Source organism: Taudactylus pleione, unplaced genomic scaffold, assembly GCF_031769625.1.
Source record: "Taudactylus pleione unplaced genomic scaffold, aTauple2 ptg000117l, whole genome shotgun sequence".
NCBI classification, from domain to species: Eukaryota; Metazoa; Chordata; class Amphibia; order Anura; family Myobatrachidae; genus Taudactylus; species Taudactylus pleione.
This window is the reverse complement of record NW_028284519.1, coordinates 11,322,046-11,394,134: the sequence shown is the minus strand read 5'-3', so window position 1 is coordinate 11,394,134 and position 72,089 is coordinate 11,322,046. Positions and strand designations below refer to the sequence as shown.

General features: G+C 41.5%; 1 pseudogene; it reads left to right on the top strand.

Annotated features, from left to right (window-relative positions):
• The first annotated feature begins 36,823 nt into the window (after window positions 1-36,823).
• On the top strand, window positions 36,824-65,458 carry LOC148524518 (RNA-binding protein 7-like; annotated as a pseudogene).
• The last annotated feature ends 6,631 nt before the right edge of the window (window positions 65,459-72,089 follow it).

Below are 72,089 nucleotides of genomic sequence, written 5' to 3'. Positions count from 1 at the left end.
GGCTTGCAGTAGAAGCTGCTGCTCTGCCTTTCAGACAGCCCTTCATGGCTTCTAGGGGTTGTAGCTGATGCAGTCCCTAGAAGCTGGTGTTATGTGCATGCGCCACGCCACCACCGCTTGTGTACATGCGCTGGTCCCGAGGCCTGCCAAATCTATTGAGCAGGTGCGGGGAGACACAGTCAGCTGGACCAGCAACAGCAGCTAGTAACTGCATTTAGTAAAAATAATACTCTTAAATATAAGGATGGGTTGGTTAGTTAGTAAGTGAATTAGATAGATGGAAGAATACAAGGGGACAGAAGGACAGGTAATGAGATGGATTGTTAGTGCAAAGATATTGTACCTACTAGCCAAAGAAAAACCATTGACCATCATCAAGACACCTATCCAGGCCACATGTATCCGGGAAATTGAGGACCAATAACAATCTTCCTCGAATGACAGGAAAGAAGAAGACAAGCAGAAGTAGAAGTGGATGCATAGATATGCTTTGCATTCCACAATGGCCATTTTGGAAACATTAACCTGCAGTCATTTTGAGGATTTCTGAAAGCATTAACTAGTATATTTCAGCAACAACTGTTCTTTTATTTTTTTTTCTTCCCTTAATCTCCATGTTATTATTGAACTAGTTAGTAGGTAAATTAAGCAGCATGTAGATCACTCTGCCCATTGCATAGTAGAAGAACATTTATCATTCTCATCTATGCTGAAGCGCATCACTATCATTCCGCGTCCAGACTAGTGAGAAATTATATTTTTACTGCTTTTATATCCCTCTGCCCTTGCTAGTTATCTCTATTTATCCATTTTTGTCCTATTTCTTTACCCTATTACTTGCCATATTCTTAATTTTAAGTATGGATTGTAAGCTTGCGAGCAGGGCTCTCTTACCTTTTATTTATGTATGTCTTTTACAACCCAGTATAATGTTAATTCAAATTGTAAAGCGAGATGAAATTTGTTGCGCTATATAAGAAACTGTTAATAAATAAATAAAATGTATACTGCCACAGCAACTTTAGTAGCATTATGCTGTATTATTTGTTTCATTTCTTAACCATACCACTTTTTTCTTTACTGCTCAAATTACAGTATCTCCTGCAGTTTCGGCTGCTGGATTTAAAGAGTCAATATTATCATATGCAAAAAACAGACTATTTTTGTATTTAATAATATTGCTCCTTTAAATGCAGCGACTGAAGCTGGAAATGACACAGTGACTTTGAAAAGCACAACATAATACATTTGCCCCATAAACATTACACTAGCAAAGCATTATTTCACTGTGTAAATATTAGTAATATATAGTATATGTAATATTAGCCAACACAAAGGACATTTACAGTACGTGTATTCTTTTTTGCTGTAGTTACAAGGGGCTAACAGTACATGACTTGAGTTTGTGGGAAGATTAGTGCAGTTATGTGAACTATTTAAGAGCAAGAAAGAACAAGAGGATATGACTAGAGATGTGCAGTTCAGTTCCCGTGAAATCAAACACACACAAACTTAGCGGTTTTGGGTTGAACCAAGCTGGGGCTCAGGTCATCCCGCCGGGTCCGGATCCCAAAATGATTCAAAATGTAAACTTCCTGGCACCTGATCTCTTGTGTTTTGGATTGCATATTAAAGTTCCTCCATCATGGTCGGGTGCCATTTCGCACTGGAGCTGGAGAGATAGGGTGCGGGTGGGTATAGGGGCACTTTGTATACAAAAATAAAATATGATTAGGAACACTGTTAAGGCAAGGGCACTGTGTACTGTGGGCTGGCTGCAGCACTCTGTGAGGCACAAAAAAATGCCATAGGAGTGGCAGGGGTGTCTTTAGAGAGGAGAGAGCCCATGTGCATCCCCTGTCACAGGCCCCCTCCTCTCACTCTGGTGGCAGGCGCCCGACTGACGCGTCTGGCCCGCCACCACAAAATTAGTAGATTCTGGGCACTACAGTGTGCCCAGAGTCTACTGTGCATGCGCAGACCGCCAGCGAAATGGCGTGGCCGCCATTTTCCAGCATTTTGAGCAGCGTTGAGAGACCCTACGCAGGACCTCGGAGAGGTAAGTTTTAGATAATGTGGGTGCAGGGTTTGCAGTGTGGGCCCCCCTGGACCTGGGGGCCCATGTGCTCCGCACACCCTGCATCCATTATTGATACGTCTATGAGGAGTGGACTGCAGCACTATATGGTTTGTTACTGAAAAAAAAAATTAGGAGCACTGTGTTAAAGGGGCACTGTAGATGCCACTCGGCTTATACTAGGGGCACTGAAAGGCAGTTTCTTGTGTGTTCAGGCACTGTTAATTTTTTTAATGTAAAACTTGTGTGTTAAAAAATATAATGACATTATTAGGGTGCCACCAAGCTTATATTAGGGGCACTGTGAGGCAGTTTGTTGTGTATTCAGGCACAGTTAAACATTTTTTATATAAAACTTGTGTTAAAAAAATATAACGTCATTAGGGTGCCATCCTTATACTAGGATGGCACCCTAATGACGTTGCTGCTGTGAGGCAGTTTCTTGTGTGTTCAGGGCCTTCTGACCTTCTTAAAAAAAGTGACAATAAAACTTCTCTGTTATAAATTATAACATCATTAAGTTACCACCCTTATACTAGGGGCACTATGAGGCCATATGGATCAGTCGATAGAAGAGCAGGTGGAGCAACCCAGTACTAGTGTTGCAGCTGCTGCCAGTAGTCATGATAATAATTAAACATCTACTTAAAGTAGTCCAGGGAAATAAAGTTTAAGAAAGGGCACCTGCAATCTAAACAATATTTCACAATGTTAAAGAAAATGTCACCTCTAATAATAAAGGGAACGTTTACTGCCGAAAAGTATAAAATTGCTAACATTCAATACTCCACATGCAGTGGTAAGAAAAAGCTCAGACCATGACCTTTCTTTGCAAGTGGTGGTCCTGCTACTGATGTTTTATGCACTAGAAGAATGCCTATTTCAGAAGCCATGGCCAAACACAGTCAGGCATCTTCTGAAACCTCACATGCAACACCATCTCCCTCTAATGGGTATAATTACTAAAGTGTAGGTTTATAGAATCAGGGATGTTGCCTATAGCAACCAATCAGATTCTACTTAACATTTATAACCTTCTAGAAGATAATAGCTAGAATCTTATTGGTTGCTATGGGCAACATCTCCACTTCTAAAAACCAGCACTTTAGTAAATATGCCCCTAAGTCTATGTGCCACCTTTAAAACAGGCAAATCAGTTCACCAGATTGTGTGTTCACCAACTTCACAAATACCTGAGGAGATTCTAAGTGTGTCCACAAGTGTGTGCTATGTGTGAGGCTGACATTTATGACACTATACTCTTTGAGAAGCCTTCTTCCATCATTTCCACATCCCCTATAAATGTGGGGATGAGCAGCAGTAAAAGTAAAGATGGTGACTTAGAAATTGAGGATGCTACCGTGGAGGATGAGGGGGATATTTTTCCATCTGACACTAATGAAGATGTTGGTGATGAGAATGTTGTTTGTGTAAAATTAAGTCAAGTGGGGGGGCATGGCCTGGCAGCCATTTGAGGAGGACGTGCGGTTTCAGGGCTCATGGCCTTTCTGAATTATATCTTCTATATTCCTCCCTTGCCTGGCCCCTGAGATCTTGCCAGTGCTTTACCTGAGTTTCTTATCAGGCACATAGTAGGCAGTAGTGATTACAGAGCTTGGGGAAGCTTCATGCCTCCCTAAAGATTGAGGCCCACTGTCCTCATTGGAGCTGGGACCTGGATTTTTGCAGAGAAACAGGCACCCTCTGCTGTGATCTCTGGATCCCCAGCTGCCTGGAATCACTCAGAAGTGAAGACCCTGCACCACTTACCTTGCAGCTGCTGGCACTATTCCTGCTTTGGATAATATGTACTGGGTCTAGAGGAGCCGATCTCCAGAGACAGTGGGCGTGGCCATCTATAATTTATTCACTGCACTTCAGACAGAGTTCTAACTGTTCTTATTTTTATCACTTGAGCGCCCTCTTGTGGATTTTTGCTGTAATTGAGAGACAGATTAAAAACCTCAGAGCATACTACTATTATAGGTACAAGAGAACTCAAGAACCTCCGATTCACCCCAAGCTCTTATGCTCTAACACTGGCCGGGTACATGACGACCTAGGCCACTTTTCACCAGCAGTGACCAGCAGTCGCCTAACCACTGTCTAAGTAAACGTCTCATAATTTTAAGAAGAGTGTATAACTTATTTTTATTTATTTATTTTATCCTAACATCTAATTTACTGTGATCCATGGGATTAATAAGCATTCTTCTGAAAAGGTCATCTGTCCTCCTCCTTCTAGATCAGACCTGTGACAATTCCTTAAGGCGACAGTACCATCACCGCTCCGAGATGACTCCTGCTCCTTGCCTTCACCACTTCACGAACCTACAGCTGAATCTGACCCTCCTGCAGCTTGCTCCCAGTCCATCCAGACCCCTGATGGAAATGATCTTTCACAAATTCTCCGACTCTTGAGCTCTATGCCTATCCATCAAGACTTTACCTCTCTAGAATGTAATCTTCATGCCACTATCTGTTCAGAACTAGCAGAAATAAAATCAGACATTTCAAACCTCGGCGAGAGGGTCTCTCAATGTGAGAAATTTTGGGTCACCTCAATGGATGCTTATAATGGTCTACGTGAAGTGGTGGTCTGCCAGGCATCTTTGATCACTGCCATGTCCCAGCAGTTGGAAGACTTGGACAACAGAGGCAGGCACAACAATCTTAGGATTCGGGGTGTATCGGAAGATATCTCTGCAATTAGTCTGACTGATTATCTCACCAGAATCTTTAACAATATCCTGGGTAGGGATCCAGAATCTTCAATTGCCTTTGATAGGGCATACAGGGTGCTAAGGCCTCGAAGTGCAGTGGGAGACCAGCCGATAGACACCATATGTCGCCTACATTATTTTACAGAGAAGGAGGATATTGTACGCAAGGTCAGTAATCAAGACTCCATCGAGATAGATGGGCAGAGGATCCAGATTCCCAAGATCTGTCGTGGTCTACTCTCCAGAACCGCAGAGCCCTCAGACCTCTTATGGTGGAACTACGTAGTCTCAATTTGTGCTATAGATGGGGCATCCCTTTCAGTTCAAGATCCTTTGGATTTATCTTCCTTCTGTGCCTCTTTGGGGATTACTCCTCCCCAGCTCCCAGATTGGCAAGATTGCACAATGGGCCCTTTTCCACCTACGCTTTAGATGGACGATGACAAATGGCAAGTTGTTGAACACCCAGCAAAGAGTCCCAAGCATCGTAGAAGACCATCCAAAAGTCGGGTGACATGAATTTCTTTTGGTCTGCTTGCCTTGTTAAATCCCATGGACCTGGGTTTAGCCGGCCTACATATTGTATGCTGGGGCTGGTGTGCTTTAATGCATTATGCAGCTGCTATGGGGATCGAGACTGGGTGCGGTTGGTTGGAGGTGGTCACGTGGTGCTGGCAGCCAATCTTGTGCTGTGTAGGGTTTCCGTATGTTTACATGGGTTAAGGTGACAGCTGGCTCTGGCGTGCGTTGGGCGGAGGAGGTATGCGGAGTGTTTTGTGCTGTGTGGAGGATTTAATGAGCGGGCAGGGGCATGTGGCGAGTAGGGTGGGGGTCAGGGGCACCGAGGTGTGTAAGGCAATTATTGTGGTGGTGGGGATGTGAAACTGCATTGTCGTGGTAGTTTAGTCCCGTGGTGCAGGCGGCCAAACGTGTGTGTGTGGGGGTGATTATGAGGGTGATGGCTGGTGGCTTAGGTGACCGCAGGGGTCCAGGGAGGTGTGGATGGGCATCTCTCCGGGGATGGTGGCTAGGTGATCGGGCAGGGGGAGATGGAATAAGACTGGTGCGTGTGGCATGTCTCAAGCTGGCATTGCTGTAGTGGACATTCCTGTTATGTGTATAATGGTGTCTAGATGATGGCCACGTGTGGTGGGAGGGTGGGTGTAGTGGCAGCGGGAACAGAACGCCAGCAACATGGTGCACCAAGCCCCACAGTGCACCAGCAAGCCACTACCACACACAGAGCTTTCTCCAACCGCTGACACCGCAGCAGCCATCCAACACCGCATCTGCAAAAGGAAACTAACACCAGCTACCAGCAGCCCAAGCCTTTTTCACCAACAAATCCTACCAGTAGGTAAGTGACTCCGAGACTTATACCCCTGCGCGGGATGCTGCCAGGGTATACGTCCACAACCGCCAGACCCGCTGCCAACCCACCACTCCCCTCCCCCCGAGACATCCTAAGACTGTTGACCAAAGGTCCAGCAGGGGTAACGTGCCGGTCTATTGAACTGCACAGAAAGGAGCCCCCTAAAAGGGTCCACTCACCTCCCCAGTCTCCACCCACACACCCCTAAGTGGATCGCTCACCCCACCTGGGTGCCTGGGACCGAACAGGATTAGTACTGTTTTTTTCCAATAAACCCTTTGGCCCCCATTTCTGCCTCTGTCTTCATTTCCTCACCCACCACCTCCAGTCCATTAGACCCCCTTCCCTCCCTACGCCTCATCACTCCACACACAACATCGAACACAAAAGACCACAACACACTATTACTCCAGCATTACACCCATAGGGCGAGCGCACCCTCCGCACCCTCTACCCCACACTTTAAAGCTGGTGTGGCTCCTTCCTTGAAAGGATGCAATTTTCCTAATACTTTTTATAGTAATAATAGGGATGGTAAAACCCTAGGAGTAGCAAGTATATTCTCTCGGGTCTCGCTTTCACAGCCCTGGAGCACTTTTCTATAGTTGATGGTTGGGCAGTATTATTTTAAGGCACTCTCCATGGTCAGATTTACACCTTTGCATGTCTCTACGTGCCTAATACCAACCAACCCTCATTCCTAAAAACAGTGTTAGACAGTATCGATGCCTTGAAAGAGGGGATTCTCATTCTAAGGGGCGATTTGAATTGGAAACTTCATCCTGATGTGGATACTTCCATTTTCTCCCATAGTCGCCCCACTAAACCATACCGAAGTGTTAGGCACATGCTACACGAGCACCAGCTGATCGATGCGTGGTGCTTACAACACCCTGCTGACCAAGACTATACATTTTTCTTTTCTCCCCACAACTTTTATTCTAGATTGGACTTTTTTTTGCCCCATAGGTTCTTACATCTCTTACAACATACCTCTATTGAACCAATGACTTGGTCTGACCATGCCCCGATCACTCTTACACTCTCTACCAGTCTTCTTCCTCCTAAACCTTGCACTTGAATGAAAGCCTTCTTTCGGATGCTTATTGTAAACCTCAGTTTTACCAGACTCTCATGGACTATTTTGAACTAAATAACACTCCTGATGTTTGGGAGGCTCACAAATGTATATTGAGGGGGAACTTGATCCAACTGGGTTCTTATATTAAAAAACAATGAGAGGGTTGTAAGCTACACTTGCTACAGCAAATTAGATTGTTTGAATTAAAACACAAAGCCTCTTTGTCAGTTGCAGATCAGAAAGCTTTATCCTTTTCCTGATCTGAACTCAATAGACTATTGAATGAAGGGGTGAAAAAAGATTTTTGTTTATGTAAAAATCGTTATTTTCAATGGGACAATAAACCAGGTAAATTATTGGCACGGGCCTTCCGGGCTCAGAGAGCGGTATCTTTTATAGAGGTGGTCTAGGATGGGACTGGTAGAGATTGTAGATTGACCCCCGATATTGCATCAGCATTTCAGTCTCACTATTCCAAAGTGTATAACCTTTCATCCTTGGGCTCTCCCGCAGAGGTTGCTGCTTTTCAGGAGACTGTATCTAATTATCTATGGAAGGTTAGTTTCCCCTCTATCTCCGATGAGGATAGAGACTGGTTTGACAGCCCATTCACATTGGAGGAATTGGTAGAAGCTCTAAAAAACACCCCTACTGGTAAAAGCCCGGGCCCCGATGGCTATATAGTTTTGTATTATAAAATGTTTAAGACCACTCTTTTACCTAAGATGTTGTTGGCTTTTAACTCTGTATCTGATAAGATAGGTTTTCATCCCAGTCCCTTGATGCCCATGTTGCGGTTATCCATAAGGACAGTAAGGACCCGGCCCTGTGCTCCAGCTATAGGCCTATCTCCCTACTGAATACAGATATTAAACTATTTGCTAAACTTATTGCAAACAGGCTGAAGATTCTTTTTCATGCGTTAGTTCATTCAGACCAGGTTGGTTTTGTCCCGGGCCGGGAGGCACGCGACAACACTACCAAGGTAATTGACCTGATGCATCTTGCTGTAACGGAAAAGTCCCCAGCTTTTCTGTTATCCATTGATGCAGAGAAGGCCTTAGACAGAATTAATTGGAATTTCATGAGGGGTTTATTGGCAAAAATGGGGTTGGGTCCTGCCTCCTTACATAGGATCCTGGCTTTATATTCCACACCCATGGTACATATCAAGATAAATGGTGCCCTTTCCGACCCAGTGCGGGTTTTTAATGGCACTAGACAGGGATGCCCCCTATCCCCCATTATTTTTGTTTTGTGTATGGAGGCATTGGCTAGGGCTATCAGATTAAACCCGGACATATCTGTGTTGTTTGTAGATGGGCGTGAATATAAGATGGCCTTGTTTGCCGATGACCATCTGGCTGTCCTTACCAACCCCTCTATGTCTCTGGACCTAACTTAGTTTCTGAGTTCCAGGACTTTGGTGCTCTCTCTAATTTCAAAATAAACTACTCTAAATCTATAGCAGTTAACCTTTCACTACCCCCCACAGTGGCGGAAGGTTTACAGACCTCTTTCCCCTTCTCCTGGCATCCCTCAAAGCTTCACTACTTGGGGATTTGGTTGAACCGTGACCTGTCCAGGTTGTATTCAGATAACTTTTTACCCCTTTTGACAAAGATCGGAAGTGAACTTCGGGACTGGCATCGGGGTATGTTCTCGTGGTTGGGTAGGGCAAGTATAAGCAAAATGAATATATTTCATAATTTCCTAGAACACTTTATCTTCTCCAGACCCTCCTGATTTACATCCCTAAGAGCTGGTTTCTGAACATTCACCGCTTGGTGAGAGACTTTGTGTGGGGTGGAAGATGACCTTGCTTTAGACATGACGTTCTCTTCAGACGTGGACACTTGGGAGGGGTTTCAGTTGCCCCATTTCTTACTTACTATGAAGCGGTGGCCCTCAATAGAGTCCTCAAATGGACCCGACCAGATTCTGACAGACAGTGCATGAGGCTTGAGAGCCATGGTCTTTCAGCATGCCTTGGATTGAGAGCGTGGCTACAGGCCCTTCACCCTATTACCCACCCCACTGTAGGCCCAACTCTTACTCTTTGGAAATCATTAAGGAAAAGACCATGTGTTTCCTCTACAATCTCTCCTATGATCCCACTTTTTCATAATCCGGAATTCCCCCCAGGGGTAATTTTCTCCACATATCGACATTGGATACAGGTTGGGATGACGCGTGTCAGTCAGCTGGTGTCATTGTCTGAGGTGCTTTCTTTTTACCAAATTCAAGAGACTTGGGATCTACTGGCCTCTGAGATTTTGAGATATCTCCCTATACAACATTTTCTGTCTAGAAAATTGATCCGAGAGGCTGCTCATAGACTACAATTCCTTTTTTTAATTGATGTCAGTCCCTGTCCCATCCCCAACATTTTCTCTCTTATGGATATAAATTACTTATTGAAGACACATTTTCAACATTGCCACGCTTTACGGCTGACTAGGAAAATTATCTGGGTATACAATTGGTCCCTAAAGATTGGGATAAGATTTTTCAGACCACTATGTCCTGTTTGGTTAGCTATTCAGTAGAGGAGACTCAGTTTAAAGTTTTGGCCCACTGGTACAGATGCCCCTCAGTCCTTGCTAAAATGTACCCTAGTGTTTCCGCTACATGTTGGAGATGTGCCTCAGCTGTTGGTTCCCCTCTCCATATATGGTGGGAATGTGCTTCTTTATGCCCCTTCTGGAACTCAATGATCTCTTTATCTAAAGAGATTGTAGGCCAGGACATTAGCTAAGAACCTGATTTCTGGCTCCTCAATAAGATAGAGGGTCCTATGTCTTTATATAAAAAAATCGATTATGAAACACCTCCACAGTGCTGCCAAGGTGGTAATCCCAGTCCACTGGAGATCACCGAACCCCCCAACTTTAGCTGAGTGGTTCTCCAGATTGGATTTCTATATGTCTATGGATGATCTTATGATGTCTGGGGCTACTAGATAAAGAGAGTTCAGTGACATATGGGGACCATGGTTTCTGTTTAAAGATTCTCCCTCCTATTCAGGCCATATCAGTGGAACTTGTTGACTCGCCTCATATTTTAATTAATTTTTAGGATATTATCTCAGGTGGTTCCCTTTTCATTCCCCCCTCCTTTTCCCTTTTTTACGCTATGTTCTGTTCCTGGCTTTGTTGTATATTTTTCACTTGTATTATATTATTTGTGATTTATTTTATGTTGTATAATAATTTAATTTTGTATTTTTGGGGAATACTGTGGATGTGTTTCTTCTTTTTTGTTGATTTAAATAAAAACTTTGAATGTAAAAAAAAAAGTAAGTTAAGTAAGTAAGTCAATGGCAGCAGTTGTTGCCCGTGATAAGAAGGCCATTGTCATGTCTTGGCATAAGACAAAATAGCCACCGCTTTCATGTGGAATAATTTTTACCCAAATTTTGACATTTGTCAAGGCATCTGGACCATTTCTGAAGCTAAAGTAAATAGAGGTAGGGAAGTTAACCATCTAGGAACCACCTCCCTGTTACGTCATTTGCAGCGAGTTCATGCAAATTATTTGGGAAAATCTAAAAATTCCTGTAAATAATAACTACAAGCAGTCCATCATCAGCTACCAGCAGCATGGATAGATCCCAACACATGCAATCACCACAACCAACACCTTCATCATTAATCTCCTCATTAATGATCAGAGGTAATCCTCCTGTAAACAATTTGCAAAAGCTATCCGACTCCTCCCCTATCCAGGATTTCTTAGAATAATCCTTGTGCTGCTTCTACTGCTGGAGGTGAATATTCAACAATACTTTGCAAGAGGAAGCAAGTATTACAGCTGCCATACAGGGGCACTGTGGATCACTGAAGCCTTGACAACTATGCTAGCATTAAATCTGCATCAAATATCTGCCATCAATGCATGTGATTTTAGACAGTTAATTGAGGTCCTGTGTCCACAGGCATGCTACAGTACTCTCTGTATTACTGGCTTCAGTAAGAAAAATTCAGAGATGTCATAGCAAAATGTCTTACCCACAAGGACTCGCCAGAGGATTTGTCATGTTAATGCATGTAACATTGTGAGAGCATTACAAATGAGTGAATATGAAAATGTCCCATGTTTTGCCCACATAATAAACTTGGTGGTTTCAATTTTTTTTAATATAAATTGGCGTGCAGTAGATGCTGTCTGTGGCCAGAAAAATTTCTGGACATTTTTTGGCATTCAGCAATCCCATGTAGAAGATTGCAGTGACTGCATGAACACTTCAATTTGCAATGCCAATAACTGATGCTCCAGGTGGAATTCCTCCTTTTATATGCTTCAGCAAATGGAGAAACAGCAACAAGCCATCCAAACCACCACCACAAGTCATGACATAGGGAGAGGAGGGGAATGAACCTTATGTACAGCACCCTGGAGAATACTCTCTGTTTTATGCAAGCTATTGAAACCATTTGAAGTAGTAACTAATAAAATGAGTTCAGACACTGCAAGTTTGAGATGGGTGATTCCCTTAATAAACCTACTAGAAAAGCAGCTACAGAAACTGAAGGAGGAGATTAAATGAAGTGATTCCACTAAGTATATTGGATTTGTAAATCAACTTCTTTATTCACTTCACCAGGACCAAAGGATTGTAATGATCTTGCAATTGGATTACTAAATTTTTGCAACCATGCTTGATCCTTAATGTCTTTCTTTACAAGTGACACAGATCTTGAGAGATGTAAAGTGCTCCTTGCCAGCAAGTTGTCAGCACAAATGACATGATGATGTCTCCTGGTTTAGTTTGATGCTGCCAGGAAAAATATTGACCTATTCTACGAGACCCACTGGGGGTGTGGATGGTGAATCAACTCAGCGCACCAAAGTGAAACACCATTTTGACATCTGGGCAGGCTTAAAAGAATTGCCCACAATTATTGACACCTCTATCTTGATTTATTCTCATACACTAAGCATCAATAGGATGGTGGAGGATTATTTTAATGGCAATATACAAATTAGCATGTCACACAGTCCTTTTGATTACTGGAAGGAAAAAAGGCAATTTGGAGCTCCTTGTATAAACTTTGGTGTACTTAAGCTGCCCACCCTCCAGTGTGTACTCAGAAAGAGTGTTTAGCATAGCTTAGGAGATCCTTCCTCAAAATGTGGAAAAAAAGTTATATTCATAAAAATTAACTACAAATTAAATTACAATTGCAACAAAGTACAGACTTCTACAACTGTTGATTCCAGTTGTGATGAGCTAATATTGTTTGATGATGATGTTAACACTGATGATGGTGAGGAGAATGAGGATGTTATTGACATCTTCCTAGTGTAGAGATATTTAATAAGGTGGTTAGCCCCCTTAAGACCATTGGTAGCTTGTTTTGTGGGGCCCAAGCAAACCAACCACATTAGCCACAAAAGTGGCTGTCCCTGTCACTGAACTGCTTGGTTTGTTAAACTGTGTATGTCTTTTTTAATATAAAACATAATGGTTTTGTGACAGGTTCTTTTTGCATAGACAAACATGTTTATTGGTTATTTGCTCTAACACATTACTAATTTGCAACACATTTTTAACCAGAAATAATGTGGTGCCTCAAAAAATAAATATTTTTTTAACAGAATTATGGAGTATATTTAGTAGGCAATGTATTAATTAATTTTTTTTTTTAATTAATCAAACAATCATTCTTTTTACCGGCCTTCCACTACATACTCCACCTCCATTTCCCTATACTGGCCTCGGGCTTCTGATTTAGTTCCCCTCATACTTATACTTTCTGGTGCACCTCTTTAATATACTACAGGGGAATGTTGCCCAAGTAGGAAGGAGGGAGGAAGGGAGGGGGTTAGTATGACCAACTTCTCTTACAAGCCTTGTCAGGAATTCTTGCCTATTAACATTGCATTCTTTTATGGCTTTTTCTCTGCTCAGTTGCTGCAAAACAACTCTTGCAAGGCCACATCTCAAATTTAAGTTTCTTAATTAATCAATCAATAAATCAATCAATTCTTTATCTGCCATCCACTACATGCTCCGCCTCAATTTCCCTGTACTGCCCTGTACATTCTTTCTAGGGGGTTGATTAGTTTATTACACTGCCATCTGATTTGCCACTGCTGTGCGGCAATGTTTCATAGATGTGCTATATTCTTTTAAACTGCTGTGTTGCTTAGTTTAGCCAGCTAGCCTTTGGCCAATATTGGCGAACAATATTGTGAGCTTTACAGTGGTCAAAATTGACTGGAAGTGACTGGAAATTAATATTATTGAGGTTAATAATACTGTAGGAACAAAAGCAGGCCCAAATTACATTAATTTAGCTGCTTTTTTATCAATTGAAAAGAAATACAGATCCAAAACTAAAACCTAAACACATGAGGGTGGTTTGGGAACAACAAAACCAAAAGATGGCAATGAATTAGAACCAAAACAAAAACACGGGATCCGTGCACATCTCTAGCTATGACTTAAGGGGCCCATACCTCAGCAATCACAAAAAAAACAATTCACAGATTCTGTGATTTTTTTCACAGATTTAAAGATTACCCAATCCACCAATCTGCGCCCATACATTACAGATAACTTTCAGTGCTTTGCAGATCATTTTCAGCAAATCACAGATCTGCCAATCTTGAAAGGCTCATCATTTTATTAATAACAGTCTGCAATTTGAATGATTGTCTCCATGCTCTACCAATCTATTGCTCCAATTGATCGCTGAAATTAAACATGTTGAATAACCTGATTTAGCAATTTTGGTAATTTTCTGATCTGATTCGGCAATCGTGAACCCCATACATTTTTGATTTCTTGGGACATTTATGTGTAATGCCAAATTGCCCCAATTAATTGCATATCTTTGTCAGCCTTAAGCCACTAATATCCTTTGAATTCTGTAAATTAGCTAATTTCCCTCCAGCTTACTTCTTTTTTCAAATAAAGCACATGGAGAAGGAGTTTTATTGTCATGATCAATGTATGTGTAATTTACAGCAGAATTATTTAAAATATAAAGTACTGTGGACATTATTATTCTTTTAAGTAGGTTACCCTTGCAAGAATATGATAGGAGTCATTTAAAGATTTTAGTTTCAGCTCTAATGGCTAAAAACAATTCAATAAACTCTTTAGTGGAACTTTGTAACATCATGTACAAATATTTAAGTAACTTAACACATTGCAATTGTGCAGAATCACCGAACAATGGAATTGGCAAAGTGTACAGAGCCAATGATGTTGAATTAGACCAACTGATGGTTAACCCAGAATAAATAATTAGACATGAGTGAATCACAGGAATTTCAATTTGTAAGCAATAAGAAAACTTCAGCCATAAAATCTGTAATTGTGTCCAGCAATTCACTACTTAAAATGCCATTTTTATAGGAAATTCCTGTCAGCCCTGGTTACTAAAACCCCAGAGCCATCGTGGTATCTCTCTGGTGTGAATGATAGGACAGGGAGCTTTGGAGGGTGGTTTTTAACATGTTTTTTGGTTAATTGTCAGTTTATTAATTTATTATAAAATTGCAAAAAGTTAGAACCACATATCTATTAATCATTTGTCTGAAAAAGGTTTTGAGAAGACTTGGCTCAAAGTTAAATATATATTGCACAGTAATTCTGTCCACCTTTTGTAATTATTTATTAGACTGGACAATGGCATTTATAATGCTGGGGTTACACTATACAGTAACAATTATCTGAGCAATCCGCCTAATATCAGCAGATCGCCCAGATAATTGTACTGTGTATGCAACCATCCGATCCAAAAATATTGATTGGTCGTGCATACAAGACCGTCCAGCATGTCTGTTAAAAGTCGGCTACATCGTGCAGTGTAAGCACTGCCGCGGTTGACTGACGAACATTTCCCCTGTTTCTTCACAGAGAAGGAATGGGAAATGCCTCCTCTCAAGGGGAGGAGTGCAGATATTGGGTGCCATACACTGTGACATATCTCAGAGGGCATGGCCATGATATCTGCTGGGTGTCAGACTGACAGATAAACAGATACATAACGCATCACATATTGAATGCGATGAATTCTGCAACTCATTGCAAGAATAACGGCATTTACTAATGCCATAGGCTTGAAGAAAATCACAAAGGACAGCTCTCCCGGTAAATGCTGTCCTTTGTGATGGAAGGACTTTTGGGTATAGGACCTGAAAGTCCTTCTGCGTAACGCACACGCTGTGGGGGGTGCTGGGAAAAATCTGATAGGATCCCTCTAAGAGGAAATGCAATAGATGCACTGGCGCTCTGGAATGTATCGAATTCCGGAGTTTGGTGCATATGCGATAAGTGGCCAAACCTACGAAAAATGAATTTTTTGGACGTTTGACTGCAAAATATTTTTTGCTGCATTCCGCCCAAAATGTCTGTCGGTCTGATGACAATGACATTTAGGAGCTGATTGGTTAGTACTTTATCTCTCTCCACTTTATCTCTGCCAGTATATGCCCAGCATTAAACTTATCAGACAAGATAAATTCATGTTGCAGTTGGTATTGTGTCAATTTCAAGTCAAACCATCTACTGCCCTGAATATTAAACTGACTAGTGCCTTTATGTGGTGAACAAAATAACAAGTCTGCAATTAAAATAAAAAAAAAATCTGTCTTATTTTAGGGAATGATTAACCCAAAATGCCTAACCATCTAAAATGGACTGTATTATACTATAAGTGGTAGATTTAGTATAACTAGCTAAATCTCTGTGTGACTGGTTCCTTTTTAATTGATTTGATTGGTCCCATTCTACTATGGGATTTTGTTGCCACAGATTTTGTATTACTCATCTCATTGACAATTTGGGAATCTCAGATCTGAGAATTTTGCCTGAATTGATTCACGCATCTGTACAAATAACTAAACTATTGTAAAGAATTTGTGCAGAAGAGATGCTGCATTTCTTTGGAAATTTATGTTATTGCTACAAATTTTGTAAAGTTTTCTTGGCATCGTTCATAGTTGAAACCTACGATAGCTTTGTGAGAATCATCGGTCACTCTCAAGGTTGTAGACCAGCGGCATTTACGAATCTAAGCAACTATTGGCCTTATATAGAGTTTTTTTTATCATCAATAGTGTTTATTGAAAATTTTCAAAATAAGGGAACATAAAATTAAAAGAGGGAACAGGGAGGGGAAGGGAACATTGAAGGGGATATAAACATCAAATAACAAAATACACACATAATGGTACATATCTTCAATTAGAAGAATCAGATTAATTGAAACTAAATTGTAAAGGATCAGGCATAAATTATTTATAGATATATGTAACACCCTCACCATCCATCACATAATCATGCCAAGCCATCCACTTCATAATCGTAGAGGAGGCTGAGGAGGAGTAAGGCACATTATCTGTCTCTATTAAGATATTAAAATGAAGCTTTTGAAATACTTTGAGTATGGGTGGGCTGCTGGGTTGTTTCCAGTATTGTGCCAAAGCAGCTTGCGCTGCAATAGAAATGTGCCCCAATACATACCTCTGATGGGGTTGAATTGAGTTAGGAAAAATGTGCAGCTAGGCTAGAAATGGAGAAGGGAATCAAGACACACCCAACACTTTATGAATTAAAGAGAATAAATCTAACCAATAAGTATATAATATTGGACACGGCCAAAAGGTCTGTAATATGTCTGGTGTGAGGTAAAGTCTATTTAATAATTTGATTTGCATCTCCGTATGATTCAGGCATCGAGAAATGCGAAAAGACATAGAGTAAACCATTTCCCATTGTGAGTCAGAAAGTGGGTGGCCCAAATCCAATTCCCATCGCAACTGAGCAGACAATATAATAGAAGGGCATAACCCCTTAACTTGCAGCTACATATTCCTTCCTCCCTGCCTACCCCTTCTGTGTCACATCTGTTTGTCTGCCCCTCCTCTTTAGAATGTAAGCTCTTATGAGCAGGGCCCTCTACCCTCTTCTGCTTCTCCTTACTTTACTTTAATCTACTGTACTTCTTACTCCCCACTAGGGCACCTAACACCTGGGTGTTATGGTTGCTAATATAGCAATGTATATTATCCATGGCCTTGTTCTGTATTGTATTGTATTGTATTGTACTGTCAGTCACTGGTCAATCTATTGTTTATGTAATTTGTAAATCGCTGCAGAACACTTGTGGCACCATATAAATAAATGATAATAATAATAACCCCCCAAAAAATGTATACCAAAAAGAAATACTACCTTTAGCCCCACCCTTTGTTAGCTCTGAGTGAAGGATATTGGGAGGGACGAGCATTGGACCAGAGGAGTATTGGGCCTCTTGTACCAATGATTTATCTGCATATAATTAAATATTTTTGTAGATGGTAGGAAATAATGAGATTGCAGTTGAGAGAAAGAAAGAAAAGCACTTCCCTGCATCAGATCCCCTATCTTATGTATACCCCTACTGTACCACAAAGAAATATTAAGATTAGGAATTGGTTTAGCCACTGCTCTAGCGAGGCTTTCATAGAAGGAAGTAGAAATGAAGCAGAAGGGCATAGGTGTCGAGGAGTCCAGAGCAATTCTGCTAAGGGGAAACCAGTGCAGTAAGACTGTTCTTAGGGTACCCAGCAGTTAAGGGGTGTACAAAACCAATACTGAAGTTGAGCCATTAAGCACGCCTCTTGATACTGAACTAAATCAGGTAAGGTTAAACCCCCTTGACCTCTTGGAAGAATCATACGGGACCTTGCAAGTTTCGGGGTGTAATTTTTCCAAAGGTAGCATGATAAAATTGAATGGCATTTATCTAAATACTTACTGGGGAACACCAGCGGAATCGTGTAGAAAAGATACATAATTTTAGGGGGAAGGGTCATTTTAAATGCTGTCAATCGTCCCAACCATGAGATCTCATAGAACAACCAAGAATTTAAAACTGGATAAACACTCAATCATTAGAGGGATATTAACATAAGAGACATATGAAAAATAATCTACCCGTATTTTGGCCGCCATGGGTTCAATGGCTACAACCAATATTAAAGGGGAGAGAGGGCATCCCTGGCGTGCATCATTAGTGATGGGAAACACGTCTGACAGAAAGCCATTTCTAAATACCTTTGCGGAAGGTGCACTATACAACGCTAAATTTGAGGACAATATGATAGATAGAACTGTACAACAGCATATACAACCAATTCAATCGGTCAAATGCTTTTTCAGCATCCAAAGAAAGCATTGGTAGCCCAGAATTTGAAGTATTAAAAGAGTCAATAAGATCAAATACCCTCCGAGTATTATAAGATGCCTGACTGCAGGACAAAAACCCCATCTGATTAGGAAAAACTAGAGAAGGACATAAAGGAGAGAGATGGGTGGCAATCAATTTAGCATATAGTTTAATATGTTCATTCAGTAGTTCAAATGGGACGATAATGCACAGGATCTTTCCATGGCTTTGGAAGGGTTACAACTTGAGCTTCCAGCATTTCTGCAGGGAAAGTACCTGATTCTGACATCTCATTAAACACAGAAGTCAACGTAGGGACCAAATGTTCTTGAAAAGTCACAAAAAAATTGTCAATAAAACCATCAGGTCCAGGGAACTTCCCCTGCGGGAGAGATCAAATAGCGGTCTCTACTTTTAACGGGGTCCATGGAGCATACAGATCCATCAGTTGATCTGCAGTCAGAGGGGGCAAACCAATACCAGACAAGAGATTCAATACAAGAAATAAAAGGTTGAGGGATAGAAGAGTCTGCAGACAAATTATAAAGTGGAGAATAATAATTGGCGAACTGGTTTGCAATATCAGATGGGTTAGCAATTTTAACACCTAATGGGGAGAAGACATGTTTAATTCTATTCTTGGCCTGTTGAGCCTGAAGTTTACGGGCCAAAAGTCTCCCAGTTCGATTACCTGCTACATAGAACTGTTGGCGCAGCCTGTTCAAAGCAGCTTGAGTACGGGCCATATGAAGCTTTTGAAGTTGACTTCTGATAGCAAACAGTTCTTTACGGAGGTCTCTAGAAGGACTTCATTTATTACAATCCTCTAATTCTTTAAGCTTAGCCTCTAATTCCATGTGTATCTGAAGATTCTGTCATTTAAGTCTGGCACCTGCTTGAATAGCATGCCCCTAACAATCGCTTTGAGAGAACACCAAAAGGTTAAAACAGAAGTATCACATGGAGAATTAGTATTCAAGTATAACTTTATACTATCCGCTATAGATTGCTTAGTAACGGGGTTTGACAAAAGATGAGGAGACAATCTCCAGGGGCGAGTGGGCTTATGATATTGAGATATGTTCCAAGACCACAACAAAGGGGCATGGTCTGACCAGGTAATAGGCAGGATGTCTAAAGACTTGGAGTGCTGAAATGTCTACTTGTCAGTCAATACTAAATCTATACGAGAGTATGAGTTATGAACCGGAGAGAAAAATGTATAATCTCTTCCAGTTGGATTCTGCACCCTCCAGACTTCATATAAATCGAATTCTGCCAGAAGGAAGCAAAATGCAAGGGAAGCGTCAGTCTGATAGGAGGTATGAGAGCTAAATTAAAGTCTCCTAATAATATAAGAGAACCCCATCTAACCTTCTGAATGGCCAAACATGCTTTCTTAAGAAAATTAACCTGATTGGAATTAGGAGCATACAAAGAGAATTTAAACCTTTGACATTTAAAGAAAAAAACATGTACCATTTAGCCTAAACCAAAGAAGGCAGTAAATATAATGAACTGAAACAAATAGAACTCAGAAACCTTAGCAAATACATATATCTATAGTAAACATCCCCAGGGAAAGGGATAAAAGTAGGGACGGAGAAAAAATGGGGGGGTAAACAAGGGAATAAACTGGTATATTGGGTCAACATATTTACTGCAGGGGAAACAAGATGCAGTAACAATAAAGTCAAGGAGGTGGCAATGGCGCCACCACCCATGTTCTAGTGGACTATTAACAGTAGAATAATACTAGTCATTATGGCATAGTTACAGTATCAAATACAAACCACATACACTAAGTATCATTGTACAGAGATAAAAAGATATAGAAGTATCCGCCAAAAAATAAGCAGTAAAATTACAATGACACATAACCGACATATCAACTCACATATCTTGATCGGGAACCATAAATGTAGGAACCCGGCCCAGAGGGCATAATGTTCAACATAATCTAAAAGAATAAAAAAAAAAAAAAATAAGAGCAATCCCAGATTTAAGATGATAGAACCATAAAAGTAATCAGGTAGAAGACCATTCAGGTCTAGGTGAGGGTTGATTTTGAGCTGCATTGGGTAATTTAACAGGAATGTCCCACTCTGAAAGAAGTTTGGCCCCAGTTTCCAGATTGGAGACCACATAAAATGATCCATCATACAAGGTTATCAACTTCACCGGAAATCTCCAATGATACTGGATCTCGTGAGAGCAGAGAGCTGATGTGATGGGAGCCAAAAGCCTTACTTTAGAAATAGTTAATGCAGAGAAATCTGGGAATAGCTGTAATCTGTCTAGGACATCAGAGTCACTGGCTGATTTAGCAACCTAGATGATACGTTCTTTAGTTGGGAAGAAATTAACACGCCGAAGAATGTCTCTGGGCAGAGATTCCGAAAACTGATCTAGGGAGCCTGTGGTTTAGATCAATTAAAAGGTCTTTGTCATTCGTGTTAGAAAGAAGTTTGCGAAAGAGTGGCATAGCATAGTCTTCCAATTCAGAATTTGAGACAGAGGTCCTGATTCAGCAAGTAACGTAGCCGCGATTTCTCACGTACCCGTTGATTGTTTCACACTGTGCAGGCATGTGCATCGTGCAAACCAACCACTGTGATTGGGTAGCGATGATAGGGAGTACTCAGTCTCAGCACACATTGATTGACAGGAAGTGACCATTTTGGGGTGGTGACTGGGGGTGGTCAGTGAAATACAGACATGCCAATGCATTTGAATGCTGTTACAGGGATGTGCATAATTAATTCCCTGCAACGGAAGATGCAGCCAGAGCTTTAGATTCACACAGGAAGCGGCCCAAATCCTGAGTGAGGTCAGATCAACCACTATTATGCTAATGGGTTCGATGGTTCTCGATGTTACCAATGTTTTTGCTGTCTAGCAAGGTATTGCGTATGTGAGTAAAGGGAAGTGGGTGGCATTATGTAGTGGTGTATAAGGTTCTTGTGCTGCGGTGTCATTGCAATTGGGTTCATTAGCATATTTTCACAGCAGCCAGGTGCATGCTTATGCAGACTTGTGTTCAGTGCTGAATCAGGCCCAGAGTCTGGGATACCTCAAATTTTAATATTGTTTCTTCTAGAGCGGTCCTCCTTATCAACCATTTTATCTTTGAAAACATTCTAACTCAGACATGCGCTGAGATAAGATCAAGTGCAAAACCACCAATTATCCCAGTTTATGTTCCAAATGGTGAGGGCAGACTCCTATGGCTGAAAGTTCTGATTTGACCTCGTGGACAGCTGCTGTGAGCTTCTGGGTGAGGTCAGTTTTAAAGGTCGCCAAACTTGACATAAATTTATGACCGTCAACGGAGCGCTGGAGTCTGAATCCACACTGGAATCTGACAGCAAACTGGAAGTACCTCTAGAACTTAGGCTGGCCACTGATGGTGTAAATGGGGCACTTGACTAGAGAAGGTCACTGGAGGGGGAAGGGTAACTTTGGCACTTTTAGGAGGCATGATAAGGTGAGTACAGATAACACACCAATATAAACACAAAATCTATTGCACACCCTTGTCCCAGATTTTCAGTGAGATAGATGAGCTGTGTCGGCTAGAAGAGCAGATAATAACTAGTTGATATACATTAAGAACATGGGCGGATAAATGATAAATTGATGTGGATCACATCTGCAATATGAGTAACAAAACACTAATAGCAGCTGTAGAAAACCAACAGGTGTAACTCAATAAACAGAAGCCCAAAGTCTGGTAATGCCATCAGGTAACAGAACAGCCAGGAGAGCAGGACCAGCCTTTATGTTCCCCATAATAACTGCACAAGTGACTGCAGGCAGTAAAGGAGCACTACTAAAATGGCTGGCACTAGGCTAGCAGCCTGTTGGTACTGGGAGAGACCACCTTTATAATGATAAAAGCTCAGACTATATAATAACCTTGATAGGAGAGCCAAGGATCATGGAGGAGGGAGATCTGAAGGGCTTTATATTAGAGCCTGTAAATGTGGTGTAATGGCTGGGGCTCCCAGGGAAGGCAGACTCATCGGCGGACAGCAGCGGGACCAACTATTTCTGCTGCCAGGGCAGAGGTTCCACAGAGAAGGGAAGAGATGGGGCTAGCAGGAATCTTCTGGTGGTACCACTATTTGGGGGCAGCAGGCACGATCGCGGCATTTCATCGCTACTCGAGGCCACGGTTTCGGTGCTACTTCTGCACCAGAGCATGGGGGCGCAGCTCCTGCCCACCGCGACCTGTCACGAGACACCTGACAGCTGCAGAAGGGTCGAGACACATCCGGGCAGCACAAAGAGGGCTCCCAGCACAGATAGGAGGGCAATGCAGGGAAACACTTCAGGAGCTCCAGCAGAACGCGTGCACATTCAATGGTGGTCAGACCACGCCCCCGACTTATTTAGAGTTTGAAGTAAGATCATAAACAGGTGCAATTTGCTTCTTGAACAAACTATTTTGGAATAAAAGGGGTGCAAATCTATTATTATTTTCTTGCATGCAGGGAAAAGTATGCGTTCAACATCCCGGTGGTCTGGATGCCGACGCTTACCTTACCGGCGCCAGACTACCTACACCTATCAGGAAATGGGGGAGGGTTAGAATATCGACCACCAAGTGTCGGTATGTTAACCCTGTCGGGATACAGGTGTCGGGATTCTGACCGCCTGGATGCCATCTGTCGGTATTACATACCAATTCCCATGGAAATACTGGCTGCTTTTGCATGTAACAAACAAATATTGGGCAGCTCTGTTTTTACACTAAAATTTAGATTGATGCTAGGACATGCCCTTCCCAACTTTAAATCTCTTTGCACATTTTAAATCTTCCCCATGTTAAAGCCCCTATCAGTGGCGCAAATTCATCCCAGGCGCCCGGATGCAAGTTATAATTTGGTGCGCCCCCAGCACAGCCGCTGACACTATAATGTAGCAATCCACATGCAGACAGGCTATAGATAGAAAAAGGCAGCAGCTGATGGTCTGACATGGATCTCTCCACTAGTGTATGGTGGCTTCTCAGGGAAGAGGTGCCATGTATTGGGCGGCCATGACTGTACACTCTGGGTACATAGTTACAGACCTAAGTGGGGTGAATATGTTGTGGACAATGAGGAGGTGCCCCTTCAGAGCTGGAGCCCTGCAGCAGGCGCCTCCATTGTCTCCCATAGTTTTGCCCCTGGCCCCTATGTTAAAGCATAGTTCTCTTAATTCATGGTTATTATTATAAGACACTTGAAAATGTAAAAGAAGTCCCCAGATGATAATTGTGGTTAGAGATGTGCACAGGCCCCGTGTTTTGGTTTTGGTTCTAAATCATCATTATATTTTAGGTTTTTTTGGCAATACCACCCTCAAGTGTTTTGGTTCGGATTCGGTTTTGAATTCCTTAAAAATTGATGAAAATCGATTTAAACATGCACACAAAAACATGCAATCCAAAATCCGAGTTAAGTTTTTTTAAATCCAAATTCTAAAGTGACTACAGAACTGAATCGGGAATAGGTTTGACTCGAACCCCAACGTAATTCCGAACTGGGACTCAATTCGACTCGGAACCCCTAAGCTTTAATTAACAATGATTTGTTTTGGGCTCACAAAGGAATATATACCTAGTTTTGGTAAAATTCTAACTCAGGGCTATATCATTTATTAGGAAAATAAGCATAATAAAAGTATGTAATTTGTAGGACAGGGGTTCTCAACCATTGTCCTCAAGGCACACTAACAGTCCAGGTTTTAAGGATAGCCATACTTGAGCACAGGTGACAATTAGTATTTCAGTTATTTTGATTTTAACCATCTGTGCTCAAGCATGGATTTCACTAAAACCAGGACTGTTAGCGTGCCTTGATGACAGAGGTTTGGAACCACTGTTAAAAAAAATAATATTATTTCCAGGAAGATTCATTTCAATTGTTTTGTCAACTACTGGGTGCCCGAAATAGCAATTCAATTGCTGCTCTGTTAGGTCACAACAGCCATCGGCGTCTGCATTTCAGCTTGCACCCTCCAGAGATGGTGAGCAGAAATGTGCAATAAGTCCTTTTTTGGGCTGCTGTCTGGGCGCCCTAACCAGGACTGTAGACAGGTTTAGCCCTGTCTCTTTGGGAATGACATGCACAATAAAGCACCCAAAAACAATTGAGTATCACACCCTGATCTCCCGTCACTTTAGACGGGAGATCAGGTGCGATAAAACAATTGAATTGCCCCCCCTAGTGTTTGATCCTTTAGCACTAGATGATACTTTGTTTTATTACATAATTGTACATGATTTAAAACTTTTACACATAGAAGGTGTGTAAATGCTAAGGAAGCCAATTCTGTCACTAAACTATTACTAGTGCAATCTCCTTTGTAACACAACGTTGTAGTGTTATTTACCATTGCAATAAAGTGTTTGGTAATATCATGTAATACCCCGTGTACATCAGAGATAAAACCTGGGTTATTGCAGGGTAAACCTGGGTTGCTTCAGTGTGTAAAAGCGGCCAGGGTTGGATTCCCAGGTCGAGTGATCCAACCCAGGTAACTTGCAGGGTTTAACACGGGAACAACCCGTGAAACCGTGCAGTGTAAATGGCGAGATTCGGCTCACGATGACCCCGATCGTGCCGTCCGATTGGTCGGCTTCCGTGACACTTGGAGATGACATCATTTCCAAGCATCCATTGCAACGCCAGAAGAGCCTGGTCACTGCAGACCTGGCTCCGGTGTGAATGGCGCCGATCGGGAATATCCTGGGTTGGGGCCGCAGTATAAAAGGGTTAAGTTCCAGGTCTGATCCGGATTGGAACCCTGTTCCAACCACCAGGTCAGACCCTGAACTTTGGTGTCAAATAAGTAATGTTCTTTGTTATTTCCTGTGCCAGTACCTTTTTTGTAATACCCAGAGGTGTTAGTTGATTTTACTTATGGATATTAATAGCAATAAAATAGTTACTTTTATTTTTTTTACTTATTATTTTTACATTATTTTACTAGAGAACATGACCCTCTACAAATACCTATTGATTGGTTTCGCAGAACTTCACAAACTCAGAAATCAAGATAACCGGATGTATTATTACCACCTAGAGATGAATAAAACAATCCAACAAGGTTTTGTAATTCACTAGATCTTTTCTAGTTCGATGATCCCAAGTCAATTTGTGAACTGAACTGCATGAAAATTGATCATTGCTTAATTATTTTATGTGGACATGTTCAAAACTAGTTTAGAATGTAATTTGAAACAGCACATTCAGTGGACCTGGAAAAAAAATAAAACTAAAGAAAAAAACACAAAATATAACAATTTATAAACAAGCATGCCCCTAAAAAAAAGCTATATCTCTGTATAAAACTTTTTTTCCTTTTAAAACTGAAATACTGGGAAATGTACTTTTACCTTCTAAATATCCATACTTCTAAAGAAAACTTGTTTCTTAGAAATGATTTACAGGATCTACTGTACCTGTTTTCCTTAATTTATACCACTGGTAGAAAAGGGCATGATTCAGAGATCAATGCAAATCCCATCGCAACTGCAAATCCCATCGCAACTGCAAATCTGTACACAGCAGACTTGCAAAACTATGCTAATAATTCAGCCGCCATCTTGTGCACTGATATGCCCACCTCTGGTGTCTCGCATCTGCCGCTTATGTACAAAAGTGGATAGATCGAAAACATCTGTCACACATCGAACTTCTGAGTAAGCCAAAGACGTCGGAGCCTCTCCAGCTGCGAACGAATTTGCAGAAGTTCACTAGAGTGCACCCAGAAAATGGACTCGTCCACCTGCGTTTTTCTAACTACACCCGTTACCTCCCCAAAACACTGACTACCTGTCACTTTGTGATTAATTCCTCACTGGCGTCGCTAATTCATCGCCGCGTGTGCACGGTGAGGCTGTAACGCATGCACTTTGGCAAATAATCGCTCCACTGCATCGTTATCATCTCTGAATCAGGCCCAAAGTACTGTAGGTTGCCCATTGGTGTCTGGGATAATAAGAGTTTTAGTTATAGCTGTGACTTTCGCAGTCATGAAATAGTTAAATTTCCCTTCTTAAATGAGTATGAGATCACCAATAAATGGTTTATCTCATAGAAAAAAAGTGATTAAAAACTAATCTTTGCAAATGGTATTTAACTTCCAAGGAAATCTCTGTTTCCGTGTTTGCTGTATAGCAGAGGGTCTGATTTAGTGCGGATCGTAATTGCGATTGCAGCTGCGAATCCATACAGAACGCATATGCTAAACTATGCTAATGCTTGCCATAGCTCAGCCAGCATAAAGACGCCCACTGCTGCCTTCTCATATCCGTCCAATCTCGCTCTTCTGCGTAAACATTGGTACCATCGATGTACATCGGCTGCTCGCGCAGCATTTACAGCAGTTCTGACCAGCCGCAGACAGTGCAAGTCTCCTTGCACGCAAAGGGCTCTCAAGCTGCGTATGCACTTGCAGTAGCTAATATATGCACGCCCAGGAAACGGAGTTTAAACGGACAGGCACGTCTGCGTTTCTCCATCCACTCCCCCAACGCTGACATCCTGTCACTCACTCTGCGCATATGGAGTGCAGCTTACATGTATGCGCGATGGCAAACAATTACTCGTTGTGCGTCCGTACTTACACTTGTGATTGGTACTGAAGCAGGCCCAGAGAGCAGTATCCCCACAAACTAAGCTTGCTTTCTCTCCTTCAGAAACGCACATCGCCACACAAGCTCACTTCGAATGAGCACAATCCCAGGCCAGATGAACGGTGGTGTGTTAATATGACACCTTGCAGCCGGGCCATCCAGCAGGCAGTATGTTGCACCTGATGTGTGGCCCTCCCTTAATGAAGAGACTTTTCATTTTCAAAGTGAATATCGGTTTCCTTCCCTCTGTTGGCATAATGCTTTATTATTGTTTGCTCGTTTAATTGAAATGTAAATTCTGAGAACGTCCTGACCCAGTTGAGTCTCTGAAGAAGGGCAAAATTCTCATTTTCCTGCTAGTACATCTGCAGTCTTGTTATTAATTACTCAGGACTGGATGCTCGCAATCGTGTGGCCGTCCCAAAGTTTCTACAAAGGGAAAACAATTGAAGGATCCCTGAGATATGAAACTGTTAAGTAAAATTGAATTCTAAGGAGCACATTTACTAGCACTTAAAATCAATATAAAAAAATTGTCTGCTAGTAAATGAGTGGTTTAATCCCTGTAACACAACATCAATGTTGATCGTTTTAGATTGATTTTTAATCAATTAAAATCAACCTTTAGTAAATGCACCCCTCCATGTCCTTTTTAGATGCTGTAGTAAATCTACCGCTAAGCAGTAGAGTAGCCAGGGAGGTAACCGCTTCCCCTGCTGTAAAAGTCTTTAAAATTGTGCAAATTGCACCTATTTAGCTGGCCCCAAAGTGACTTTCTATTTGATCATGTCATCATGGCTATCTGTCGGCTATGCTCAGTGACATTGGGGCTGTAACCAGAAACTACAGGTCCCAGCAGCCCCATGCTACTCGGGAGGCAAGACTGCGATGATAGCATTCAGCCAAGCAGGAGCAGCTCTTGCGTGAAGACCGCCTGCTGCTGTTGCTGCTTTCACGAGAAGGAGACACTTTCACTTGGAGAACAGCCCAGGATCTGCTGCGCAGTGTAGATAGCTTGCCACACATGAAGAGAGGAATGAGGTCTGAGGGGTATATTTACTAAAGTGCGGGTTTTTAGAAGTGGAGATGTTGCCCATAGCAACCAATTAGATTCTAGCTACCATCTTCTATAAATGTTACTTAGAATCTGATTGGTTGCTATGGGCAACATCTCCATTTCTAAAAAGCTGCACTTTGGTAAATATACCCCTTAGAGCCCAGCGAGAACAGAACAGTCAACAGTGCGAACTTAGATATCAGTAAAAGTAAGATTAAAATACAATTAGAAAATAATTTAGATATAACATTGTAAACTTTTTTATATTTGAATAATTCTGGAGAGAAGAGGTTGATGACATATAAAATGCATGTGGGTTAGAGGGCGATGGGCAAAATAATGGGCACATGGAGAGGTTCTTGAAGAGGACATTTGATTGGGTGGCATATAATATAACTATATCGTTATAATTAATATAATATAATTATATAATTATAATATAATAATATAATCCCCTCATGTTAAAACCTGACTACGACTACTGTCCCTAAGGGGTTGGTTATGTTAAGTCGAAAATAACATAGCAGACAATGGGACTAATTCAAAGACAGATGCAAAACACGTTGCGACTGTGATTCTCTATACAGCGGACTTGTGAAAATATGCTAATGATTTAGCTGATGTCTTGTGCACTGAGACACCCACCTCTGGCGTCTTGCATCCCCCGCTTACATACAAAAGCGGAAACATTGGTCGCACATCAAACTTCTGAGTAAGCCTATGCTGTCTCAGACAGAGCGGCTCTCCTAAGATTCCAGGTCCTCTGCAGCTGCAAACGAAATCACAGAGACTCACTAGGGCAAGTCTAGAAAATGGTCCCGACAAGTCTGCATTTTTCTAACCACCCGTGTTACCTCCACCAAACACTGACTACCTGTCGCTCATTTTGCAAATAAATCCTCTCTGAAACCGCCGCTTATCCATTGTTGCGTGTGCCTAGTGCGGCTGTGACGCAAGCGCAGTTGAAAAAATTTGCTTCACTGCATCCAACATTAACATTGTGTCTGAATCAGGCCCAATGACAGCACCATGATAATGGCAACACAATATTGACCCCATTAAAATGTTAATTAAATAATTTTAATGCTGTTGCCAGTATAACAGTAAACATGCTGGGATAGTAAGATCTAGTCACAACTGTATTCCTGCTCCCAAAACTTGTGGGTTCCTCAATTCCTGACTCAATGTCGTGATTTTTAAAAACTGCCACTATGTTAGAGTCTGCATATGCAACCTTGAAAATCTACAGGCAATCCAGGGGTCTATTTACTAAGCAGTGTTAGGAGAAAAAGTCAACGGTGATCAGGTACCAGCCAATTAGCTCCTAACTGCCATGTCACAGGCTGTGTTTGAAAAATGGCAGTTAGGAGCTGATTGGCTGGTACCTTATCACTGTTCACTTTTTCTCCTAACACAGCTTAGTAAATAGACTAAGGGGTCTATTTACTAAGCAGTGTTAGGAGACAGAGTGAAAAGTGATAAGAAAGTTTTAAGGTGCCAGCCAAACATTTCCCAACTGTCATATTTCAAACACAGCCTGTGAAATGACAGTTTGGAGCTGACTGGCTGGCACCTTATCACTTTCTTATCACTTTTCACTCTGTCTCCTAACACTGCTTAGTAAATAGACCCCTAATTATGCTAATTATTAATTTGTGATACTGAGAAGAACATGTAGCACTAGTATAATTCTGTTGTGGTCATAGTGTGGGCTGGGGAGGGGGGTTTCTAGGCAACTGGACCCCCCTGCATTTACCTATGAACTGGGTGACAACTGGGCATTCTCACATAGGATAAATGCTCTGTGGGCCTGTAGAGGCTATGGTGATGGCTATTCAGAGGTGTGCAAATGCAAAGATCTGGCTGATTTCAGATATATCTCTTGCAACAAGTATAGGGTTGGTGCAAGTTCACACTGATAGTGGTGATGATTACTTTCACAAGCAGATGGACAGGGGCGGTACATTCAGGCCCGCTGAGAGCCACGGCGGGCCCGGGTAATAGGGGGCGTGGCCTAAGCGCTGGTGGTGTGGTCACGCCCCCTTCCCAAAAAAAAAAAGATTTGCAGCGCGAGGGGGGCACTCTGGGCCGCCTCAGCCCTGCTCAAAGACAGGGGGGGCGCGATCAGTGTGATCGCTCCCCCCCCCACAGGCATAGGAGACTGCTGTGTCTGCTGCTCAGCAGCCACGAGCAGGCTCCACTGCAGCTCAGCACACGCTGTGTGCTGGGCTGCTGTGAGGGAGGGGGAGTGGTGCCGGGCCCCTCAGGATGCCCGGGCCCCGGTAATCTGTACCCGCCCCCCCCCCCCTTTCGACGCACCTGGGTACATTGTATAGATATGACCAACTCTGGATTAAGGCAGATATTTACATTTATTTACACATGCAGTGTGGCCAAAGATGCAGCCAAAATCTGTGCAATGATGAATCAGGCCCTTAGTGCACAATACAACTAGAATTGATGATGTCTGTCAACATTGTTCAAATGTTGCAGAATGTCATCATGTAAAATGCAGACATTAGGGTTAGGCTGCAGGAGGGGAGGGATAGAATTAGCGGAGTTGTAACTAGACTTTTTTGAGCCCTGTGCCAGAAAGAGTATTGGCACTTCCCACTGTTTTTCATATAGGGACATAAAACACACATCTGAAAAAAGGCCTGTAGCCTCATGGGGAAGGGACAAATCTAATTTATTCCATATGATGATAAAGAGGTACCAATCCTTTTGTATCACTGTTATCCTGGTGTCACTGCCAAATACAGTGTGAGTCCAATGACTGCAGTGATGATACACAATAATTGTGCAGTATAACTCATCAGCTCTAGATGTAGGAGAGCGCTTGTGAAGCTGCAGCTGCAGCAGGATTTGTCTATCAGACAAATTTGCCGTGCACAAGCCTTGAGCCGGGACTGCAGATCACTGGCTGAAGGTATAGAAGTAGATCTAATTGTAGTGTATATGCAGCAAATAGCGGCAGGGAGATCCGTGTATGTACCCTGCGCCGGCAGATAAACTCACGGCAAGGGTACTCAAGGAGTGCTGGTAACACTTTCTTTCAAACATTCTGGACCCTGTGTGATCACTAGAAAATGACTCCCCATGTTACAGAAAACATGAGGGGTATTGTAGCACCCATCCTGGCTCCAAGAAATTCAGGAACACTTTAATTTAAAAGAGTGGAGTCCCTCTTTCAAACTATGGTCCCATTAGTAGTTATTGTCTGTTGATCACAAGAAAATAGAACCCTAGCGGTATATTTACTAAAGTGCAGGTTTTTAGAAGTGGAGATGTTGCCCATAGCAACCAATCAGATTCTAGTTATTATCTTCTGTAATGTGCTAGATGAATGCTAAATAGAATTGGATTGGTTGCTATGGGCAACATCCCCACTTCTAAAAACCTGCACTTTAGTAAATTTACCCCCTACACTACAGAAAGCAGACAGAAGTCCAAAGATGGTGGAGGTTCTATTGCCCTTATCTTCCAAATATTGGCATAGCTAAACACTTGGGTATTCTCACTGATATGGTACATAGGTTATCTCTTTGTTGGGCTGCCATATAGGGCCAAATGTAATAGGGTGAGAATTTAGAAAATGTGAGAGAAAACTCACAATTTTAAACACAGCCAATGTAATAAAGGGGTCTATTTACTAAGCAGTGTTAAGAGACAGAGTGAAAAGTGATAAGAAAGTGAAAAGGTGCCAGCCAATCAGCTCCCAACTGTCATTTTTCAAACACAGCCTGTGAGATGGCAGTCGGGAGCTGATTGGCTGCCACCTTATCACTTTCTTATCACTTTTCACTCTGTCTCCTAACACTGCTTAGTAAATAGACCCCATAGTCATAGAACATGCAAACTCGCATGTTTTTCAGACTCAAAAAACTCTCAAGATTTAAACTCTCATCCAGGTGTTTCCTGAATTGAAAATACAACTCAATCAATGTAATAATGTGAGCGTTTTACTGCTAAACTCTCACATTTTCTAAACTCTTACCGTATTACATTTGGCCCCAAGTGCCTGATTCAGAGTATCACAGTAAGCGGTAGCAGCAGCGATGGTTGCACTGGGAGCGAAATAGCAGACCAGGATCTGCACATGCACAGTGTGTCCTCTGCACAATCAAAAAATATTGCGGTATTGTTGAAACATCACAATACTGTGATACTGTGAATCAGGCCATTTATCCTACATATTTTATGCATTTCATTCAAACTAGTACAAAAAAACAAACAATTTTAAATGCAGATTTTTTTAGTGAAAAGAATCCCTTTGCTTGATGTTTTCGAAAGGTGTTATAATGCTTAAGCAAGAGCCACAAAGTATTTCTTAATGGTTACAAAATAGAAGTGTACAAATTTCCTTTTGGTTCACATTCCTGAAATTAAAAAAATCACAAAAAACACATTTGCCCATTTTGCTGTAGCAGCGAGGAGTCACAGTATATGTAAGCAAAATAAACTGTATTATTTGAAAATTCATATACATTTGAAAAAACAATGGTTGAGAAAAGCAAGGGTTAAACAGCAGATGGTAGTATTCCTTCTGTCTCCCCCTATTCTTAACTCTATTCCTCTCACTATTCCTCCCATCTCCCCCAATTTCTCCTGTGTTACCCTGTCTTGCCCTTATTACTGCTGTTTGCTTTTATTTTCTCTCTCCTCTATCCCATCCCATCTGTCTTCCCAATTTTCCCTGTCTCTCTTTCCACTTCTCTCTCTCTCTCTCTCTCTCTCTCTGCCCCCCCCCCTGTTTTCTCATTATCTCTATGCCTACCTCCACCTCTTTGCTCTCTCCCACACTCTCTCCTTCTTTCTCCCCATCTCTTTGGACCCTCGTCTCTCTCTCCTTCTCTCCCTACCTCCCCTCTGTCCTTGCCCCCTCATTCCCCTATTGCTCTCTTTGTACCTCTCCTACCCTCTCTTGTCCCTCATTATCAGTGACTCTGAAGCCCTGTATTGCTGCAGCATCCACCATGTAAGCGGTAATGGCCACCCCTCCTCCCCCTGTCCTCAACTCTGCAAACCCTGTCATATATTTTGCCAAGGCCCATCTCACCTCCCTCATTTCTGATGTCTGCCAGCCATGTAAGACTGCACCACCTTCCTCCTCAACATTCACAGCACAGCAGGAGTAATGTCTGATGCTAGTGCACCTACTGTATGTCTGTGTGACGTGGCCTTGTGCATCATCACATGGACATGTGCATCATTACGGGGGTGAAACATTTGCACACTTATATAATGATGTGCTTGCATGACAGACATGGGTGCGCAAGCATCTTCCATTACTATTGCTTTAGATGGCTGGCAGATCTCAGAAGATAGGGAGGTAAGTCAGGCTTGGGTCAAATGAATTTCAGGGCAGGTGAAGTTGAGGACTGTGGGAGGTGGGGCGGCCTCTGCTGTTTACACAGGGGAGGATGGGGCGGGCTAGCCAGTGACGAGAGCTGTGAGGGGAGGGAAAGGGCACAGCCTCAGTTCTGTCCTCTACTGCACAACTGGGGAGACCGAATTTTAGCTGCACATATATAATATATACTATATAATGTATATATATATATATATATATATATATATATGTATCCAACGTATCTTCTAAAGATAGAAGCAGACGGCACTCATCCAGACTTCTTTCAAAAAAGCAAATTTATTGTGCCATATAAGCCGACGTTTCAAGGCCTGAACGGCCTTGTCATCAGGGTGTTAAGAAACAAACAGCGAAACGTGCTTACCTTATATAAGATACCTCTAACGGTAATGATGTGCTTGTGCAAACTCGTGTCTCCGTCCACCGGGCGCCGTGGAGTCGTGTCGTCTTAATCGAGTGACCAGCTACTGGGTACTCTGGGAATGTAACCAGGGACGCTATCGGCTCCCGGCTACTCCGTCTCCTTAGCAACGTACACAGGCGCCACGGCTGGAGGGAGAAGAGTGTATAGACATTGAAAATAAACACACAGAGCGATAAAAAACATTAATCATTTGCAAACAATTAAATCTATAGACATATGGTCTTCCGAAAGGGTACATTATATATATGTATGGATCTAAAGTGCAGAATAATATAAAATTAAATGCTACAATAAATTGTATCTCGTTGCATACAGAAATTAAATTAGATCTAGCCCCACCATTAATATCACTGATGGTGTATATTAAAATCGACTATAGCAAAGAGGTGTTTCATCCTCATTGTATATCACTATATGCGTGTGAGCACTAAATACAAAATAAAAGTAGTGTACAGCCACACCGGGCTATATACCAAGGTAAACATTCAAATAAGGGCCCAGGTACTGTACAGGATACAACAATAGCAGCAAAGCTGTGTTCGTTACTAAACAAAGGCAGACCAAACAACTTTATCGTTAAGGCCCTTAGGGTGGATAGTCTCTAGTATACAAATCCATTTTGCATCTCTGCGGAGCAATTTTTTAGCCAGGTCGCCTCCCAATGGTGACGGGGGTGTATGATTAATTATTTTGTAACGAAGGCTTGAAAGTTGATGATTAGCTTCCTTGAAATGCCGTGCTACCGGCTGATCAGATTGTCTGCCCTGTAAAGCGAGTTTGATGGAAGAACGGTGCAGGGCCATACGTTCTTTAACATCTTGGTCGTTTGACCAACATAACTTAGTCCACAGGGACAGGTCAACAGATAGATCACATATCTGGAGGTACATGTTAACACATGTCTAATATCAAACTGTTTTCCTGAATGCGGGTGTTTGAACTGTGGACCTGGCTCAAGATAACCACAAGTTACACATGACGAACATCTATAACATCCAGGTTTCTTATGCACTGTTCCTATTTGATGTTGAAGCATAGGTGTAATATCAGTTCGCATCAATAAATTCTTTAAGTTCCTTCCCCTTTTATAGCTAATTAATGGGGTTTTGTCTTGGATTGATGTTAGCTCTTTGTCCGTACAGATAATGGGCCACAGCGCTTTAGCAGCTTTAGATACCACTGGGCTCGCCAAAGTATACTCAGTAGCAAATGGAATTCTGATATGGAACTCTTCCTTGGGATTTGATGTTAAAAGTTGTTCCCTTGGGATCCGCAAGACCTCTTGCTTTTGCTGTTGTAATGTATATTCATCATAGCCTCGTTGTTTAAATTTGTGAATAATTAGATCTAAGGCTTTATCTACTTCACTCACTGTACCGGTTATCCGTGCCACCCTCATCATCTGGGATTTCGCCAGACTTCTTTTTAATGCAGGAGGATGGAAACTATTTGATACCAGGAGAGTATTGCGGTCCGTGTCTTTAGAGAAAACTGATGTATGGAGTAGACCTTCTTTGAGAGAGACTTGTACATCCAAGAAATTGATCGTTTTTGAACTGCATTTAAATGTAAATTTAATAGGAGAATCCATTTGATTTATATTGTTAATAGTAGAAATGAAATGTTCTTCCTCTCCTATCCAAATTAAAAATAGATCATCTATATACCGAGTATACATATAGATATGTTGTTTGACATCTGGGTTTCTGAAAAAAAATGACTGTTTTTGCTCAAACATAAAAATATTGGCGAGGCTTGGAGCCACATTAGAGCCCATGGCACATCCCGTGCATTGTCTGTAGAAATTCCCATTGTAGTAAAAATAATTTCTGGTCAAAGTTAAACGTAATAACTCTACAAACACATGCTTGTCACAAGCATCAAAGGAATTGGATACCAGGAACCTTGCAACTGCTTCCAGTCCATCTTGCTACGGAATCACTGTGTACAGGCTTTTAACGTCTAATGTACATAAAAGTGCATTGGCTGGAATATTCTTAAGGTTTTTCAATTTGTTTAGGAAAGATGTTGTATCCTTAAGAAATGTTGGTTGTTGCATTACAAATGGTTGGATGAGAAAGTCCAGGAACTGGGACACCGGTTGGAATAAAGATCCCCTAGCAGAGATAATAGGTCTGCCAGGGGGCTTAAAGGGATCTTTATGCACCTTCGGTACTGTATATATCAATGGGATATTCGGATGGTCCGTTTTCAGTGCTTTGATTGTTTTCACATCTAATTGTTTGTTTAATTCCATCCTTTTTAATATGTCATCCAGTTCTTTCTTATATCCATCTCTTACGTTAGAGAATCCGATAATTGGCGATAAAGTTCTTCCTTATATTGCCACGTATCCTGTACCACCACCTCCCCACCTTTGTCAGCAGGGCATATGATAAAGTCATTACATTCGGATAAATTCTTAAGTGCTACTTGTTCTTTGGGCGATAAATTATGATACATTTTTCTTTGTGCCTGGTTATATCTGTTCACAGAATCATCCATAAGGCGTGTGAATGATTTTATGGATGCATTGGTTGAAGTTGGGTCAAATGTTGAAGCTGGACCAATATTAGAAGGTAACTTAAGTTGTAAATCGATGTTAGGTGTTACTTTATTCTGAAGAAACTCTTTTAGTCTTAATTGTCTCGCGAATCGATGGTTCTCAATTTTCCATTCAAAATCTTTATGTTTGTTAGTTGGGATAAACGATAATCCCTTATTTAGGATAACCATCTCTGATTTGGTGAGTTGCTTGCTTGATAAATTAAAGACTAGGTCTTTTTCTTGTTTGATTTTGTTGATCCTTCTGCTCTGACCCCCACATCTTGTGAGTTTACAGGAGGGATGTCTGTGCGAGCTCTGGTAGCTACCCCTTAAGGGACCTGTCTTACAGAGGAGGGATCATCAGATTCCACGATATGAAAATCACTGTCACTATTGGATGTGGACCCATCCTTACGGTTACGGAATCTTCAACTTCTCCAAGTCTGTCGCTGGGGTCTTGTTGATTGGGTATTGCTACCATCGGAGCCACTTAACCATCGATAAACTCTGTTACTTTCGTAGTCATTAGTGACCTTCTCTAGTTTATTTTTTTTTAATTTTAGGAGATCTTTTTTATATAGGTCGCATTGATTTGAAAGTTTATTCCAATACTGTTGATATGTATTGTCCTCGAGCATGGTTCTGTGTGTGGTTGTAAACACATCAATTTTAGACTTGATAGTATGCAATTCTTTACCTGCCTGTTCTATGACCAAGATCATAAGGTCTAAGATACATTTATTGAGGATCGCTATCCAGCGTCTACAAAAGTCTGCATTATGTCTGCCTATTGTGGGGCAATTTTTTACCCGGAAGCCTCTTGGTATCATTTTGGATCTGAAATAGTCCGAAAGAGTGGTTCCATGCAGAAGGTAGTCTATTTCTTTTTTCTTTAATTTAATAAGACTGTTATATACGGTATATCTTCTGCTGAATTTTGTTCTACGGCCGATTCTTCTTTTTAAACAAGATGGCAGAAATTTGTGCCTCTGTGAATGTTAAAGTTTCTCTTTTAGGTAATTTTAAGTTGATAAATGACATAGGATCCATGCTCCCCAGGTCAGTCTCTATATTATATCTCTAAAGATTAAAAGACTAATAAAAATTTATTTATTTTTTTCTGTGCAAAGAATATTTATAAAGTGCTCTGTGCTAAAGTGTTCAAAAAGCGTGTCTTGTGCCACGTGTACCCCACTGGGTAAAGTGATCTGTGCCTTAAAGTGCTATGGTATAATGTAAACAGTCCACACTGATGTCCAATAAATCCAATAATGCGTTAATATAGTATTCCGGTGCCACAACTCTCTAGGGAGTGTAAACAAACAATCCCACCAATATCCAGCTGCATGTAGATGGGCACTCCCGGATCCGGAGTGCCCTTCTACATGCAGCTATATATATATATATATATATATATATATATGTACTGGTTTACTGTATAGGAGTTTTAATAGTGTTAATAGCTATAACACTGTGACACATCAGCTTGGTATGTATGAAACACAGAATGCACTTATGAGAAGCTTTTGGTTCCGTGCCTTGCACTTTCACTGAGGACATCACACTGCATGGAGAATTAATGGCCAAGTGTTGAAATAAAAAATGAGTTGCCATTCATAGGCCGGGAAAGAGCAGCCTCCTGCACTTTCCCTTTTGTTCCCACTCTAAAGTTAACATCAAGCCTAGGATCACTTTGCAGAAGACCATGTAATAAACTCTATGAAAGTACATTTGGATAGGGTGCTCTTCATTTTCCCAGGCAGCTGGGGAGCCTGGCTGCAGATGTAATCTGAACAGGACAGACAGCGGCCACTTTATTTCATACCAACTTGGCCGGCAGATTCCTTTCAGAACTTTAATGAGACTGTGTAATCAAGCTACTAAATATTCCAAATTTTCTTCTGGAATTTAAGGCTAAGAAGAGACACATTTTAACCCCCTGCGCTACCATTTGAAATAGCTTACAGCCAATGTGCTAGCTTTAAAATTAGCCAAGGTAAAAAAGAATATATGGATAATATAAAAACTGCAGACACTCCATACTATATTCAATTAAATTAGCATTTTTGAGACATTTCATCTAAGATGGACTAGAGCTTAGTACGAGTTTGTTCCTGTATTTTTTTATAAATAGATTTCAGAATATACAGAATGCATTGCTTTTGCTGGCCACACCTGTTAAAAACCTACAATTAAATGGTTTAGTTTGGAAGCAATTCAGCCCTGCACATCGAGAGATATATTACACAGATCTAATCAGATAGTAATATAAATTGACAACATAAGCTTCTCTACCCCTTATTTTGTGAGCCAATGATCTTGCAATCATGACTTGGTCATAGGTGCCAGCACTGTGGGTGCTGTGGGTACTTGAACATCCCCCAATATTTGTGCCTCTTGCAGTAATGCCTAGGCAAAGTATTTTTAATAGAGATGAACGGTTTGGTTTTGCTGAAAATCAAACACTCAGAAACTTTGGGGTTCTAAGTCAAACCGAGTCCCAGTTAAGCAGGGCTGTCTTAACAGCAGTGTGGGCCCTGGGCAAAGCAATGCAATGGGGCCCCTACCCACCCATTCACAAGTAAAAAATGTAAATGGTCAATAAAATTAAATATTTATATTTAGAAGTACTTTCAACAAAATCAGTCAGACATTTGAGTAAAAATATAGAAATGTTTGGCTGACACTGGCGCTCTATATGTATACTTTGTCTGGGTAATTGATAGGCTGCAGCTACCCAAAAAAGAAAAGTTGTGCAATCTTTACAAAATTAATTATATAGAAAACATAGGCGTCGGGCCTACTTAATAACATTAATTTAGACTCATTTCCAGTCAATTTTGACTATCTCACAGCTCACAATATTGTTTTCATCCAGTTTAGGCCTATAATTTGCACCAAGCTAGATTGCTGAATAAGCTAAGTGGCAGTAGGGGGCAGCACAAACACGTGGCAGTTCAACTTTAAACATGGCACTTAAAGAAACATATGTTTTCATTAATCAAGAGGCTTGAGGGAGATGGAGTATGTATGTAGTTGAAGGCAGGGAAAGGAAGGGTTGATTCATAGTAAATTTAATTTAAGTTTTGGATTCTAAAGCAAATTTATGAGGGAGGGAGGTGGGGAGTCATTTTCAAAGAATATTTGACTCATTCACATCAGTCCTTGCCCCGGTTGAGCTCCTGTGGTGGTCCAGTATTTTTTTTCTTAAAATGAAAGGGGCTTGCAGGAGATGCTGTCTGTGGAACATATCGATCCCGCATCTACCGCCATAAACTATTATGCATAGGAGACGGAGACATGGGTAAGTCTGCCGACAGACCCTTCCACATACCACCATAGCGGAACATGCACACCCGGCTTACTGAATACATCTGTGTGACCGCAGCACCTGTACATCAGTAGCCAGATGGAACCTGGAAATCAAGGGAACTAAGGCTGACTAGCCTTCAGAGGCATGATATTGAGCACCTGACCACACAGTGGGCCTGATTCAGACCCGCTCGTGAGCACTGGGTGCTCGCAAGCGGGTCGATGTTGGCCCAGTGCGCATGTGCACGACGGACCCAGCTCCGTCGTGCGCATGCGCGAGACCCAGATAGTGACGGGCAAGCCGTCGCTATGGGTCTCGCTACAAAGAGGGCGTGCTGTCGATGGTGAGTGACAGCACGCCCCCTTTGGTGGGTGTGCCGGGGGTGTGGCTGGCCAGATGGAGGCATTCCCATGGGAACGCCTACCGTCTGGGGCTGGCCCCACTGACATCACAAGTGATGTCAGTGGGAGTGCTTTCGGCTCTGATAGAGCCAAAAGCACTCCAGGGCTTGCAGCAATGAGTCCCTACAACAAGGGTCTCATCGCAAGCCTGATGGTCATGATGGTCTTGACCATCGCGACCATCTTTCTGGCCACTCGCTATAGCTGTGGGTGGTCACCCACAGCTATACGAGCGCCCAGGAGGCCGCTCTAAAAATTCAGAAGGACAGCCCTGATTCAGAGCGAGCGCTCTGTCAGACCGTCCGGCTCTGAATCAGGGCCTGTGTCCCTTTCTTCTAAATACTACCATTGGGAGCAAATCTTAAAGACACCTTTACTGGGGTGAGCAAAACGCACTCAGCGTATCACCACCAGATGTTTTTGATATTTATAAATAAGGACATTATCACCTGAAAGACATTATTACAAGTGGGGTTATTCCAGTATCCACAGAAGTTATCCATACGTTTCTGGATTTTATATGTTATATGTTGTACCAATGTGGCATTTATTATGTTAACATGATATCTGTTGTCATGTGGTAATTTCATATGTTTTGTATACAGGTATTAGATGTTTGCACTTTTTAATGAATTGATACACGTATTTACATATTTTTTATATATATATTTTTTTAGTAAAGTGTACAAATTTTATATCTTTATGAACCTACCTAATCGTTATTAAATCTAAGGATTCATTTTAGTAGATTTTATCACCAATAAAATTCATATTAGATTACTGAGACTTTGAGTCATTAATTTTATGAATCTAACAATTTGGATATATACTTATACTGTAAGGTATGCGCTAGGAATTACTGTTTTTTTGGTATATGATTATTGGGGTTTGGTTAGTGCACCCCACTACTTGTTCCCATTACAGCAACCCGTAATTAAGTACATCCTTTTATGTGCAATAAACTAGCGCAGCTTCTTTACACTTATTCTAAAACAATACGGAAGCTCTGACCAGGAAGGGTGCAGAGGGATTTTCAAAGTCTGGTACTAAACATCTGTTATTATTGTGCTTCTGGGATTATGGATGGGAAGGCTGGGAGGGGAGGAGAGAGAACATCTCCAGATACTTTCACAAAATAGCCTTTCCATTTGGAGTTGAGTTGCATCTGACCAAACATGGCTGTTATGATCAAGAAAACCAAGCCCATCAGGTTGGTATCTACAAATCAAGGTTGAAAAATGGCATAAGAGTATTTAGCAAGTATACCTATTTGTGATTTTAGTTGAAATAAATACAGTATGATACTATAAAATAAAAGTAAGCGTCAGAGCAGCGGCACAAAAGCACGGCAGTTTAAAAAAATATAGGAAATGTATTAAACTTTTGCAACACAGCAGTGGCAGACAGGATGGCATTTTCTATAAAATTAAAAATGTCAGGCAGCAATGCGCCAGACAGCACATAACTCAAAGGAAAGAGGTGCAAGATGGAATTGTCCTTGGGCCCTTCCACCCACTCTTATGTTGTATATAGGACATGCACAGTTTAACAAACCAATCACTTCAGAGATAGGGACTGACAATTGTGGCTGAAGCAATTGGTTTGTTTGGGCCCCCACAAAACAAGCTAACAACGGACAGCTGACAATGCTGGAAATGATCTCTCCATGCACAAACTGGCTTTACAGAGGCAAGATGTTGTCGCCATCATCATCCGATTCCTAACCCCCATCAGTGTGTAAATCATCTTCACACAATATTAATTTGTCCCCACTGGAATCCACCATTAAAGCCTCAGGTGCCTCTGTAATTTTTGGATGTAATTGGCGGTAAAGGTTTTCCTTGTGAAATTCCTAGTTCATTTTGATGAACATCATCTTTTCCATATTTTGAGGAAATAGCCTCCTATGCCAATTGCTGAGTACACACTGGAGGGTGGGCAGCTCAAGTAAAGCAAAGCCAGTTTATGCAAGGGCCTCCAAACTGCCTTTTTTCCTGCCAGTAGTGAAACGAACTGTCTGACATGCCTATTTGGACACTATCATTAAAATAGTCAGCAACCATTCTTCAAATGGTGACCGTATCAGATGGAGTCACAGTAGAGGTCTCATTAATTGTAGGCAATTATTTTAGACCCGATCAGATGTCAAAACTTGGTTGTGTTTACTCATCTGCATTACCAGTGGGTCTTTATTTGGGAAAGTTTTGTTTATTCCTGGCAGCCACACTTGCTGGAGAAATTGAAGGAGGAGCCATTGCTGCATCACGTGCCGCTTGAGCTGACAATATGCTTACCAACAGCTCCTTGCATCTCTTCAGATCTGTGTCCATTGGGAAGAAAGACACAAAGTATGACTTAAACCTAGGATCCAGCATGGTCGCCAAAATGCATTGCCCCAACTGGAAGTTCCTGACAACTCTTGGATCCGAAAAAAGCGAATAAAGGACTTGATCTACAAGTCCGACATACTTAGCGGAATCATTTCATTTAAGCTCCTTCTTCAATTTTTCAAGCTGCTTTTCCAACAGTCTACAGAGGGGAATTACATGACTCAAGCTGGTAGTGTCTGAACTCACTTCACAGGTGACTACTTCGAAGGGTTTAAGCACTCTGCACAACATGGAAAGTTTCCCACTGAGCTTGAGTAAGGTACAGTCCCCCTCCTCTTCCTATGACATACTTCATTGTGTAGCTTTGGATGGCTTTTTCCTCCATTCGCTCAAGCATATAAAGGGTGGAGTTCCATCTCATAAGTACCTCTTGCTTCAGCTGGTGAAAGGGCAAATTCAACTTTTCTTGCAGGTGCTGCAATCTGCTACATGCACCTGCTGAATGGCGAAAATGCACATAAATTTTTGGGACCACGGACATCATTTCCTGCACGGCCCTGTAATTTTTTTTTTATTTTGCACCACCAAGTTAATATTGTGAGCAAAACATGGGACATGTTGGAATTCACCCAGCTGTAATGCTCTCAAAATATTGGTGGCATTGTCAGAAATCACAATTCCAGAGGAGCATCCAAGCGGGTATGCCATTTTGCAATGACTTCCCTGAGTTTTTCTAAGGTTGTCAGCAGTATGCCTCTTAGTGAAACCAGTGATACACAGAGTAGCTGCCTCTGAATATGCTGCTTTTTTCTTAGATGCTGCTGTTGGTGGCACTAAAGGCAATACACCCACCCAGTGGGCTGTTACAGTCATGTAATCTTGCATTTGCCCTGTTCCACTTGTCCACATATCTGTGGTTAATTGGACAGTGGGTACAATGGCATTTTGGAGGACACTAATTAAGTTTTTTCTTAATGTCCCTGTACAGGCTGGGAATTGCTTTTCTAGTGAAGTGGAGCCTAGATGTGATTTGGTAGCGGGGACAGAGGACCTCAATTAACTGTCTAAAACCTGCTGCACTAAATGGTGGATATTGGACGCACATCTAATACCAAGAAAGATGTTATGACATCGGTGATCCGCTGTGCAACTGGGTGATTGCTGTCATACTTGCTCCCCCTTGCAAAGGATTGTTTAACAGTCAATTGTTTTTTAGAACTACTACTACTAGTAGTCTTCCTGGTCTTCTGGGATGAAGATCCACTCCCAGCAGCAACAGCAGGCATAGCACTCAAGTATTCTTCTGAGGAATCCAGGATAGGGGAGGACTGAGTTAGCCTTATCAAATTGGATGCAGGACTACATCTGGTCATGATTAAGGATATTGTTGATGAAGGTGTTGGTGGTGAAGATGCCAGGTGCTTGGATCTAGCAGAGAGAAGGGAGCTAGCTGACACTTTACTGGTTGTTACTTTTTTAGTCAAAGTATCGGAAATTTGCAAACACTTTTGATGGATGCGCTGTAGATGACGTAACAGGGTGGAAGTTCTTAGATGGTTAGGGTCCCTACCTATACTTTCTCTGGCATAACAGGTACAGATGGCTTGGCATTTGTTTTCCGGATTTGGGTAGAAATTATTCCACACATAAGAAGTGGATTTTTTTTGTTGTATACCTAGGCATGACCATGGTCTTTTCATTATCATGGACATCAACTGTTTCCACTGGTGCCTGTTTTACACAAACAACATCCTCATCATCAACATCCTTATAAGCATCAGCTACACAAATATCCTCCTAATCCTGGTGCACTTCCACAGAAGCATCCTCAATTTCTATGTCAGCGTGTTGACTTGTGCTGCTCATCTCCACATTTGCAGAGGATGCACAAGTGGTGGAAGTAGGCTGCTCTTCGAGTACAGTATTGGAAAGGTCAGGCTTACACATGGCACCCACCAACACACTTAGACTTTCCTCAGAGAATTGTGACATTTCTGAGCGCACATTTGGTTCCTCTGCCTTAACGATTTACATGTTTTTGAAACATCTATAGGGAGAAAGGCTTACATTATCATAAGAGGCAGTACCACCAGTCATAAATAAAGGATAAGGCCTTAGCCTTTCCTTGCCACTTCATGTGGTGAAAGGCATATTGCCAATTTTATGTCTTTCTGCAGCTAACTTTCCCTTTGATTTTTTTTCGTTACCACTGTAAAAGATTGGTTCTTTGATTTTAGATGCCCTGACTTATGACGTTGGGCATCGGCTTTAGTAGATTATGTAGATGGACTAGTATCATCATGACTTGTGGCACTGGCAGCAGCTCCATCACTAGTATATGGTTCCTTCTCTCCTCTTAAGTGATTGTTCCCCATATCAACAAGCACGAATGAAGTGGGGTACAGCACACACGTCAATTTGAACCAATTTTAAAAATGACAATGCGGTATCAATAACCCACAGTGTCACAATATTTTAAATTTATTAAACACTTCCCTACCACTTGCAATGTCACAATACATGTTGAATATTACACTGCATTTCCATTAACAGTGTTGCAATATTTTTTGTGAATACACTGCACTACTGCAGTATCAATGACCTACAGTGTCACAATATTTTTTATGAATAAGAAAAGAATAACACATTGCGCTACCACTTACAGTGTCACAATATTATTTAAGAATAAGACACTGCGCTACCTATGCCATGCTGAATCCAAGTGGATTTTTAAGTTACAGACTTTAGTACCAGATGGACTTAATGAAGCCTTGGAGTTTAGAATGATAATGTGACTGTGTGGGGACCTCACCATTCCATATGTACTGACTGGTCAATGGAGTGGACAGTACCCCTCCCAGTATCTCTTTTTTACATATTTGATAATTTTTTTCAGTTTTTAGATATTTTCTCCCTCTTTCTTCCTTGGATATTTTCTCCCTCTTTCTTCCTTGTAGGTGTTTCTATATTCATTAATAGCAGTTCTCCAATCAATCAACTAGACTCAATGTATTTAATTTATTTATTTAGTTATTTATTTATATCAAGATACCTGGAATCCAATTTATTTGAATTTAGTTGAAGGTATTCATCAGTGAGTTTATTAATATTCCTAACATTTTTATGCAGTATTGTCTATATTGATTATAATTATTTTTATGCATAATTTTTATATTAATGTGCATATAACTATTAATTTTCTACCTTATTGGTATAGCTAGGTTCTATTTATTCATGTAATAATTGATGTATTAACATTCACTTAATTTATTATTTAGTTTATTTCTAATCCTCCGTCATCTATATTTTTTGTCAAAACTTCAATTAATCGAATAAATATGTATGGATTTTAAATGTTCTTTTATATATAAGTATATGAGCACACTATAGTTGATAAAGATTATTATTTGAATGTATTAATTTGATTATAGATGCAGAAAACCCAATTCTAATGGGATATATTAGGATCTAGATATTGTGAAGAAGATAATTCTAATTAACCAATGAAAGAAGTGACCTTCCTATTTAAACCGGATCCAGGATACCAGGAGTTATCCAGTTTGATAAAGGCCATTGCCAAAACGCATTGCTGTTACTCTCCTTTGCCCTTACTAACCAGCACCTTGATATATAAAGATATCAAGATTTACTCCGGTTCCAGGACATCCCTCCTACTACGGAGATTGGAGGCTGCTTTCCATACCTGGACATGCAGATTGCCATTGCAGCTGACACAGTGTTTTACAATATGGAGGCATCCGGCTGATACATCTTCCCGGCTGTGGTGACGCTGTCTGTTTCTGCACCGCTGACAGAGTGGGAGAGCGGGACTGCTACAGACATGCACTGGATTGAGCCGTGGTCTGCCTGGCTGCGTTGCCTCATATTGGGATCTGGGCTGAAGACGTTCCGTGACTGTGGTAGGATACCATTGCGGGGGACTAATTCAGTCATCTCCAAATTGGCCCATTAACCTCTGACTGGGTGTGATTGGACACTATATACCTTTACTAATCACATTTGAGAGGTATGACCCATGGTTTACACCTAGCCTAAATTTTTTCTCTGGATTTAAATCAAGTGCTGGACTTTATTAACATTTTCACGGCATACACACGACTAATCCGTGAATAGTTACTTTTATATTTGTATGGGACATTGTTGCAATTTGAGTCACCACTGGATACTTATCCACTATTGTTCTTTATTGCTATAAAAATTTGTGTAGGTATTCAAACTATAAAACTGAGATCCATTGTGGTGTTTTTAATAGAACCAAGTTGCAATAACAGGTATATTGTTGGTGCTCAGACTAACTAGTTGCTATATAGGATTTTTTAATTAGTACTGTACTACAAATTACTTTTAATAAATCTATGTCATGATTATAAATATTGTGTATATGTATGTTGTTTAGACAAGGACACACCAGCGCAGTATTCTTTGGTTTTTACTGCGCTACCACATACAGTGTCACAATATTTTTTATGAATAAGAAAAGAATAACACACTGTGCTACCACTTACAGTGTCACAATATTTTTTAAGAATAAGAAAAGAATAACACAATGCGCTACGACTTATAGTGTAACAATACGTGGGTGATAAACTTTGGTCTGGCCGGCAGTGTCACCGAACAATAATAGCATACCTAGCATACACACAAAAAAAACCTGAAAAAAAATAATATTTTTTATTTTTGTGGAATGCTAATTTTATTTTATTTAACTTTTCATTTTTTTTACACTGAGGAAGAGCACCCCTGATGAGGCAGCAGCCCTTGATGAACAACACAGCACCCCTTATGGACAACAAAGCACTCCTGTGGAGTGCGGACGGACCACCTGCAGAGTCACAAATACGTGGATGATAAAATGCAGTCTGGCCGGCAGTGTCACCGAACAAAAATTGTTTTTTACACTGAGGAAGAGCACCCCTGGACGAGGCAGCAGCCCCTTGAGGAAAAACACAGCACCCCTTTATGGATAACAAAGCACTCCTGCGGAGTGCAGACAGACCACCTGCAGAGTCACAAATCACCGATCACCGATCACAGTGCTCCCAGAGGAGCACTGCACGTGTACAGCGTGACGTCATGATGTCACGCGGTCCCGCCTCCAGTCCCAGAGAGCTCTGCACGGAGCTCTATTGGAGGAACTGTGTACACGCCCACCTGCGATTGGGGAAAGGAGAATGTGCTCCGTCCCCCAGTCACCTTGTCCGTGGCCCGCCACCCTGTCTCTCCCATCCATCATCCGCCCTAGCAGCCACTCTGCTAGCCAGCCTTCCAGGCCCACCTCCGCCCACCAGCAGTAAGCAGCAGCAGCGCTGCAACCAGCAATGCCAGGTAGGGACCTGCTGCAATGATCTAATTCAGTCTCTCTCTCTCTCTCTCTCTCTCTCTCTCTCTCTCTCTATATATATATATAAATATATATATATATATATATATATATATATATATATATATATATAGTGCATATGATATGAAAATGTGTATCTCAATGGGATTATATATATATATATCATCACCAAAAAGGTACAGTACACTCCTTCCCTTAATCGTCAACTGCTGTGGTGCCAGCTGCAATAATTAGTACAGTCATCCAAGCGCTGCACTCGACGGTATTGAGAATAAATAGTCCAATTGCAGCAATGACTTTATGATTGGACTATTTATTCTCAAGACCGTCGAGTGCAGCGCTTGGATGACTATATATATATATATATATATATATATACATATATATTCTCATCTAGTGACATTGTAAAAACTGTGCATATATCCAGTAGGTGTCGCTAGGTCAAGACTTCACCTAGTGACACATACTGGGTATATGCACAGTTTTTTACAATGTCACTATATCTATATATATACACTTGGGTATTTAAAACATTGTGGATTTTATATATATATATAGCGTTCCTGCTTGGCTGTTTTAGCATTATTTCTGAAGGGCAGAAAAGCACCCTGCCCTCCAGCGCAGCACCCTGCTGAGACAGCTTGCGGGTTCTGTCTCCACCCGCGGGTCGCAGTGTCCTGTGGGTGGTCAAAACGGCGGCGCAGTGCTTGGGGGCTGCCCGGCATGTCTGTAAGTGCCGGGCACGCCCCCGTGCATTGCCAAAAGAGGACGCCTCTTCGGCGCATGCAGAAGTGCCCTATCTCTAGATCCGGCACCCTGCCTGCTGCCAGACCCAGAGTGAACACTATATATAGTGAAATGAATTGAACATATAGTCAAGACATTGGTAAGGTTAGAAATAATGATTTTTATTTGAAATAATAATTTTGTCCTTCAAACTTTGCTTTCGTCAAAGAATGCTCCTTTTGCATCAATTATAGCATTGCAGACCTTTGGCATTCTAGCTGTTAATTTGTTGAGGTAATCTGAAGAAATTTCACCCCACGCTTCCTAAAGCACCTCCCACATTTTGGATTGGCTTGATGGACACTTCTTGCGTACCATACGGTCAAGCTGCTCCCACAACAGCTCAATGTGGTTGAGAACTGGTGACTGCGCTGGCTATTCCATTACAGACAGAATACCAGCTGTCTGCTTCTTCCCTAAATAGTTCTTGCATAATTTGGAGGTGTGCTTTGGGTCATTGTCCTGTTGGAGGAGGAAATTGGCTCCAATCAAGTGCTGTCCACAGGGTATGGCACGGCATTGCAAAACGGAGTGATAGCCTTCCTTAATCAAAATCCCTTTTACCTTGCACAAATTTCCCACTTTACCAGCACCAAAGCAGCCCCAGACATCACATTACATCCACGACAGATGGCGTCAGGCACTCTTCCAGAATCTTTTTACTTGTTCTGCGTCTCACAAATGTTCTTCTGTGTGATCCAAACACCTCAAACTTTGATTTGTCTGTCCATAACACTTTATTTCAATCTTCCTCTGTCCAATGTCTGTGTTCTTTTGCCCATATTAATCTTTTCCTTTTATTGGCCAGTCTCAGATATGGCTTTTTCTTGGCCACTCTGCCTAGAAGGCCAGCATCCTGGAGTCGCCTCTTCACTGTAGACGTTGACACTGGCATTTTGCGGGTACCATTTAATGAAGCTGCCAGTTGAGGACTTGTGAGGCGTCTATTTCTCAAACTAGAGACTCTAATATACTTGTTTTCTTGCACAGTTGTGCACCAGGGCCTCCCACTTTTCTTTCGAGCCTGTTTGTGCTGTTCTATAAAAGGAGTAGTGCACACCGTTATAGGAAATGTTCAGTTTCTTGGCAATTTCTCGCATGGAATAGCCTTCATTTCTAAGAACAAGAATAGACTGTCGAGTTTCACATGAAAGTTCTCTTTTTCTGACCATTTGGAGAGTATAATCAAACCCACAAATGTGATGCTCGAGATACTCAACTAGCTCAACGGAAGGCCAGTTTTATAGCTTCTCTAACGAGCAAAACCGTTTTCAGCTGGGCTAACATAATTGCACAAGGGTTTTCAAGGGTTTCCTAATTATCCATTAGTCTTCTAACGCGCTTAGCAAACACAATGTACCATTAAAACACTGGAGTGATGGTTGCTGGAAATGGGACTCTATAGACCTATGTAGATATTCATTTAAAAACCAGACGTTTGCAGCTAGTATAGTCATTTACCACAGTAACAATGTATAAAGTGTATTTCTGATTAATTTAATATTATCTTCATTGACAAAAACAGTGCTTTTCTTAAAAAAATAAGGAAATTTCTAAGTGACTCCAAACTTTTGAACGGTAGTATATATATATATATATATATATAGAAACAGCAGCGGTACTCCGGGTGTCTTAATTAACAGAATAAATAACCAGGCAGACGCATCAGTGTCAATTTCAACGTTTCATGATAAACATAATTTCATCTGCCTGGTTATTAATTCTATTAAGCTGAATATAAGGAGGAAAAACAATAAAATTATGTAAGGGGCATGAATCAGGAACTCACATATAGTGCTATGGATTGTTTGAGGGAGGGGTGCCCCAAACTGGTATCTTGCCTATGGCCCCAGGAGGTCTAAATCCGGCTCTGATCGGGACCTTTATAGAATCCAAAACCCACGTGAATCTGAGTTACGCAGGAAATCCCAAGCAGGACTCGGATCCTACTCGGATCCCCTATGTTCAGGTGGATCCGGTTCTCGGAGAACCGGACCCGCTCATCTCTACTTGTGCCTACAGCTTGGAAATTATTTAGAGGCACTAAATTGTTGGCTATCCTTAGAAACATGCTATAGTTTACTATGTTATACCTACGTTTTGAGTTCCTTATAGAATAGTGATAATTATAATTATCTATAGAGATTGGTGATATCATACAAAGTGTGTATGACACGATCCTCAGATCTATGTAAGTATCAGGGACAGTTCTAGGGGCGGGCTAACTGGGCTGTAGCCTGGAGCTCTGGCCCCTAGAGGGCGCTGCTGAGTCCCCATAAGAAAAAAAAAAGCAGGTAAGCTTAATTTGCTGACATTTTGTTATCAGCGAGCACCTGGCCCCCTCCCTGCAGTGGCAGCCGAAAGCTGGAGCTCACGGCTTCCAGCTCCCCCAGGGAGCACTATGGGAGAGATGTCATGATGTCTCTCCCATAGATCTGAGGAGCGGTCAGACCGGTCGGCAGCGGATGCAGGAGCAGGGCTTAAGGTAAGTACTGTGTTTGTATTTTAAACTGTATTTTTTTTAGAGGCACTATCACTGGGGGAACTACTATAGGGGCACTACCACTGGGGGCATTACTTCTGGGGGAACTACTCATTGGGCACTACTATAGGGGGCATTACCAATGGGGGCATTACCACTGGGGGTACTACTATAGGGGGCATAACCAATGGGGGCATTACCACTGGGAGCACTACTAATGGTGGCACTACTAATGGGAGTATTGCATACAGGGCAGTGCATACGGGGCACCACTACTGTGGGCACTGCATAGGGGGCACCACAACTGGGGGCACTGCATAGGGGGCACCACTGTCGAGGATTTTGTTTAAAGGGTACGACTGCTGTGGGCATTGTATAAGAGGCACTACTACTGTGGGCATTGTATAAAGGGCACTACTGTATGTCATAACACGAATAAGGGACTACTGAGTGGTGTAATTGGAATTGGGGATAATGTATTATAAAGGACATTACTGCGTGTGGTATAATGTATTATACAGGGCATTACTGCGTGTGGCATAATGTTTTATAAAGGGCATTACTGCGTGTTGCATTATGTGTTATAAAGGGCATTACTGCATGTGGCATATTATGTTATAGAGGGCCTTACTGTGTGTGACATACTGTGGAAGGTGCGTTACTGCGTACGGCAATTATTCAATGTGAGGGGAGAGTTTGGGGGAAACCTAGCACCTCTATAAGTGCTGGGCATGCCCCAAAGTGTGATGAATTGGGGGTGTTCCGGAAGGACATGCCCCCTCCCCGCTTTGTCACGCCCCCTTTCCGGTAGCGCGTGTGCCAGAAATGCCATTTATAAAATAGGGGAGCACAACTGGGAACTTTCGCCCTGAGGTTCACAATATCTAGAACCGGCCATGGTAAGTATATTTTGCTTTTAGTGACTCTTATAAATTTTACAGAAGAAGTAAGGCTACACAGATCTTTAGGCATTTTTGAGTACATATGAAAAAACAAGGATTGGCTGGGTGTAAATTAAATTACTAAATAAACAAACCAAACTTAACATCTCAAGATAATATCACACTGGAATCTTTCATGTGTTTAAGAATTTTGGGGAATAAACACATCTTCTTTGTATCTTCAATCAAAGCACAAGGTTTTCTTTCTTTCCAATAGCAGATTATTTACGTGGATTTTAGTACCACCCTTTGTTATACACTATAACAGGGATTGAGCATCTAAGGTCAGCATGTCCTTCACTAATTGTCTGCAAAGCAAGTTCCTATAATAATTAATGCAGAGGCTGCTATAAGACCGGCCTCATGTTTTGTTTCATAAAGATTGTAGAGTATTATCTGTTGTAAATGCCAAGTCACTTAAGTGAGCACAATCAGTCCCAATATCGAAGAACACGTGAGAACAGACGAGTAGGATCTGTAAGGTCATCCTGAATATTATATTACGTTTCTGGAAACCGAATAGTCACCCTTTGAGATGGGTGGTCTGTTTATCCCTCCTTGGGATTCAATATGTTTTAAGATGTTTTATGATGCTGTTAAATCTTATCCACTAATCTTTTGGTAGAGATCTTGTCATAATGGGACAATTGATTTCTTATGGATGCAGGTATTTACAGAAAACATCTTAAAATACAGTACTGTATGTCTTATGTTTTTAAGATGCAGAAAATGTGGAGCATCAAGTGACAGACTCTTCAAATGCCACCCCAGTTAGATACTTGGTGCAATAAAATAGTCATGGATGTCTGTGACCACGTATCTTGCTAATCCAGATGCACCTCTCAAGTGACCTCTTTGTCTTTATGTAAATATGTAAGACAGCAAGCCCCTGCTAATTTGTGTTTGAAAGGTGGTGATCATTTTGCTCCATAGAGGTTAAGTAAGGTTAAAAGCCTAATGTTTAAACTGAAGGCCGCTGATTAATGAGCGTGCAAACAACAAAAGCTAAGTATAGGCATTGGATATTTTCACATCAAATTCTGCCTGGTAAAATCATTATACATTAAAGGTGTAAAATGTGTAAATGTGATGGTTAAAAGTTCACAATGACAATTTATTATTTATTTATTTATTTATTACCAGTTATTTGTATAGTGCACACATATTCCGTAGTGCTTTACAGAGAATAACTTACCATTCTACATTGTTTTATTTAGTAATAGTTCAAAATGACAATCTACATTTATTTATTTAGTAACAGTTATTTATATAGAACACACATATTACACGGTACTTTATAGAGATTATTTAGTCATTCACATCAGTACCTGCCCCAGAGGAGCTACAGTCTATACGTTCTATCTAGAGATGAGCAGTTCCGGTTCTCCAAAAACCGGACCCAGCCAAACTTCGTGTTCCGAGGCGAGATCCCAGTCCAACTCCTGACTCGGATCCAAAAATGAGGCAAAACGCGTCATCCTCCCGCTGTCGGATTCTCACGGGTTTTGGATTATATAAAGTCTCCGCGATTGGCGTAGTTTAAAGTTCACATATTTGTGACTCTACAGGTGGTCTGTCTGCACCCGGCAGGGATGCTTTGTTGTCCATAAAAAATGGGTGCTGTTTGTGTTTTCATTAGAGATGTGCACAGACCCCCGTGTTTTGGTTTTGGATCTGGATCTACCCTGGTTTTGGATCTGTATTGGTTTTGCCAAAACCTCACCTCTGTGTTTGTTTTCGTGTTTTGGTTTTGGTTTTGGATCTGGATTTTTTCTTAAAAAATAAAAAAAACAGCTAAAATCACATAAAATGGGTCTTTTTTTGTTCCTACATTATTAATAACCTCAATAACATTTATTTCCACTTGTTTCCAGTCAATTTTGACCACCTCACAGCTCACAAGGGGACCAGGAAGTGTGCTTTCCAAAAATAAATAAACAGTTGACTTAAATAATGCTTTGCAAATCTTCTAAAGGCATTTCCCAACCTGTAGAGGGACATAAAAATAAATAGAGTTAGTTAGTGGCCTTCAAACTGCCATTGTTCCCACTGTCCACGTAACCATATGCGATATATTGTGAACAAGCGGAACAGAGTAGCAAATGCAACATTTCAGACCTAAGGTTTAAGTATTACATTGTGTCTTTCTTGAGCGCCATGACTGCTTGCTGGGAGTTGATTTTTTTTCATCCCAGAAGGGGACCAGGAAGCGTGCTTTCCAAAATTAAATAGACACTTGACTTAAATAATCCTATGCAAACCTTCTGTTCTGTAACGGAATTTTCCGATCTGTACAGGGACATTAAAAAAAACATAGTTAGTTAATGGCCTTCAAATTGCCTTTGTTCCCACTGTCCACTACTTCTTAGATATGTGAATTTTATGTGGAAGGCCAATAATTGGTTGGACCACACATGGCTGATTGATCAACCATGGCGACTGAATTAGTGTCATATGGAAGAGGAGGCTTTTTAACTGGGTGTCATGTTATGAGTTGGCCATATGGGATATGTTGCTGTTAAGGGATCAGGCTGGTTATCAGTGGACACATTAGTTGTTGTTATTCTAGATTGCCATCTCCTGAAGGGTGTTTATTTTACCAACAGACAGAGACTACCTACATATCAGCTCAGGTATAGACATTTCCTGAGGAACAGAGCTCTTTTTTCTGGAGGGAAGCCAAATAGGTGGGAGCGCCTGTACTTCCAATATCTGAAGCTCTTAACTCTCCACATCATCTATGATAGAAGAAAAAAAATGTCATTGGGGACATCTAGCTCCTCTTCCTGTACCCTGCTTACCCTTTTTGGACAGGAAGTCCAGCATGGATGGTTTGAAAGAAGAAGGCCTAGCAACAGATGGGGATGGTCATTATCAAGACCTGGTCCCCCCAGTGGGAGTAGTCTGGGAGGTATTCGTTGGCATGCAGGCAGTGGAATAACAAAGACCTCCATGTTGTCTGTGCTTACTATTCCGTATTTCAGTTTGCGATTCAGGTAGGAATAAAGTGGGCTACAGAACACAGTGACATAATCACTGGATGTCTTGCATTCAGGCCAAATACAATCCATGAATTCCCAGACAGATTCCGGACAGATGAATACTTTGCTTGTAATAATCTTTGGCTATATATAACACCCACCTCCCAACTTTGCCAGGAATTACCAGACACTTTGAAGGCTGTAACTTTGAACTGCTTTATAAGAAAACATGTGAATGAAACCTTTCCACACTGCAGAACATGATGGAGAAATTCCTTGACGTTCAGCTCCTAGAGCATCTTTTTTCATGTTCTCTGAGGCCTCTCCTGACTGTGAAGAAAGATTCTCCACACTGTAGTCTTCCATTGTGACTTTTTAATGATGATTTCAATGTTGTTCACTGGTTGAGATCCATCTCATCTGAGGGTTGTGTTTTCCCCATGCAAATGAGACAATTCACATCCAGAAGGTGACTTTTATGTTTAGCCGTGGTGTCAGTCTCTCTTTTAGCTGAATTAGGCTTTAGTTTTTTTTTTTTTACAAATATAGGCTTTAGTTTTTTAGAGCATATAATTTTATAAGCTGCTAGGATAACATTTCTGCTATGTTTAAGATTAAAAAAAAAAACTTTTTGTAACCCAATAACTTAAAAAAAGTTTTCATTGCAATATTCATGCAGCTCCTTGACAGACAAGGACAGCAGCACAGCACCCCTGCACAGCTATGCCAATGACAGGTGTGGCTGACACACACATACACAAAAAATGTTTATTTATTATTTTGGGCAACAGCCCCTCGACAGACAGGAGCACAGCGCCCCTGCACAGCTATACTAATGACAGTGGCCGCCAGGTGTAAAATTGATCATAAATTAATTTAAAAACAATTCATTGGGTACAGCCCTTGGCTGTTAAATTGATCATAAATTAATTTAAAAATAATTCATTGGGTGCAGCCCCTGGCTGTTAAATTGATCATAAATTAAATTAAAAATAAATCACTTGTTCCTAAACCAACCATAACATTAATTTAAAATGTCAGGCAGCAATTCCCCAAACAGCACATAATGGAAAGGAAAAAGGTGCAAGATGGAATAGTCCTTGCACCCTGTCACCCACCCTTATGTTGTATACGAAACAGGACAGTTTAACAAACCAATCATTTCAGCGACAAGGACTGCCAATTGTGGCTGAAATGATTGGTTTGTTTGGACCCCCATAAAACAAGCTGCCAATGTGCTTTGGACATGGAAAAGAAAATAATCCCATACACAAACTGGCTTTACATTACAAGTTCTCATCATCCCCATCAGTGTGTACATACTCTTCTTCACACAATATTAATTCATCCCCGCTGGATTCCACCATAGGCGCTTCTGTCATTTTCGATTTAGTTTGTTGGTCGAGGTCTTCCTCGTGGAATTTGTAATTCATTTTAATGAACATCATCTTTTCCACATTTTGAGGAAGTAACCTCCTATGCCAATCACTGACAAGGTTGCCAGCTGCACTGAAACCTCTTTCGGAGTACACACTGGAGGGTGGGCAACTTAAGTAATGCAAAGCCAGTTTGTGTATGGGACTCCAAATTGCCTCTTTTTCCTGCCAGTACTGAAAGGGACTGTCTGACATGTCTATTAGGATGTTATCTCTGAATTAGTCCTCCACCATTCTGTGAATGGAGACCGTATCACACATAGTCACGTTAGAAGACATGTCACTAGTAGGCGGTTCTCTCAGGCCTGACCAGATGTCATTTTTTGGTGACTGATCTGCATAACCAGCAGGCATTCTGTAAGGAAAATTTTGTTTTTTCCTGGCAGCTGTTGAAACTGAAGGAGGAGATGAAGGCGTTCCACATGTGGCTGCAGCTGACAATTTTTTGACCAACAGCTCTTTGCATAGTTTTAGATTTTGGTCTTTTGGAAAAAAACTCAAAAGGTAGGACTTAAACCTAGGATCCAGAATGGTGGCCAAAATATATTTTTGAGATTTCAATAGATTGACGACTCTTGGATCCTGGTGAGGTGAATCAAGGGCTTGATCCACCAGTCCGACATACTTTGCGCAATCGCTCCATTTCAGCTCCTCCTTCAGTTTCTCCAGCTGTTTTTGCAAAGGTCTGATGAGGGGAATGACCTGACTCAAGCTGGCAGTGTCTGAATTAACTTCACGTGTGGCAAGTTCATAACACGGAAATTATTCTCCACTGCGCTTGAGTAAGGTGCATTCCCCCTCCACGGCCTATGTCATAGTCCGCTGTATAGGCCTGGATGGCCTTTTGCTGTTCCTCCATCCACTGAAGCATATAGAGGGTAGAATTCCACCGAGTTACTACCTCTTGCTTCAGCTGATGGAAGGGCAAATTTGACTGTACCTGCTGGTCATGCAATCTTCGACAAGCGGTAGCTGAATGTCTAAAATGTCCGGATATTTTATGTGCCACTGAGAGCATCTCCTGTACGCCCCTGTCATTTTTAAAAAAATGTTGCATCACCAAATTGATTGTGTGAGCAAAACATGGGACGTTTTGGAATTCGCCCAGATGTAATGCTCTCACAATATTGGTGGCATTGTCCGACATCACAAATCCCTTGAGTCCAAGTGGGGCAAGCCACTTAGCAATGACTTCCCTGAGTTTTTCTAAGAGGTTCTCAGTGGTATGCCTCTTAGTGAAACCAGTTATACAAAGAGTAGCCTGCCTCTGTTTCAGCTGTCCTTTGGGAGATTTTGCTGTTGCTGCTGTTGCTGTTATAGGCAATACACCTACCCAGTGGGCTGTCACAGTCATGTAATCCTTAGTTTGCCCTGTCCCACTTGTCCACATATCAGTGGTCAAGTGGACAGTGGGTACAACGGCATTTCTGAGGACATTAATAAGGTTTTTTTTAATGTCCTTGTACAGATTTAGAATTGCTCTTCTGGCGAAGTGGAATCTAGAATGGATCTGGTAGCAAGGACAGAGGACCTGAATTAACTTTTGAAAACCCACTGCAGTAATGGCGGATACTGGATGCACATCTAATACCAGCATAGCTGTTATGGCGTCAGTAATCTGCTGTGCAACTGTGTGATTGCTGTCATACTTGTTTGCCCTTGCAAACGATTGTTTAACAGTTAATTGCTTTTTGGAGAATACGTTACAAGTAGTCTTCCACCTTCTCCCCTTCTGGGATGAAGATCCACTGACAGCAGCAACAGGCGTAGTCATCAAGGATCCTTCTGAGGAATCACGGATAGGAGAAGAGTCAATCATGCTTGGAATACCAACATTGGATGCAGCAGGACTACTCCCGATGATGAATGAGGATGTTGATGATGCAGGTGTTGGTGTTGTAGATCGAAGGCGCTTGGATCTCACAGAGAGGGAGCAGGTAGATGACACTGGACTTGTTACGTTTTGAGTTTTGGAACTTGGCAACGTACACTTTGATATTTGATGAATGCGCTCCAAGTGAAGTAATAAGAAGGAGGTTCCTAGGTGGTTTAGGACCCTCCCTCTACTCACTCTTGCATGGCAATGGGCACATATGGCTTGACAACTGTTGTCCAGATCAGGATGGAAATAATTCCACACGTGAGAAGTAGATTTTTTTGTCTTTTGTCCCGGCATGACAACAATGGGCTTTGGCTTTTTCAAACCATGGGCAACAGCTGTTGCCTTACTTACACAAAGGACATCCTCAGCATCAACATCCTCATCACCAACACCAACATCTTCATCATCAACATCCTCATCATCCTTAGCGCCTTCATCCACCAAAATATCCTCCTCCTCCATGTGCAATTCCACAGAAACATCCTCAATGACTACGTGTGCAAGATGTTGACTGCCCTTCCTCACATTTACAGAGGGCACACAAATGTTGGAACTTGGAGGATCCACCAGTACACTACACATGGCAACTGCGGACACACTTGCACTCTCCTCGGGGATTTGTGATTTCGATTTCTCAGGGCACACAGTTGGTTTTTCCAGAGCTGTCTTAACAACTTTCACATTTTTAATTGGACCACCACCACTACTATAAGCAGAAGGGCTATCAGAATCAGCAGTCTTCTTCATAAAGTTAGAAGGCCAAGGCCTTATCCTTTCCTTGCCACTTCGTGTAGTGAATGGCATATTGCCAATTTTTTGTTTATCTAAAGTCAAATATCCTTTCATATTTTTTTGCTTAATTTCAGTAAAACCTGCTTTACCATATCGGTGTCGTGACTTAAGCCCTGGGGCATGGGCCTTCCTAGAGGTCGAGGAAGTTGACGGCCTTGCACTGCTGGTGGCAGCTAAAACATGTGGTTCTTGGCCTTGCTCTCCTGTCATGTGACAGCCCTCCATATTTTTCTGCAGTCTACAAGCAGTGTCACAATCACCAATAGTGTAGCCAAGGTGCAGTTACAAAATTCACACACGTGCAGTCGTGCGCACACACAATAATATTAGAAAAAATGAAAATGATGATTTATATATTTTGTCAGCTCCAGAAGAACTTGGCCCCAGAGTAACAATTGATTACGACTGTAGTCGGGCAGCACAAGGTTGCAACTTGCGTTACTTGCTGGATCTTGTGCACTACTGCGGTTATGGCGAAAACCCACCCACACAAACAAGAAAAAAATATGACACTATTATTGTTTTTTTTTTTAAGAATGACTGGAGTCGGGCAGCACAAGGTTGCAACGTGCGTTGCTGGCTGGAACTTGTGCACTGCTGCTTTTATGGCGAAAACCCACCCACACAAACAAGAAAAAATATGACACTTTTATTGTGTTTTTTTTTTTTTTTAGAATGACTGTAGTCGGGCAGCACAAGGTTGCAACGTGCGTTACTGGCTGGATCTTGTGCACTACTGCGGTTATGGCGAAAACCCACCACACAAACAAGAAAAAAATCTGACACTATTATTGTTTTTTTTTTTAGAATGACTGGAGTCAGGCAGCACAAGGTTGCAACGTGCGTTACTGGCTGGATCTTGTGCACCACTGCGGTTAAGGCGAAAACCCACCCACACAAACAAGAAAACAATATGACACTTTTATTGGTTTTTTTTTTAAGAGCGACTGTAGTCAGGCAGCACAAGGTTGCAACGCGCGTTGCTGGCTGGTTCTTGTGCGCTACTGTGGTTAAGCCTGTTAACGGCGCTTGCACACACAGAAAAATATAAAACATAAAAGAAACTTTGATTTTTTTTTTTTTTTACTTTTTTTTTTTTTTGGAGTCCTGAACTTGGGACCAGAGATGGACACAGCACAAGCCCAGGACACAGCAGACAGCCCAGATGGATCACCAGACAGCACAGTGACATCACCGTGACCAGAGACCAGAATGGATCAGCACAGACAGCACAGTGATAGTGACAGCACCGTGACCAGAATGGATCAGCAGACAGCATAATGACAGTGACAGCACAGTGACCAGAGACCAGAATGGATCAGCACCAGCCCAGGACACATCAGATAGCACCAGCACCTCTCCCAGCCCTACACTACCCACCCTCCCTGTTCAGTCTCCACAGCCGGAGTGAAATGGCATCTGTCGCGTGGTCCCTATATACTACATTGATCATTGAGACGAAAGCTCGCGAACCGCAAGATTTCCGTCTCTATGGTTTTGCCTCGGTTTTGAGAAACGAGTAAGGCGGGAACCTCCGAGCCTGCATGGATCCGACTCGGATATGCTAAATTCGGGTGGGTTCGGAACCCGCTCATCTCTAGTATTCATCAAGGGGCTGCTGCCTCATTCAGGGGTGCTCTTCCCCAATGTAAACAAAAATAAAAGTGTTTTTTTCTTTGTGTGTGTGAATTAGCAACTTAGCTGCGGTAATATTGGTTGGTGACACTGCCAGCCAGTCCGCAGTTTATTGTCCAGGTATTGTGACACTATAAGTCATAGTGCAGTTTGTTATTCTTATTCATAAAAAAATATTTTGACACTGTTAGTGGTAGCGCAGTATTTTACTCCTAAAAAATCTTGTGACACTGTAGCGCAGTCTAATATTCAACTTTTCACTTCTTTCCTCAATCGTGAATAAATGATTAGTGTACTCGCTGACTACTAGACCACGACAAAGTGCAAAATAAAATGCGTTATATATAAAACATAATGACATCACTGTAAGTGGCAGCACAGTGTGTCATTCTTTTCTTATTCATAAAAAATCTTGTGACACTGTGTTAGTGCAGTGTGTTATTTTCTTATTCACAAAACAATCTTGTGACACTAAGTGGCAGTGCAGTGTGTTATTCTTTTCTTATTCATAAATAATCTAGTGACACTGTAAGTGGTAATGCAGTGTGTTATTCTTATTCATAAATAATCTTGTGACACTAAGGGGTAGCGCAGTGTGTTATTCTTTTCTTATTCATAAAAATTCTTGTGACACTAGGTAATTGATACCGCAGTGTAATATTTAAAATTGGTACAAATGTATGTGTGTGCTGTACCCCACTTCATTCATGTTTGTTGATATGGAGAATGATCAGTAGAGAGGAGAGGAGGAACCACATACTGCCAGTGCCACCAGTCATGATGATACTAGGCCATCTACATCATCTACTAAAGCTGTTTCCCAAAGGCATACAGGGTTTAAATCAGTGCATCTAAAATCAAGAACCAATCTTTTACAGTGGTAAAGAAAGAAACATCAAAGGGAAAGTTAGCTGCAGAAAGACATAAAATTGGCAATATGCCTTTCACCACATGAAGTGGCAAGGAAAGGCTAAGGCCTTGGCCTTTATTTATCACTGGTGGTTCTGCCTCATATGATGATGTAAGCACAAGTGAACATGCTGACATAGAAATCAAGGATGCTTGAAGTGCACTAGGATGAGCAGGTTATTTGTGTAGCTGACGCTAATAAGGATGTTGTTGATGAGGACTTTGTTTGTGTAAATCAGGCACCAGTGGAAGAAACAGTTATTGCCCATGATATGGAAAAGCCAATTGTCATGCCAGACAAAAAAAAGATTAAAAAATCCACTTCTTATGTGTGGAATTATTTCTACCCAAATCCAGACAACAATTGTCAAGTCATCTGAACCCTTTGTAAAGCCAGAGTAAGTAGAGGTAGGAACCTTAACCATCTAGGAATCTCCTCCCTGTTATGTCATCTGCAGCACATCCATCCAAAAAGTTTTTGTGTTTTGTGTTTACTCATCTGCATCACCAGTGGGTCTTTTGGGAAAGTTTTTTCTTGGCAGATGCACTTGCTGGAGACACTGATGGAGAGACCATTGCTGCATCTTGTGCCACTTCAGCTGACAGTTTGCTTATCAACAGCTCTTTGCCCCTCATCTACAGATCTGTGTCCATTGGGATGAAAGACACAATGTATGACTTAAACCTTATATCTTAAATCTTGCCTTTACTCTTTTCAGCTTGTCCACATATCTGTGGTTAAGTGGAAAGTGGGTACAACAGCATTTTGGAGGCTATTAATTATGCTTTTTAATGTCCCTGTACAGCTTGGGAATTGCTTTTCTAGTGAAGTGGAATCTTGATGGGATTTGGTAGTGGGGACACAGGACCTCAATTAACTGTCCAAAACCCACTGCATTATTGGTGAATATTAGATACGCATCTAATACCAGCATAGATGTTATGGTGTCAGTGATCCGCTATGCAACTGGGTGAGTGCTGTCATACTTGCTGCCCCTTGCAAAGGATTGTTTAACAGTCAATTGTTTTTTAAAGTACTACTAGTAGTCTCCCTGGACCCCTTCTGGGATTAATATCCTCTCCCAGCAACAGCAGCAGGGATAACGCTCAATGATTCTTCTGGGGGCAAGGACTGATGTGAATGATTTAAATATTTTTTGTAAATGCCTTCCCTCCTCTTCTCCCTCATAAATTTGCTTCCAAATCAAAAAATAAATTCAATTTACTACTAATCAAATCTTCATTCCCCTGCCTTCAACTGCATATCTACTGCAACTCCTTCAGGCCTCTTGAATAATAAAAATATTTGTTTCCTGATGTGTCATGTTGAAAGTTGAACTGCCACTGCTGCTGCAATATTTGACATGCAGTTGCTGAATGCCAAAAATGTCCAGAAATGTTTATGGCCACAGACAGCATCTCCTCCATGCCCCTTTAAATAAAAAAAAATATTCTGAAGCACCAAGTTGAATTTGTGGGCAAAACATGGGACATATTGTTCACCCATGCTCTCCTCTCCTCCCTCATAAATTTGCTTCAGAATCAAAAAATGGAATAAAATTTACTACCAATCAACCCTTCCTGTCCCTGCCTTCAACTACATACATACTCCAACTCCCTCAGGCCTCTTGATTAATGAAAACATATGTTTCCTTATGTGCCATGTTGGAAGTTGAACTGCCACGTGTTTGTGCTGCCCACTACTGCCACTTAACTTAGTCAGCTTGGTGCAAATTTTGGGCCTAAACCACATGAAAACAATATTGTGATCTGTGTGGTGGTCAATATTGACTGGAAACGAGTGGAAATTAATGTTATTGAGGTTAATAATACTGTAGGAACAAAAAAAAAACAAATTATGTGAGTTTAGCAGTTTTTGTATATTGAAAAAAAATACAGATCCAAAACCAAAACACAGAAAGGGCGGTTTTGGCAAAGCCAAATTTAAATCCAAAACACGAGGCAAAAGGGGTTGTCACTGCTTATTGTTAAATGTTCCCAGACCTACCCCACATTTTCCCAGCTTTACTTGTAGATTATAAATTCCATGAAATTGAAATTCCGAACATAATGTAGAATGTTTGCATGGAAATGAAAACGTAAAAAATGCAAGACTGTATTGCTGGGATAGTGCCATATATCCTATGTGGAGTGTTGAATGACATGTTCCCTTTGAAACTCTTTTTTCAAGAGATGATTACTGCTCATGCTCTGGACAATACTGACACCACTACAGTATATAGCATGCTGGGCTCTATAGCCAGCAAACACTTTGCTGGTCACTAATGAGGCTTTCATATACTGGACTGGTCACCACTAGAGCAACTGTAAACTGTGTAAGGCACTTTCTGCAGAGCTTTTTGTAAGGAGCATGGGAGCTAAACTTTTTAAATAATTATAGGGTGCTCAAGTTATCCCACTCCCCCGAATGATTAAAAATTACAATACATAGGCATGATTAAATGCAGCAGTAGAGTAAAAACATGTTGGTTGCTAATGTACCCACAGATCTGGTGCCTACAGTTGGGAGTACTGTATATACTAGGGGTGTGCACCGGCCACTTTTCATGTTTTGTGTTTTGATTTTGGATCTGGATCTTTCTTAGTGTTTGGATCTGGATTGGTTCTGCCAAAACCATCCTTACGGGTTTTGTGTTTTGGATGTGTATTTTTTTGGAAAAAAGCATAAAAACAGCTAAAATCACAGAATTTGTTTCTTTGTTTTGTTCCTATGCTATTATTAACCTCAGTAGCATTCATTTCCACTCATTTCCAGTCTATTCTGAACACCCCACACCTCACAATATTGTTTTTAGGCCAAAAGGTTGCACCGAGGTAGCTGGATGACTATGCTAAGCGACACAAGTGGGCGGCAAAAATATGTGGCCCATCTAAGAGTGGCACTGCAGTGGCAGACAGATCGGCAGTTTGAAAAACTAGGCACCAAAAGGCGCTGTGTGGTGACCTATCGCATCACCCATCGACTGCTGCTGGACGCCGCCGAAGCTGATAGGACGCTGTTCGTGGGGAACTTAGATACCAGGCCCACCAAGGAGATCCTGTTTGAGCTGTTTCTGCAGGCTGGTCCTGCAATTATTGTTAAAATTCTAAAGGACAAGGATGGAAAGTAGAAACAATTTGCTTTTGTCCATTTCAAACATGAGGAGTCTGTTCCCTATGGAATGAGTTTGTTAAATAGAATCAAACTTTTTGGGAGGCCGCTGAAAATTCAGATCAGGAAGCAGCCATGGCTCCGCAGAAGCATATAGCACAGCCTACTCACCACAAGGAAATGGCAGTTTTACTGGAAACAGTCCATCAACACATGACCGCAGACATGATGGCAATGGGGAGTTCACAAAATACTCTGAACTTTCACCTCCTGTTCCAAATTATCAGAGATCTTACTCTTCTCTGGACAATCTTCAAAGACAAACAATGATGAATAACTTCTATAGGTCGGAAACCCCTCATGGATTCCTCACAGCAATGATGGCCCAACCCAGATACTCGCCATCACATTATCCACCTCAGTCACAGTACAGTCACAGATTCGAACATTCTCCCCTACACAGATATAATTCCTCTTCCAGCGACCAATCCACTAGAAGCCATAGCTCTCACCCTTATCAAAAGGAGAGTTACCACAGTAGCAGAGACGCATACTACAGAGGAGGTCAGGAGGAACACTATCATGGCACTGATGGCTGGAGTCCAAACCAGAGAAAAGAGCCAAGGTGGCATTCATCTCGCCACTAATCTGCCACGGTCACATCTACTTTTTACTGGATCTCTGTTTGGCCAGAAGTTTCTATTCTTTTACGAAAAAAAAAATCCTTTCCTTGAGCTGTTAGGTGTCCTCTAAAGGACCAGAGAATAAAGCTGCAAAATATTATTCGAGTATTATGGGCAGATGGTTATATTCTCACATTTATTTTTTATGGCTCACATTGTGGGGGTTTTAAACAAGGTTTTTTTTTTTTAATTATTCAATGCAAGAAAATACTTTTTAATAGAAAACTTAATGTAAAGAGAAAAATATACCCTGTTTTAGAAGAACAGCACATGTCCTATTCTCCAGGAAATTATGAAAAGTTATATTAAATTAAATCTACAACTACACGCATTAAAGGCATGCTATATGTGAGCTGAAAGTGCCTCACCAGTTCCTAGTGAATGGATGTGATGAATGTAGGCTCCACCCACTTGTATTGCGCATAGGTATGTGATCCACCTTAGTGCTTACACAATATGAGCGATCTAATCCAAATATCTGCCCAAATCACTAATAAAAGGACAGTAGTTGGTGAAATGTTGACCTCAAAAATTATTTGTACGAGCATACCCCTACAGCAGACAGGGCAGCCCCTGTAAAAAATTTTGTATGAGCGTACCCCTACAGCAGACAGGGCACCCCCTGTAAAAAGTATTTGTATGAGCGTACCCCTACAGCAGACAGGGCACCACCTGTAAAAATTATTTGTAAGAGCATACCCCTACAGCAGACAGGTCACCCCCTGTCAAACTTATTTGTATGAGCGTACCCCTACAGCAGACAGGGCACCCCCTGTAAAACTTATTTGTATGAGCATACCCCTATGGCAGACAGGGCACCCCCTGTAAAAAAATTTGTATGAGTGTACCCCTACAGCAGACAGGGCACCCCTTGTAAAAAGTATTTGTATGAGCATACCCCTACAGCAGACAGGGCACCCCCTGTAAAAAGTATTTGTATGAGCGTACACCTACAGCAGACAGGGCACCCCCTGTAAAACTTATTTGAATGAGCATACCCCTACAGCAGACAGGGCACCCCCTGTAAAAATTATTTGTAAGAGCGTACCCCTACAGCAGACAGGGCACCACCTGTAAGAAATATTTGTAAGAGCGTACCCCTACAGCAGACAGGTCACCCCCTGTAAAACTTATTTGTATGAGTGTACCCCTACAGCAGACAGAGCACCCCCTGTAAAAAGTATTTGTATGAGTGTACCCCTACAGCAGACAGGGCACCCCCTGTAAAACATATTTGTATGAGCATACCCCTACAGCAGACAGGGCACCCCCTGTAAAAATTATTTGTAAGAGCGTACCCCTACAGCAGACAGGTCACCCCCTGTAAAACTTATTTGTATGAGTGTACCCCTACAGCAGACAGGCCACCCCCTGGACAACACAGCACTACAGCCAGCCAGCCCCTATAAACAGGACAACAGCCAGCCAATATATGGACAAGGAAAACAGTAGCCAGCCAGCCCCTATGTATATGGACAACAGTAGCCAGCCACTCCAGCCTTTCACGTGGGGGGTGGATGAAGAGAGCACCCCCTGGACAACACAGCACTACAGCCAATATAAAAAATGATAGAACCGCGCTATGAGGTGATCGAGTAAGTATCAATGATATGTGGGATTAGGTATATGTGATACATAAAACAATAATTCAATATAATGAATATTCCATAAATAAACGAAAAAACATAATATAAATGAAAAAAAAAAATTAAAAAAAAAAAAATATATATATATATATACGGCTTGGTTGAAGTAATCAGTAAGAATAGTTTAATAGCATCAATAAAACGACATTAAATGTCTAAAACATCAAAAAAATATATTAAAAAGTTTCACTTGAGACATAGTATATAAATGCTGTCCGCTTGATGGTAAATCATCAGAAGGGGGTATTCCTTCAAAAGTCACGCAAATAAAGCAAATAGTTGAAATAAACATACATGGATTCTCAGTCCGGATTAATGTCCAGCTGTAGTTGTATTTTCCAGCCTCCAATGGAGCATCACGTCCTTATTATATTCCACCAGGAGACAATTGGCGTGGTTCCAAAGCGAGGAGTTGGCTGGATGAAGAAAAATCGCCGGTCCGGAACAGAGTCAGATGAACTCCCAATGGGGTGAGCAATATGGGAGAGCAGCTAAACGCGTTTCGATGTGGAATCACCCACACCTTCCTCAGATCGGGGGGCTCGGGGGGGTTCAGATTTCAGAAATCCGAACCCGCTCATCCCTAGAATATACTGTGCTAGACTCTACTGGAGTTCTATGTGGGACCTGTAGGGCACAATATGTTGTGAATTACTAGGTAAATCTGTTATGATTGTATTTTATGCTTTTATACAGTACATGGCTTTGTGGATTTATTTAAGGAAGCTTTTTCTTTTCTATTATTTCCATTTGAAGACCAGGAAAGGAACACTGAGAGCTTGGGTTATGTGTTGGAAAGGTATGTAGAAGCCTTTTATTTTTAAAATAGATTTTTTTTCAATATGTGTTGAAGGAGGAGGCATGGGTGATTTGTCTGTTACTTGCGTACATTTCCATTTAGCAATGTATGTGACAGAGGGGGAGATGTATCAAGCATTGGAGAGAGATAAAGTACCAACCAATCAGCTTCTAACTGTCATTTTTCAAACACAGCTTGTAAATCGACATATAGAAGCTAATTTTTAGTACTTTATCTCTCTACACTTTATGTCTCTCCAAGGCTTGATACATCCCCTCCAGTGTTCCTATAGATTTATTTTCCATTGCACAGTAACCTAGGGTGGAAATAAATTGCCTCCTCTTAGTTCTTACCTTTTCCATAGATCCCAACACTCCAGGAGGACCTAAAATAATACTCCAGCTTGCCTGTGGGAGGTGCAGGAGATTTGAGTTATGTAGAGATTAAACTAAATGGTCAGTAAGACTGACATGAAGTTACCAAGAAATCCTGTTACACTGATATGATATCTGTGCAGAAAGTAGAGGCTTTTCTAGAGCGGGATTTGTATATATGTGTATGCTGCATTTGTAGAATATGTATACAAAGAGATTGCATATATTGGTAAAAGGTAAAGGTGAAATCTCCTTGTAAAACAAACTCTTGGGCCTTGATGAGGAGGCTCTGTACACTACAGTGAGATCCTCGCATCTGTATTATACCATTCTAACCTTATTCATTGCACTGTTCTATTGATGGTAAATTATTTAATTCGAAATAACACCTACACATTTAGTTGTGGCACATCACTGGATTTAGTAAAACTTAAGGGCAGGTATGGCAATACCAGACCACTTTCCTGATGAAACGCTGCTCTTCTAAGCAATCATGGGGGGCCAGTACGCAGGGCCTTGAGAGTGAAAGGGTCATGGCCAAGGGGTGGCGGAGCCACAGATTCTCTAGTACCCTTTTAAAACGTTATGCATTTTATGGGGCATGGCTGTGTCATCTTAGGGGGATGGATTACACCTCAGTGGTAAGCCTGTAAGTACTAGACAGAGACATGGAAAGAGTGTACTGGCAGTGCCAGGCCCTTCTCACCTCCAGACACCATAGCAACCACACCCCCTGCAATGGCTGTACATCTGCTGTGGAAGTTGGCCTTCCTGTGACCGCTTGAGTGTTAATCACATTGGAGAGGTAAACAACATCACTGGAGCCATGATGGAGGAAGTCGAGGTTAAGTAAACCCAGTCCGGTAATTAAGCTGCATCTTCCAGCATTGAGGAACTCAAATCTGCCAAGGGTTAATATCAAGCAGCTGGAGAGTAAAGAGAGACCCTGGCACCTGTGAAGCCAATGATTCAGAGTAATCAGCACATACCCCTATTGGGAAGTGTCAGCACAGTGGGTCTCCAACAGTGCCCGCCAAGGCATATTGTGATTATTAGGAGGATAAAAGACAGTGGAGGTAAAATCCAGGGGACATGTGATTGTGAGTATTATACTCCCTTTGTATCCCTTTTGCGTGGTCTTCTGTGGGTCAGGTGAGTCATGTCTGGTAAGTGATACAGACAGCTATCGTCTGAGTAAGCATGGACTCCATAGCCAGTAAGAGTGTCTGAGTTGTTAGATGACCTAATAGCCACCCTGGCCAAAGAGGTTGAGCAGTCCCTGGAATTCTTCAGGTTTACCATCTCTTTGGATGGACAGATCCTAACTCCTTAAGTGCCTCAGGTAAAATAAGTGAGTACCTAATTTTCCCCCACTTACACTACTACATACTAATAAGCACAAATGTAAGCTTCTCTGTGCAGAAGAACATAGTTATAGTAGCACTCATTGCATTATCCAGAGTTATAAATAGGTTATGTTTTTGCTCTCATCAAATGTATCAGATATTTATAGCTTTGTGGTGAAGAGATTATACCCAAGTAAATATTGTTTATTGCACAGGCATCTACATATTAACCTGCCCTACTAAACCAAAGCCCTGTGGCTAGCAGTGTCACCAAGCCAACCAGCAGCACAGACCTCACAAATACTACAGAGATGAAACCAATATATAACAGCCAAAATAACATCTTGAAATGAATTTAACAGCAGCAAAACCTTGTGGTGTGTTCTGGCAATGAACTGGTTACTTGTCATTTCTTTCTAGATTTGGGAGGAAGATGCAGATGAAAAGAGCGGGCAGATCAATGAAATTAAGTTTGGGCTCTTTCTTTAAAGTCCACTTCTTGGGCACTTGGCCAAAAATGTTCTTTCTATTCAAAACCTCAATTCCTTTTTAATTAGCATTTGCCAAAAATAGATGCAAAATCTTTCCCATCAGGAAACACCTGATGTTCAAGGGAACACGTCACTGTTTGTTTTTTGCACACACAGGGGCAGAATAACCACTTAGAGTTACATATTAAAATTGGCCATATACAAGAAATAGAGGGTTTATATGTGGGGTAGAACTGGTAACTGCTTGGGAAGCATAAGACATTAAATAATATTTAATCAAGCTCAACAAAGTGGCAAAAAATATTTTACAGTATTTCACTACAAGTTATTAATGAGTTCTGTGGCTTAACTGTAAAAAAAAGGATGTTGTACTTTTAGTGCAAATCTGCTTATGTGACTATTGTGTGCCTGTTTTCTGCATGTACAGTATTAGGGGTATATTTACTAAAGTGCAGGTTATTAGAAGTGGAGATGTTGCCCATAGCAACCAATCAGATTCTACTTAACATTTATATAGCACCTTCTAGAATATAATAGCTAGAATCTGATTGGTTGCTATGGGCAACATCTCCACTTCTAGAAACCAGCATTTTAGTAAATATACCCTTAGTCTGTTACTGGGGAAAATTGCTAAGCATCAACTAGTCAGAGTGAGAGAGAGAGGATTTTCAATCAATCCTGTAGTGGTTTGATATTTAGTGATAGGAGACAAAGACGTTTATAATGAGTTTATTTATATAGTGCTTTCTCCACCTATATGACTCTTTTCTCCAACAGGTCTCAAAGCACTTTACATTTGCAAAAAGGAAACCATATTACAAAGAGGCAGCCATCTTGGGCTTATTAAGATGATGATGATGATTATTATTATTACTTATTTTTTTAGAGATGTGCAGTTTGGTTCTCCAGAAATCCAAGTCCACCCGAATGTTGTGAATCCAGACAGATATGAGTCACGATTTGGCTTTCCTGAGGAGATCCGGACAGATCTGAATTATGGTTCTGCTCTCTTGAGGAGACCCGGACAGATCTGAGTCACAATTCTGCTTTCCTCAGGAGATTCAGACAGATCTGAGTAGTGATATGCTATTCTGATGAGATCTGGACAGATCTGAGAAGCGAGTCTGCTCTCCTGAGGATATCTGGACAGATCTGAGTAGTGATTCTGCTCTCCTGAGGAGATCTGGACAAATCTGAATCATGGTTCTGCTTTCCTGATGAGTTCTAGACAGATCTGAGTAGCGAGTCTGCTCTCCTGAAGACATCTGAACAGATCTGATTAGTGATTCTGCTCTCCAGAGGAGATCTGGAAGTATCTGAGTCACGGTTCTGCTTTCCTGAGGAGATCCAGACAGATCTGAGCTATAGTTCTGCTCTCCTGAGGAGATCTGGAAATATCTGAGTCACGGTTCTGCTTTGCTGAGGAGATCTGGATAGATCTGAGTAGCGATTCTGCTCTCCTGAGGAGATCCGGACAGATCTGAGTCAGGGTTCTGCTTTCCTGAGGAGATCTGGACAGATCTGAGTAACGATTCTGCTCTCCTGAGGAGATCTGGTCAGATCTGAGCAACAATTCTCCTCTCCTGAGGAGATCCGGACAGATCTAAGTCACGCTTCTGCTTTCCTGAGGGGATCCGGATAGATCTGAGTCATGGTTCTGCTTTCCTAAGGAGATCTGGACAGATCTGAGTAGCAATTCTGCTTTGCTGAGGAGATCGGGACAGATCTGAGTCATGGTTCTGCCTTCCTGAGGAGATCCAGACAGATCTGAGTCACTGGTCTGCTCTATTGAGGAGATCTGGATGGATCTGAGTCATGGTTCTGCTTTCCTGAGGAGATCCGGACAGATCTGAGCAGCGATTCTGCTCTCTTGAGGAGATCTAAACAGATCTGAGTAGCGATTCTGCTCTCCTGAGAATATCTGGATTTATCTGAGTAC